Here is a 72,089-nt window from a genome sequence, read left to right on the forward strand (position 1 = left end):
TTACAGACGTTTTTCGCGGCTTCAGGAGGATCGGTGGAGACAGAACGCAGCGGCGTGGAGAGAAACAAAATGGCGGAACTCGCTGCAAACGACGATGTGAGAAAGGTAAATGCTACAGAAAAATACCTAGATCCCCAACTCGAAAAACTACGACAAGACATTGTAGACCAAATGGCCAAACTCATTAACCCTATCACTGCACAACTCATGGACATAAAACGTGATTTACAAACAACTAATCAAAAAGCTGAAAAAGCTCTGGACGTGAGTGTGCAGGCTCAGCAAAACGTCACAGACATGCAAAGAATAATTACGGAGCAGCAAGACAGACTAACAAGGCTAGAAATCAATGCCAGGCAAAATCACGTTAAGATACGAGGAATAGACGAACAGTATACACACAATACAGATCTCATAAGCTTCATTGCTAACTGGCTAGCTAAGCAACTAAGGCTTGAGGAAGGAGTCTTCCCCTACATCACAACAGCCTACCGAGTGGGACCTTTTCAACAAAACAAAAACAAAGAACGCCCGAGAGATATAATCATAGAGGTACCCGACCAGAGGACAAGAAAGAAGATAATGGAAGAAGCTAGAGCAAGGGGATCATTTAAATGCGAAGGCAAACATATATATATTTTCGCTGATCTCCCAAAAGAAGTGCTTGCTAAAAGAAGGGAACTTAAACCAATCTCTGAGACCCTGCAAAAAGCGAACATGAGATACAAATGGCAGGATCAAAGCAAACTTATGGTCATCCATCATGGCAAAAGATATATAGCAACTGATATCGATACGGGACTAGAGCTATTGAATGCAGTCGGGTTAGAAACACCAATGGAGATGAGCAAACAAAATCAGAAAAGAAAATCTTCAGACTTACTATCTCCTCAGAAAGGGAGTAAGATCCCCATCAGAGACACTTAAACCTTCTTATTTTTACCACACCACAAACTGGTAAAACTGGATAAATATACTTCGGTTTGACTGTTCATCAAGTTGTAGTACTCGAAAATAGAGATGTAACTATAGAGGTTTTGGGGAAGGGGGGAAGGGCTTTCAACATAGCTCACGTGGGTTTTTTTTAGCTCTCATAAGTGGAAGGGGAGTGTGATAGACTTCCACAACTGGTGAGTGAAGGTAACTCAGCAGTTTGAGAGAGCTAAACTTGAACACTTTATTACAGTAACATAGAATACTAATAATATCCAAGTGGAATTTACAGCTTACTAAGACACAAAGGTGGTTGAGGGGAGGGAGGGAGGGTGGTAAGAGGAAGGTACAGGGACAGTTAGTTATATAAGCTCAGTAAATAGTTACACAAAATTTTGGGAAAAAACTTGATAGTAAGGGAGGGAGGAAAAAAAAGGAAAGAAAAAGGATATTAAAAAAATAATAATAATAATAATAAAAAATACAATAAAATAATTAAAAATCTCAAAAAAATTGTTATATATATATTATTACTATAATCTATAAGTATAAAAAAGGGAAGGGGAGGGTAAGAAAAAGGAAGAGGGTTAGGGAGAGCATAGGGAGTGGGAGGGGAATAGGAAAATAATAGGAGTAGTTTACAGTTTGCAACAAAGACTAAATATCATAGAAAGAAAAAATATATATATATATATATATACAGGAAAAGGAAAGAGGGGAAAGAACAAAAATACAGAGTACAAACATAGGAAGAAGTCAATTCAACATAAGGAGTTAGAGGGGTATAACTGGTAAACACTTGACTGGATTGAATTCTAAGAAATCAGGGAAGGTTTATCGTGTAGAAAATAAGAGAAATCTTGCAACTTTAATTTCTATATATCGACCTAAAGAGAGTAATTTAAATATAGACATTAAGAAATAACATAGTAAATAAGATTATTGTGATATTAAAACAACTATATTGATAGTTATATTGTTAAACCTAGTTGAGAACTATAAGCAGAAATTACAAGATTGGAATACTGATTATTTGATAAGTTTGATGTTATAACCATACAATTCACTCAAAAAAAAAAAGAAAGAAAGAAAGAAAGAAACAGTGAACCAGATACTATCATTTTTTTTTTCTTTCTCTTGCTGTCTCTTAATCAAAAGTGCTGGTATAGAGATGAACAATCGCATATAGTTGTAAGGACTCAATTTAGACTAGGATTGTATATTAATCAACAGTTAAGATATATAGTGAATTCGGAATATATACAGGTGGAGAAAAAGGAAAAAAAAAAAGAAAGGCACAAGTAATTGTTATAATCAAAACAGACAATGAGCTCTAAAATCAAAGTTTTAACTTTCAATGTTAGAGGATTAGGTAATCCAATCAAAAGAAAGAGAGTGATATCGAACTTAGCCCAAACCAGACCTCAAATTATATTTCTGCAGGAAACCCATCTACGACATAATAATACAGATTCGCTAAAAGCTAGGTGGCTGCAAACCCAGTATCACGCAACTGGAAACTCCAAATCAAGAGGAGTAGCCATCCTAATTGCAAAGGACCTACAATTCCAACAAACAAAAACATTTAAGGATAAAAAAGGCAGATTTATCTTCGTTAAAGGGAAAGTAGGGGAGCACACGCTCACACTAGCCTCAGTATATGCTCCAAACGCAAACCAATTAGAATTTATAGAGGAAGTAATACAAAAATTGATTTCATTTCAGGAAGGATATTTGATAATTGGAGGAGACCTAAATTACATAATAAATCATCAACTGGACAAATCAAATTTTAACAAAGTACACACAACAAAAAAAACCAAAATAACAAAACTAGCAGCTATACTACAGAAATACCACTTAATTGACACATGGAGACATTATCACGAGGGAGAAAAGGATTACACATACTTCTCACAAAGACACAATACATACACAAGAATTGATTATCTTCTTAGCTCTAATGACATAATTGATAAAATAGAGAAAACAGAAATAGGAAGTAACACAATCTCAGACCATGCTTGGGTATCCATGACACTTAATCTCGGTGCTAAAATACAAAGCAGTACTCAATGGCGCTTACCGAAACATTTATTATACAATCAATATGCAATTAAAGAAGTTGGCAAAATAATTGAAACAGCTATTACAGACAACTTCTCAAAAGAAATTGGGATACACATATTTTGGGATACGATAAAAACAGTGACCAGAGGACATTTAATAGCCCTTACTGCTAAAATCAACAAAGAAAAATTGAAACAAAAATGCGAGTTAATAAGCAATATAAAAGCACTAGAAAATAAACATAAATTAACAGGCAGCAAAAAAATATACAGGGATCTCTTAACACAAAGGAAACTATTAGAAACCTTGGAAAGTCATACGATATACAAAAATCTGATTGCTATCAAACAGTCACATTGGACCAATACACCTAAAACTTTACGCATTCTGGCAAATAAAGTAAAACAAAAGAGAATACAAAACACAGTCAACAGAATTCATAACAGTAAAAATATAATGCAGTACAAACCGGAATCAATCCTTAAAGTCTTTAAAGACTTTTACACTCAACTATACTCATCAAAAAATCCGGACCAAACTAAAATATCCCACTTTTTAAATTCACTAAAACACTTCAAGAAATTAGAGGAAAAACACCGAACATTCCTAGAAAAACCCATCACTATCCAAGAAACAATGGATGCAATAAAAGCAGCTAAAAATAATAAAGCCACAGGGCCGGACGGATACCCGGCAGAATTTTATAAAAAGTTTACGAGCTTGTTAGCAACACATCTAACTGATTTAGCCAACTCGATTCTGGAAAAGGGGGTAATACCACCCACATGGGAGAGAGCCGACATCATAGTGATCCATAAACAGGGAAAAGATCCCCTAAAAGCAGCATCCTACCGCCCGATTTCATTACTCAACCACGATTATAAAATTTTTGCTTCTATTATGGTAAATCGACTAAATACATTCATTTCTAACTACATTCATACAGACCAATCAGGATTTATACCAAAAAGAGACATTACAGATAACATTTATAAATCATTAAACTTAATAGACCATTGCACCCAAAACAATACGGAAGCCATCTTTTTATCACTAGACGTCGAAAAAGCTTTCGATTCGGTAGAAATATCATACCTACTAAAAACACTGAGGCATATGGAATTTGGAGAAAAATTCTTAAACACAATTGAAGCTATATACCACCAACCTATAGCAAACATCAAAGTAAACGCTACATACTCAGAAAACATTTACGTTAAAAGAGGTACAAGACAAGGTTGCCCCCTATCCCCTCTTCTATTTGCAATCGCCCTAGAACCCTTTGCGACTGCCCTTAGAGAACACAAACAGATAAAGGGAATAAATGTTAACTCCACAGAATTTAAAATTAGCTTGTTCGCGGACGATATGATGATTTATTTGACCAAACCATTAAGTTCACTGTCCCATCTTTCATCTTTACTTACAAAATTTGGTGCAATATCAGGACTATTAATTAACCAAACAAAATCTTACTATCTTGCCATCAACACCCATAACAAAACGGTCCAACAAATTAGTACAATATATAGCTTTCAATGGTCCCCATCAAATCTTACATACCTAGGAGTTGAAATCACCCCCAACCTGAAAGACCTTATAAAATTGAATCACCTCAAATTGATAAATCAAATTAAATTAGATATTATCAAATGGAATAAATTAAAGCTCACGTGGTATGACAGATTTCATTTAATAAAAGCTTTTATATTACCAAAATTTATTTTTATGTTTAGAGCGATCCCTCTTACTATAAATAGATCACAAATAGCTCAATGGCAAATATTAATTAATAAATTTCTATGGCAAAACAAGCACCCGAGAATTGCATTCACTACTATGAGGAGGAAATCAGCAAACGGTGGTTTTAATTATCCAGATTTATACCTATATCAATCAGCGACACGACTGGCTAATCTCTTGCAAATGACTTCAAATTCCCCTCAGCCAGATTGGGTTATGATCATACAACCATCTTCAAAATTCAGTGACATAACAGACATAATTTGGAACAAACCAAGTAATAGGCCACAAAGCATCAAAAAAAGCTTCCTGATACCATCTATCTTAAAGACATGGGACCAAATCAGGATCAAAATTGTTCCCAAAATATCTAGATTCTCTGCGTTTCTAAATCAAGAATGGTTTTTACCAGAGTGGGATCGATCACTTATCCTATCATTACATCAAGCAAAAATAACTAGACTAGTTGACATATCCACAAAATTAGGTCTCCTAGAGAAAGTAGATATAGAGAATAAATTAGAACAAAAACTACATTGGTTTAATTACTTACAACTCTCACACATGGCAGAAAAAATAAGGCTAAGGAACATCATGAAAGAACCTCTGACAGAATTCGAACAATTTCTAGACTCACCAGTACAACAAAAAAAAGGCATGATAGCTAAACTATATAACCTTCTGCTAAACATCACTGAGAACAAGCAGCTAAGTTGTCAATCTAGTTGGGGTAAGGACTGTGCAATTGAACAGTCCCCAGAGATTTGGAAAAAAATATGGACATCTGGAATATTCACCTCGAAAGTCAACATAACTAAATTACAAACGTTTAAAGTGATTCACAGATGGTACCTAACACCCCAAAAATTAGCACACATATCAGCTAGATCATCCCCAAAATGTTGGAAAAATTGTGGCGGGGAGGGAACCTTCGCCCACTGTTGGTGGGAATGTAAAGGAATTAGACAATTTTGGGAAGAGATATTAATGAAAATTAAAGATATCACAAACCACAACCTCCCCTTTGACCCAAAAATGATTTTTTTAGACTTGTGGGAAAACTCACACGTCCCCAAAATCAGAAAGGAGCTCATTGCCTCTTTTTTTGTAGCAGCTAAGAGTGCCATAGCGACAGTATGGAAATCAAAAAAACTACCAACAATCGAAAACTGGTTCTCTAAAGTTTGGAATCATTTCATTCTAGAAAAAGTAAGCAATGATATGCAAAATGCAGTACAACTCACAGAAAATACTAATTTTATTGAAAAGTGGCTCCCATTTCTGGAATACATAGAAAAGAATAATATGCAGCCCAACTCGAAAATACTACAAGTTGTAACAAACAATGGATACCTCTCCTTCTATTAAGCTGATAGTATAACTGTGTAATTACATGGAATTACTTTTTCTTTACGTTAACTATTAAGGATGTAAGTCTAACTGCGTATTGTATATTGGTTTTTGTTTCATTCATATTTGAAATGTTGTTTGTTACTTGAAGGTTATTAGTTACATCTAATGTTACAATAACAATAAAAATTTAATAAAAAAAAAAAAAGAAAGAAAGCTTAGGTCGCTCTCTTCATTTCATCTGGTTTTCCCTGTCTAGATACAGCGGTCCCTTCCTGAAGCCGGTGTCAGAGAAGCAAGCTCCTGGATATAAAGATGTGGTGAAAAGGTCAGCTGGGAAGGTGGTAGAGATGGGATAGAACAATTTTCAGTGGCTCTTTCCACTTAAAGATGTGACAACAGCTGGCCAGTATCTGTCCATTGGTTAGGTTCTAGAGGTGGAGGAGCTCCAGCCAGCCCTGTCATCATCCCACCTGCTCCAGGAGGCAACCCTGGCCCCAGTGGGTGGCCCACAGGGAGCCTGCTTATTCTCTCCCTCTATTGTGGGGGTGGGTCCTCTTCCTCTTTTCCTTTCCTGCCTCCCCACAGTACAGTACCTGGTGCGAAGGCTGTGGCAGCCACCCCTGCCCCCATGGTGTGGAGGGCAAGGAAGGCACATGACAGCTTTCTCCCCGTGCAAGGAGGCTGCTTCCCAATCCAATTCCATCCTCCAGCTTCAGACCTCCACTTTGCCCCCATACTGTTCCTGGAGACCCACTGAAAGTTACGTGATGTAATTAGCTTAATGAGTGCGAAATGCCGAAAATTAGCATTTGTAGTGTAAGAAAAATACAATGTCCTGATTCAACCCTGGGGGCTGTTCCAAATTTGCAAACAAATTCGATTTCAACAATCTCATGTTATACTTTTCCTTTGAAGTTTCTCTGCCTGAGAACTGCTACTCTAGGTCAGTGATGGAATGACCTGGCAGATTAAAGTGTTCTCCCACTGGTTTTTGAATGTTGTGATTTTTGATATCAGATATATGTCAGTTTTGTAAAAGGACTGACATGTTTGTCCAATATAGAGACTTGAAGGGCATTGCTAACACTTAATGGAATATGTATTGTTGGAAGATGAACAAGTGAATGAGCCTGAAATGGTATAGCTGATAGGTCCTGTGAGTGTGTTGTTGGAATGAATATGGGGACAGAGCTGGCATCTTGGTTTATTAGCCAAAACATTTCATATTGCCTAAATTATTAACTGAGGAGTTCCATCTTTTAAAGCTGTTTTTATGGTCTTGTTCTTGCTTGTGGATTGCTTTATAGATCTCAGAGTCTCTGGAGAAGCATCAAATAAATTTTCTAAACTAAATATATAGAATTGACTTTTCAGATTGTTCATGTAGATCTTCTCTTCCTATATGAGATTAGTGTTTCAAGCCAAATATTTTGTATGCTGTTCTCTGTTGGCATTTGGAGCGTGCAGTGCCCCAATATACTTCCACATTATGCCTTGCCTATTCAGAAATACTTTCCACAAAGGTCAGTGGGGCTGACACTAATCAATGTGCTTAGGATTGCTACTTTAATCAGAATGTGGGAGAGGTCATAGTGGTGTAGTGCTTAACCTTGCAGCTTAAACAGCCCGTAATAAAATGCCTGTTCCTTAGTCCCTTGGATTTTATTATTCTCACTTATTTCCTTTAGATTTTTCACTAGCTCTTGGGCTGAAATTGCATGTTGATGGGGGAAAGAACCTTGCAGGGGGTGGAATGTACCATCCAGTTGCTTTGGGGAGCTCTGTACAAGTAGGTTGCTCTGTGGGTTACTGTGAACTGAAATTTGCTTCTTGTTTTCTGAAGACCTGTGGATCTTTCCACTATAAAAAGAAACCTCTCCAAAGGCCTGATTCAGAACATGGTCCAGTTCCAGCGTGATCTCATGCTGATGTTCCAGAATGCAGTTATGTACAATAGTTCCAACCACCACATACATTGCATTGCTGTGGAGATGCAACGGGAAGTCCTGGAGCAGCTCCAGATGCTGGGGGAGGCACTGCTCTGCTCAGAAGAGATATGAGCCTTTGTGAGAAGGTGAGAGTCGAAAAAGGCGTAGTCACATCATGTTGTTCTCTTGCCATGTTCTCATGGCTAGAAGAACAATTTATTCACAGGATAGGCTTAGGTACAGCACTCTTGCTTGAGTCTGCCAAATGTGAGCCAAAGAGAGCAATCTTCCGCAGGTTTACTCAGAATTTTGTTTGGGGCTATTAAATGGGACTTACTACCAGGAAAGTATTCTGAGGATTGCACTAATACTCATCTCAAGCTGAAATCCCTTTAGCTACCCCGGAGTTGAGCAAACCTGTTTTCCGGTCTGGAAGGTACAAATGTATGGACCTTTATCCTAACAACACCTCCCTTGAAGGATGGCACACATAACAATACAGATAAGAAGCTATTTTGAGACACCTTTGACTGCACTGAAATGTAGGAGGTTTACTGTCTTCTTTTTCCTTATAGGTGATGAAGAGAACCAGACAAACAAAGCTAATCCAGGGCTCAGGAGCAAGAGTTCAACCCTGCTAGCCTGATCTTTCTTTGGGAAAAAGTTGTTTATGTCTAGAGACTTAGTGGTTTCTTTCTGTCTCACATTTATACCCACTCCCAGCTGTCCCCAAGGTAAAAGGATAGGCTGCAGCAGAAGGCAGAGCTTGTCTGCTAGCCTCATGTACAAAAGCTAGGCCTCTTCTGTGTGAGCAGGTAGCAACGTTCCAGTTAGATCCTGCAATTCTTCAGCAGTTCTGGCTCTCCCCTCCCCCAGCAGCCATTTCCAACCTGTTGGAATGATGGCCATGTGGTTTGGGAGGATGCAGAGGGGAGGGAGTGAAATTCTCCCTCTTGCCTCTTGAGTGAGCAGAACTTCACTGAGGGAAGAGGCAAAAGGGATCAATTTCACTCCCTTCCCTCTGCAGCCTCCTATTACTCCACACAAATCTCCAGGAAGAAAATTTTCTGGGTCAAAACCGGGTGCTAGGGGGAAAGGAGAGCCTGGAAGAGTGGGGGTTTTGGATTTCACAAGGTCACGCTGAATCCAACTTTATATTTCTACAAATAGTTGTTACCTGTGACGGTTTCTAGAGTGTTTCTGTTCATTCTGTTTTATCCCTGATTGTCTCCTTTTAAAGAAAACATTAAAGTTGAATATATAAGCTTTTATAACCATGAGTCAAAGCATTGGTCTATCTAGCTCAGAGTTGTCTGCTGCGACTGAAAGCTCAGCCTGGGCTCCACAGGGTCACAGGCACTGAAAGCCTTTCTCACTTCTGCTATCTGGATTTCAGCTGGGACTTCTGCATGCAAGGCAGATGCTCTGTCACTGAGCAGATGAAAAATACTGTACAATACAGTATGCAATAAACACAATGCTATATGCATTTTGGCACAAGCCTTCATCAGTGGCTTACAGTATGAACATGATTAGCACAGTCATATCTCACTCTACACCAAGAAAATTTATGAGGAAGGGTGTTTGTTTCAATGCCTTTCATTTATTTTTTGCAGGTTTTAATTTAATTATCCCACTGGTTCTTGCCATGTACTACATTATTATTATTATTGAACTAGTTATAATTGTTTACTGCATCACACTGTTTTTCATCTCTTGTTTTCTCAATCTTTTTGGTTTACATTTTCCCTGGAACAATGCTTATTTGCAGCTCCGTACACTATTAAGCCATCATTGCCAGCCTGGGTATAATATGGATAGATGATGAAAGCTGGCACACTTCAGCTCAACATCTGTTTGTCTCCTTGTAACAAATGCTTGAAAACTTACTGCGTGGTTGCTGTTCCCTGTTTATAAGACATGGAATCAAGACAACAGCTATGCCACAGCTTTTAAGAGTGGCTGTAGAATATTGCTTGTCTAGCTTAACAGTAGTGAAGCAGAGGGTTTTTTTATGTTGTAGCACAGTGGTTAAGTGGTTTGGCTGCGAATCAGCACTCTACTGGTTTGAATTCCACTACTGCCATGAGCTCAGTAGGTGGCCTTGGGTAAGCCACTCCTCTCAGCCCCAGCTCCCCAGCTGTGTTGTGGGGATATTAATAACACTAACTTGTTCACCACTCTGGGTGAGGCACTAATCTGTCTAGAAAAGCGGTATATAAGTGCAGTTATTATTATTATTAGTTATTATTATATATTTATTTACATCATTTATAGTTTGCCTTTTTCACTGAGACTCAAGGTGGAATACATAGTGTGAGATTAGTACAGTCAATATCAAGGACATTGTCGAAGGCTTTCACGGCCAGAGAACGGTGGTTGTTGTGGATTTTTAGACAACATAGAACTACTGAGTAGGGTCATACTTAAAGCAACAGGTAGTACACAGTAGCACATACTTAAAGCAACAGATAGGACATAAGGCAACATAATGGTGAAATCTATGGTCCCCAGTGAAGCATCTCTTTGAGACCACCTCAATAGACTATAATACAGCCCTCCTATCTGAGTAAAAAGCCCTTTTGAATAATTCAGTTATGCATCATTTACAAAAAGCCAGGAGAGTGGGGGCTCTCCTGACCTCAGGCAGGCCATTCCATAGGGCAAGCCACCACAGAGAATGCATATGTACAGGCAGCTGTTGCTTTCGCCCATGTGCAGGGTGGCACCTGCAGAAGACCCTTAGATGAGTGAAGCTGCTGTGGAGGAACATGGGGAGAGAGGCAATCCTGTAAACTAGACCAAGGCCGTGAAGAGCTTTGTATGTGATAGCCAAGGTGAAAAAGTAAGGTGGTTTTAACCACAAAAAAATGCTATGCTGGAGATCACGTGCCATGTGTGAAAGGAGGGGAACGGAGACAAAAAAGTTGGCTTGGTCCAACCCAGAGTGGGTTCCTTGCTTCAGATTTTGTTCAGCAGTTGTTCCACACAAACCTGTGGATCGAGTGTCCCTCAGCTGATCAATGAAGAGACACACAAAGAGTCCAGCAAGGGAGATACTAAGACGTTTAATTAACTGTGGAAGAGGACATACACAGAAAGTAAAAGCCCCTCTGCAACTGGCACTCTTTGGGGCTCCGAATGAATGACGAGATTTTGTACCCTCAGGTTAATTAGCAAGAATTACAATATTGGCATTCACATCGGTCAACCTTAATGAACGTACACTTGACCTGGCGAAAGTCCATTGGCTGATTATATTTTGATCATAATTAGTTATGCCCTTTCTCAAATTAACAATGTTTATCATTTCAAAGGAACACATTCTTCTTCCCTTAGCACCTTGGTATCAATAAAGTTCCTTCTCAGCGGAAATGTAACTCTCTCCAAGGACACTTCAAGTGCCTTGTTTATCAATTCCCAGCCCTTTGCAATTGTTAAACCACCAACCATTGTAAATCTAGCCTTATGCCAATGTAGGAGTGATCTCCTTTCTTCTAGGCTGTTTTGATTCCATCCCTGCACCCCAATCTTGATGCCCCGGTGTCACGAGAAAGTGCCTAAAGGCCTCGAGTCTTCTGTTGATATCAAAGTTAGCTGCTTGGCTCTGTTCAGCCCTGGCACCCAAGTGGCGTGGATCTGTAATCTTTACGGCCAAGCCATTACAACCCCCCTTGCATTCCATTGACTTGCTAGGTGCTTTCACTTCCCTCTGCATCTCTCCTACATCAGAGCATATGGTTTTTCTACTTCTAAAATCCTTTAGTCTTTAGGTTAGCTATGTATTACTTCTATATTCACTATGTATTATTTCTACATTCTAATTTCCTCACCTTATCTCTACAAGTCATCTGCCATACTATAACATAAGTGGACTACATGAAGTGAAACTATTTCCTTTGCATGGATTATTTCTATATGAAGTATAACTATATGGGCCAGTCAATCATTTCTATTCGTCCAGCATCCTCAGAACATCATTTTTCACATTCCATTCCCATCCTTATGGGGGGGGGGGCTCGCGCGCGTGCATGCGCGTGTGTTTGAAATATGATTGAACGGTGGTAGAGGGAGAAAGCATAGCTTATGAGAGAGCAGTTTGCGGAGCTCCAAAAATAAGGTTCAGCGTGACTCCAACCGTTCCCGAGGGGAATATGTTCATAGTCAACTTAATTGAATTCATTTAGCAGACTCTTGGAGGCTCGTAAGCAGTGCAGAGAAAAATCGTGGAGAGAATTTTGGTTATCTTTCCTTTTGACCCCTTGGCTGCGACTGCATTTCAACACTTCACCCCATCCCCGGGTCAGCACGAGAGCCAGTATCTTTCCCCAACAACCTCTCCCAATCGTCAGACAGGCGTCCTTAATCACGCGGAAGCTAAGGAGATGAAAAGCAACGGCTTAGCTGCTCCCCCCTCCCCTTCTCCCTTAGGCCACGCCCTATCCTTTGATTGGTAACTGAGCTTTCGGTGATTTGATTGGCTTAGCGAGTCGACCGCGAGGTTTGAAACAAGGAGAAGAAAAGAGTCTCACTCGTGCTTTTCACACAAAGTGGAACATCGGGCGGAGGAGTGATCGCGCAGGGTGAGACGGGGGAGATATGCAGGGGTGGAGGGCATGCTTTGATTTTAGTCTCCCAGTTCTGGAGGCAAAGGGACTATGTCCATTCGTTACCAGAGCCCTGTAGTTGTTTTTATAGACGAGGCTTACGAAAGTGGCCCCCGAACTACTTGTTTGTGTTTGAGCACTATTAAAAACACCTTTCCTGCATGAATGGAGCTACTGTAACTTTCAAAGTCCAGAAAGAGGAAGCGGTAGAACTCGAAGCCTGGCTAACTTCGGTGGGAGTTCTAGCTTTAAAAATTGGTCGTTGTGGTAACCTTGTTTGATTGCCTAAATGATTATATAGGATAATAATAATAATAGTGCTTATATACGGTCCCACTCAGAGCCTGTTGTGAGAGGTTTTGTTGCTCTTTGCGTAGAATGCAGTCCGGCTGTTTGGCTAATGTACATTACTTGAGTGTTGTTGTCCACGATGCAAATTGTGTTTATAGCACTTCCTAGCCATCTTGTGCTAATCGAGGTTTATACTCTCAACGAAGGGAGCTGACTCTCGAAAGTTCATATCCTGGAAATCTAGTTAGTCTTTAAGGTGCTATTGGGCCCGAATCTTGTTACTCTCCTAACAAAGTTCAGCTTTATTTAGGCTGAGATTACAACAAAAACAAGATGCAGTGAAAACAAAACTCTTCTTACTTTAAGTAAAATTCAAACAAAATTTTCCAGACTTGTGGTGTAGCTCAGTGGCCTTCAAATTTTCCATACTCGTGCCCACCTTTAATCCTTATTTAGCAGCATGAGGCCCCATTATGTTGCAAGCATGTGGCATCAAAGTCACATGAAAGGAAGAGGAGCCCTGTTTGTGTGAATAAGGAATCTTCACAATTCAGTGACTGTGTCACTGCCCTGTTTTTTCATGTGCAATACCAGCATGTCCTTCCTAAGAGTAATGCAACATATAATAGGCTATTGCATCCTCAACAAAAAGATTTATAGAAAGCATCATAAAGCATATGCCTGTTGTTGACTACAGACATGTATGTTTGCCAGATCTACTATGAGAAAAAGTATACATTGGATTTAATATGATACTTAAGTTGTGTGGAAGCATATGCTATATAAATTTCAGACAATGCAAACAATGCAAAACTGAATTATTCAAAAAGGCCTTTTTTCTCAGCTAAGAGGGTGGTATTGTAGGAAAGAGATCCTAGATGTTTCACTAATGAGAAACCATAGATTTCACCATTATGTTGCCTTACATATCTGTAGCTTTAAATATGTACTCCTATATCCTACCTGTCCTTTATGTAAGTCTTAGAATTGATTATGTTCTGTTTCAGCAATTCCTCGACCCCATACTGGATTCTTGCTAATTCTATATCTTTGTAAACTTACATTCTTTTACCCCGTGTCATTGTTTATGAAGATGTTCTTGACACTGTATGGAAATGCCTGCCCTTGTCCTTGCCACTAATTGTACTAATCTCACACAATGTAATCCACCAAGTCTCAGTAAGAAAGGCGGAATACAAATAAATAAACAAGTCCCAGACAAGCAATTCCTGTAAACATCTGCACTGCATTCAGGTGTGGCAAAAAAAGTTTGTTATAGCAAAATCTAACGTCACCTTGAAGACTAACTTTTTTTCACTATGAACTTTCATGGGTCACACACAGCCAACTTTGTCAGATAGGGCAATGAATCTTAGGGCCAAGCTACAAGTGACGAATGACACAGGTTGGACACTTGTCAGCTTCCCTCAAGTTTTGATGGGAAATGTAGGCATCCTAGACTTGCAGCTTGGCTCTCCAATTGCTGTCTAATGGACTTTTCAACTGTCACCTGTCCAACATTCCGCCAAGCGGCCTACATTTCCCATCAGAACTTGAGGGAAGCTGACCTGTGTCATTCGTCACTTGTAGTTTGACCCCTAGAAGTTCTGAGGCTTATAATTCTCTTCCTGCTGACATGCGGCTCAGGAATTGCACATTTGGTTTGTCAAAAATTGAAAAGATTTTCATGCAAGATTTTCATCCTTGCATAAAAGAAACAAGAGCATTTGAGCCCAAGAACTTCCAAATCTTGTCCTCAGAGCTATGGCTTTCTTATTATATTTGAACATAGCCATAACATCTCCACTTAACTTTTGAAGAAATTGAATGATTAAATCCTTAATAACTTTCTAGATCATTAAATAGGATTCTGTCCTATAGGGAGAAACAATTTTTTTTTTAGCCTAATATGAGATTCTTAAAAGAAGGATGACCACATGCTCCAAAACGATAAAGGAAAGCAGGATCAAAGACAGTCTTACCCATTGCCCTTCTCAGAGGTGTGCAAGTTACTATTTAAATCAGGTTTTCACTATTCAGCTTGTTGTACTCTGATGTCTTTCTGTTAAATCTCCCCCCCCCTATTGTATATATCTCACAGGCATGGGACTAGTTTTAATATCTATATCATTCCAAAACGTTTTCATACTTTTATCTCTAGAACTCTGTTCTGAGAGGTTACCAAGATCTATGTAGCTTTTTTGTTCACGCAGCAGCTGAGAACATGATGTGTTATTCTAATATTACCTAAATATGAGCCTATTACTAAAGCAGTAAGATAATCAAGATATTAAATAATTATCATCTTTGGCTTTTTCTGTTTCAATCTTACTTTTAGTCCAGTCTTCTGTTATTATCTATTATTTCTACTTCATCTATGACTCTTCTCTCTGTAATTACATTAACCATATCACAAAACTTTAAATTAGTTTATCTCCTAACTTAATTCTTTGATCCTGTCAGATTTTCCCCACTACTTGTTATGTTTGCCCTTATTTTTCAATTCTTCAGATTTATGTTCATCTGCTTGTTAGGCTTATATTTATTTTTAAAGCAAAATCTAGCTCTAGTTGTGAAAGAGATTAGGGAGATATTTTTAGCTAAATGAAAGGCATTTGGTAAAAACTTTATAAAGCTTTTTTGAAGTAAGAATAAAAGATTTATTAGTAGTGGAGACCTATAATGGAAGAGGAGGAGGCGGCTGCAGCAAAGGCCAAACTGAGGAGGAATCTTTCTCACACTTCATCCCCTACCCACATTCTTTTTCCAGTGGGCTTTATGTATTATGATCCTACCCAATTTTTTGTTGCATCCCATCATGAAGTAAGGGACAGATATGTTGCATCATGTTTCATGAAGTAAGGGACAGATATGAAAAAGTCCCCATTACTGTAGTTTTCGGATCCAGATGGCTGGCAACCCCCCTCACTTTTAAATGGGATGATTTTCCTATGGCCCAGGAGAGATGCACACTCACACATCCTCACACATCACTCCCACTTTATAATTATAGTGGTGTTGTTAGACCTGGAAAGGAGCCTGAAGATTGGGTGGACAAAGCATGACTGGAGCCCATGCTTTCGTTTTGACTCTTTTTCTTTTGCAGTAACGGCAGGTTGTTGCTATGGCCGAAGGATGTATTTCCCCAGGAGGGCTGCTTTCTGATGAAGAAGCTGTAGTCTTTCCTGTACTGGAATCCACTGCAGCAGAATGTGGGGCTGGCTTGTGCAGAGCTCTTCTGCCAGATTTCTCTTCCATCTCTTCAAGCCATGAACAGGTAAGAAGAATGTTGTCGGGCATAAAGCCTTAGTCTCCGAGGCAGTTGGTATGACTTGTGCTGATGGAGGAAGCCATTTAGCTTTTAGTAATGGGCCTTGGTCTCCACAATAAAATCCAAAGTCATGAGATGAATGTTAATATGAGCGGTGAGCTCTTTAATATTCAGCCTGGTCTTGTTAATGCCCAGTTGAGTTCAGTGGGTTAGGAATATTAATACAGTGGAAGAAGCCAAAGAAGTTACACAGTTCTTCTATACTGAGACTGACACACTGAATTATATAGATAATGATGGAAACAGAACAGATCCCCCAGTGAGACACCTGTTTAAGAGATATTCTGCAGAACAGAGGAACATATCTTTTAATTAAAATAATAATAATAATGACATTGTGCTTATATACTGCACATCTGGACAGATTGATGCCACAAAGACTGGTGAACAAAGTCAGTATTATATCCCGTCAATAGAGCTGGGGCTGAGAGGAATGGATTACCCAAGGCCATCTGCAGAGTTCATTGCAGTAGTGGGAGTTGAACCAGCGGAGTGCTATCTCAGAGCCCAGCCACTTAACCACTACAGCAGATTTAGTCAATGTGTCCACCTATTATTTTTCCATGAGAAATACTTTTTAAACTTTTCTGTGTTGATGGATTTGCTGGCTCTTTTAAAAGATTATATCAAATTATACAATCCAGACATGCAATTTGGCCAATTAATATTTAGATAGTACATGAGAATACTTCAAAAGCAATATAGAAAGGTGATGCTAACCATGCAGTTTCACCTGATAAAAATCAAAGGAGTGTTAATTGCTATGTGGAGAAAATATCAATCTTTAATTTGACCCACATTTAAGGACCCTAAGTGAAGTTCCTTGTTCCTGAAAAGGTTATGGGAAGATGTTAGGATGACATGTGGCTGCCTAACATCTCTCAGTTCTCATTTTTAATCACTCTGTTAAGAATTTATGGACTCGTGGCCTGATATTAGCAGCTTTCAATCTATTCAGAGAGGAAAATAGTTGCCAAACTGACAAATTTGCTTTTCCTCCAGTGGTCATTTTCACCATTGAAATAAAATGGGAAGGGGAGAGAACTTCTGACCCTAATTTCTCTTTTGTCTTTAGACCCTGGACTGAAAGGAAACTAGTGTCTTGCCACTTGTTTCCCTGTTGATCTTCCAGCCATGGATAGATAGCTGGGACAGCACTGCACTCAGCTGCTAGGATTTCCTGGTAGTATGAGGGTAACCTTTAGTCTGTGCCAGGTTTTATGGTGAGGTAGAAACAGGTTAATTCCAACATATATTGCCCTGTAAGGGTGCAGGGTCTATTCTGTCCTCTCCCTCCTTTTTTGTTCCTGGGAAGTCTGCCTATAGGTATTCCAGTTGCAAGTAGAGAGTAGTATTTGTTTAGAATTTGCTCAAAATGTTATTCTATTTATTCTACCAAGCTAATGGGGTTTTAAATATATTTAAAATAATAGAAAAAACAGGATAGTATAACCTAATATCCCTTTGTGTAAGCTTAAGGGATATCTATAATTTCACTGCAACTTTTTCTATAGGCAGCTTCTGGTGACAATGAGAAAGTGAAGGTATATGCGAGAGTGAGGCCCCTGAATCCGGATGAAGTGGAAAAACTTGAGGATCAAGTGAGTGACTGGGACAAAGTAGGGTCAATAACATCACATGAATTCTTGTGTGACAAGGAGGTGAAGGGTGTTATTGAACAAATGCAATATGCCTGCAGTAGTAGACTTTCCTATTGTAGCAGGTAACAACAAACCTTAAGCATTAACTCTACTATTTAGGGCTGCATCTGTATTGAGAATTCTGAGACCCTTTTACTCAAAGCACCGAAGAACTCCTTCACCATGAAAAACACTGAACGAGGGATTGGTCAGGCAGTGCATAAGTTCACCTTCACCAAGGTATGTACTTTGGATCTAGTGGCATATTCAGGATCCATGGTCCCATAAATCTACTGGGCCTGCAGCATGGACAACAGTTCTGTCAAGAACTCTCAAAAAACCTCTTGATTTTTGCAGAACATTAGCAAGGAACACTGCAGAAATAATGGGAAATTGGAGAATAATCCTAAACTTAATTTAGCAAAGGGGAACTAACCTGTGTGGATTTGGGATTGCAGGTCTTTGGGCCAGAGGTTGGCCAGAAAGGTTTTTTTGATGCAACAATGAAGGAAGTAGTGACGGATGTGCTGCATGGGCAGAACTGGCTTATTTATACCTATGGAGTCACTAATTCAGGGAAGACATACACCATCCAGGGTAAGAAGCCTCTTGTCCACTCCAGCATGAGCAACACTATACTTAACAAGAGATGCTTGTCTAGATAGGTCAGTTCCCTTCTCCTTTCTTGGCTTGTAGGAAGCGGTGCTGATGCAGGGGTCCTTCCTCGTTCTTTGGCAATCATATTCAACAGCATTGGGGCAGACCTTTACCGGGCCACAGACCTGAAGCCCTTCCTCTCCTGTGAAGTAATGTGGCTGGACAGCAAACAGATTCGTCAGGAGGAAACCAAGAAGCAGGCCCTGTTGTGTGGCAAGATGAAGGAGGTGCATCCCCCATCCCCTTTATGGAGTCTGTGGTAATGAAGAAGGTATCCCATTCAGGGACTCATTGCTCTTCCTTCTGACTTCGCAGGAGTTGCTTACTTCTGTGAATAAGAACCATGACACAGGATCCTTGCTTCAGGCTGGTACAAGCACTAGCATTGACAGTGGTGTTGGCGGACTCTCATCTACCTGCTACTCTACCAATCAAACAAACTCTAACCTGCTGGAAGGTATCTACTGTCCTGAACTGCTATTTGGGGGGCAGATGTTCTTTCAGTTTGGTGTAGTGTTTCAGTTTAGTGTAGTGGTTAAGACTGCGGGACTGTAATCTGGAGAACTGGGTTTGTTTCCTCGCTCCTTTACTTGAAGCCAGCTGAGTGACCTTGGGTCAGTCACAGCTTCTAGCTCTCTCAGCCCCACCCACCTCACAGGATGTTTTGTTGTGGAGATAATAATAACATACTTTGTAAACTGCTCTGAGTGGGTGTTAAGTCATCTTGAAGGGTGGTATATAAATCGAATGTTGTTGTTATTATTATATTCTTCTGCCACTGCTGCTGTGTAATCAGAGTACAGAAGTACGCCAAGAGATGCAGAACCACAAATCTTAAGCCCTCAAGTAAGGAGTGAAGTAAGATAAATTCTCCAGCAATTATACATTCCAAGGAAAGCTCCTTAATTGTTTCAGAGCAGGTTATGGAGCACATCAATATGCTTTATGGCCGGTATATGCAGCATTTGGATTTCTTCTGTTTAGTGGCTTGTATGTTGTATGCAATAAATCCATTCAGTCACTGAAATGCTTCTATAATAATCTGGGAGCAATTTAAAAAATATGGACACCAAGGCAAGTCTATCGGAATTGTGAGATCTCCTAAGCTAGAAGCTATCTTTTCTTTAACATTCATGGGCATGTGGGCGATTTCACAAGGGAAAAGCTGGAGAGAAAGACTTGTGGGCTTCCATGCTTAGGTAGAGGAGCAATGTCATGTCTTTTGGGTAGATTTTCAGAAAGGCTATCTGTTGAGGCAAACTGTGAGTTTATTTAAGGCATTTTAACCATAACCACCAACTTTCATATACAGAGACAGTTCCTCACTGGGCTGACTCGGACAACATTTCACTGCTGGCTAAAGAAGATGTGCAATTTTCCATCTGGGTCTCCTTTTTTGAGATCTACAACGAGCAGATTTATGACTTGCTGGAGACAAATGTGATTGGTCCACCCCGCAAGAGACCCACACTGCGACTGTGTGAGGATCAGACTGGCAACCCCTACATCAAAGGTAGAGATCAGCCCAATCACCTAGAGCTTTCCCTGAGGTCAGCAAGCTCTTTTCTCACAGAAGTTTTTGATCAAGTGGCTTGATTTTGTAATAGAAATGAGCCCTAGTTCAGAGTGGGTTACTATAGGGGTAATATGGGCTGTATTATGGCACTAAAAACTTCATCTGCTGAGTTATGATGTTCTTGCTGGGATGAACAGCAATTCTTAGATATTGCCCAGTATCTGTTCATCTAGTATATTTTTATCCCATTCTTCCTCCAAGGGTGAAGGATAGTGTGCAGTGGTTCTCTTTCCCCCTTTTTACCTTCATAACAGTTCTGTGAGATAGGATAACCTGTGAATGTCTAGCCCAAGGTCACCTAGTGAGTCTAGTTAGCAGAGCTGCGATGTGAACCTAGGCCTCCCAGATCCTAGTCGGACTCTCTAACCACTCCGCCACACAGAATGTCCCATACATTTGGAACCTGAACTGCACTCTTTTGGCTGCTTGATCTCTGCTTACTGTTACAGATCTTAATTGGATTAACGTTCAAGATGCCGATGAGGCCTGGAAGCTGCTGAAACTGGGTCGCAGAAACCAAAGCTTTGCCAGCACCCACATGAACCAGAACTCTAGCCGCAGGTCTGCAATGGGGATTGGTAATGAGGGGAGAGCAGGTCCTTGGAGACTGGGAAAAAAATGTTATTTGCGTGTGAAAGAGAATAAGGCAGCAGTCCCAAGGAGTTTCAATTTGTGTTCCTTCTTTGTCTCCCTGAAGTCATAGCATCTTCTCCATTCGAATTCTGCACCTACAGAGAAACAGTGGTGAAATGGACCCAAAGATTAGCGAGTGAGTCATACTGGAGAAGAGGGGAGCTGTGGGTCTGTCTCTTGTTAATTGACTAAAGAGAGGGTGATGCAGTCTTTCCACCATGTCCCATGGAGAGGGCAACTGGGGAGAAACTATCAAGGGTATTATAAGGAAGGGTTTTTTTTTTTTTCTAAAACTGGGTCAGTGTAAAGTTTTGAAAGCTTACACTGGGTCAGTGTAAAGTTTTGAAAGCCCTATCCTCGTGGGAACTGGGATGAGAATACTGGCAGTTGTCCCTCCATGCTGTGCTCATCTGAAGAAGAGCAACCTAATGGTATTTCTGAAGTCTTAGAGTCTAGGACAGCAGAAATGCTACCAGGTCTTGCCTAGCTGTGTCTAGTGGAGGATTTCTAACCTGAAGGAAAACCAAACTGAAAAAGGGAAGATGGTACTGGTAGGCCTGGTCATTCCTGACCCCAGTGCTGTTGCTGTTCTTCCTTCCCAGGCTGTCACTGTGTGACCTTGCTGGCTCTGAACGCTGCAAAGAGCAGAGGGCTGGGGATCGCATGAAGGAGGCAAATAATATCAATACGTCTTTGCACACCCTGGGACGCTGCCTTGCTATGCTGCGCCAGAACCAGCAGGCCAGGTAAGCTGGGCCTATTCTGTATGTAGCCCTGATCAGTGCAAGAAAAGAGCATTTTTCTGTACTGACTCCTTTATTATTAAACTCATATGACCAAAAATCTTGAGCATAAAACCAGTACATCACAACAGGATAAAGCAGATGTTGCAGAACATAACAAAACAAATGAAAGCAAGATACAGAACAATAAAATACCCGTCTCATAAAAATCTAAAACATGTTGGATAAAATAAATGAATAGGCCTATACAATTTCTCATGAGATCAACAGGATAGAACTCATTTTAGCAGCGTTTTAAAGAGACCACTATTGCCAAATATTTTGCAACAGATCGAGTTATTTCTGGTGGCTTTAAATTTTGAGGGAGCTTTTGTTTCTACTTTGGTTGCAGTCGCGCTCCCTTTAAGATGAGCGCTTGGATGAGTCGTTAACCATAAAAGCACCCCTGTGGCTAGGGGCTGTTAGGAATTTCAGATATGAGAGGGAGGGTCATAGGGGGAAGGATCCCTAATGCAAAAGTGGAGCAGACACACCTTGCTGGGTTAGTATGCTGATGCAGTCAAGGTCAGTTACCCTTATCCTGATCAGCTTTGCTACGTCTTGGTAATCCATATTCCTAAACATTATGAGGGAAAGGAGCTCAAGCCTCTTATCTACACACCTCTCCCAGACACTTCTGAAACTGTCTTCCTTTGGATGGTGCAAAAGCCCCCCTTGGACATTAAGTACAGAAAAGAGGACTGTCAGTCTCAGATTAAAGGCAGCAATCCAGGCTCTGAACTTGAATGAACTTTGTGCAAACTCTTACTCTTGAGTGCAGTTCTCAAGACAAACAAAACCTGGGGAATTATTTTAATATCAAAAGCCTTAATGGCTGCAAGTACATAGAAAAATCTCAAGAGAGCATTTGTATTGGTCCTAGCAATTTATTTATTTTTATTTTATTTATTTTTCTTCAATTTCTATTCCGCCCTCCCCACACCAGCAGGCAATTTCAATTGCTGAACAGACATGGGCTTTCTAGGTTGGATTATGGCTAAACGTAACTCCTAGATATTTCAAATGAGCCACCTGCTCTATTTTCCCTCCCTTGACATTCCAAGTCCTCTGTCTAGAACTAGGCCTTTTTGAAAAAATCATTTTATATTTATCATAATTTATAGATAGCCCCTCCTGAATACAATAATAAATGCATTTAATGCCTTCCAAAATTAAATTCTGATCTAGATAATAGCACAGTGTCATCTGCATAAAGCAGAACAGGGGTTTCGTGGCCAGCCAGCTGTACTGATTTCAGTATCACTAGAGACATTGCTGGCTGTATGCTGGTGGTCTGAGGCTTGTAGGGTTTGAGGGGAGGGGTAGTATTGGTGCTTTCTATTGCTGTTTCTGGAGCTCACTGCATCTGATCTTCTGTTCTCAGATCGAAGCAAAGTGTTGTGCCATTCAGAGACAGCAAGCTAACACGTGTGTTTCAAGGGTTCTTCACAGGGCGAGGGCAGTCCTGTATGATAGTCAATATGAATCCATGTGCTTCCTCATATGATGAGACTCTCCATGTGGCTAAGTTCTCTGCAATTGCCAGCCAGGTAAGACCAGAAGCACTGTGGCAGAATATGACTAGCTGCAAGGCTGCACACTTTTGAATGGAGCTCCGACTCTTGAAAGCTCATACCCTGGGAATCTAGTTGGTCTTTAAGGTGCTACTGGACCCGGACCTTGCTCCCCCCCTTTCCTTTTAACTCATTACTTATTTCTTCTCCGTCCTTTTGTATACTAATTTCCTATAGTCTAAAATATAAGACTGTAAAAAAGAAAAGATGGTGATAACTCAAGGGATATTCTCTGCACATGCTGAAAGCCACACTATCATAAGTTTGATTTTTTTTTAATGCTCTGCTTCTGTTAAAAGAAAGCATTGTGAAAAAACTCAGAAGCCCATTCAACAAAATTCTTTTCCAGGTATAAAGGTGATTTTTTTTTCCATTTCCAAATATTTATTTAGCTGTGCTTGATAAACAGTTACAAATTTTTAAAAAGATAATTATTATACATTATAAATTAAGGATGGTTTTCATACATTTTCTTACAAATGAGCGTTTCTTCTATAGATTTCAAATAAAGGTTATTAACTATGAATTAATAAAAAGTATTTTTTTTCTTGCTTTTTCTTGAGTGATATCTAAAGACCTGTCATTACTATTGAAAATTCTTTATGTAAACATAAAATGATTGTATTTCATTTTTGATGATAATCGGGTTATTGATAAAGATATATTAAATTAGAGTTTTTTATAATTATGATTAAATGGGTATTTTTATAATGTCAAAACTTTTGTAGATCAAATACAAGTAGTAATAGAAAAATATATTAATTTTGTAACCATTAGTAGAACCCTTATAAGCCATACTAAAATGACTGCTCTTTCCCTTCCCCCTCCCTCTTTTAACTCTATCCCCTCTTCTACCCTTGATGCTAACATCTAGATTGATTGAATAATAGGTGTTTTTAGCTTACTGATGAATAAACTGTAAACTAGATTAACTTAAGTTTGCATGCAAAACAGTTCTCTATAGCCCTAGAGTAACACCCTATAGACTATTGGTATTTCTTATACCAAACTTGGAGAACTGTAAAAAATAACTGAGGGCTCCAACTGCGAGCTCTGCTCCCTCCCCCCCCCCCCCATATCTCTATTCTTGTACAAGATTTATACATTATACCATCATAACATTTTTACAGATTATTTGACGAAGAGAACTGTGATTCTCAAAAGCTTATGCTACAATAAAGTTGGTTAGTCTTAAAGGTGCTACTGGACTCTCTTTGATTTTACAGATTATTTTGGTTTGCTCTCAACATAGGTTTTTACATCTCCGTTTGTTTGTTCTTTGCTTGCTAGTTGTGTCTCACTAGAGTCTCACTTCCCTTACAAGGAGACAGGAGGTCAGGCATTTTTCTTTTCTGTGAGGTTCTGTCGCAGATCATAGGAGTCTCAGTGCCCAGGCCCTGCAAAAGTAGCCTTCCAGGTTCCTGATGTGTAGCTTGGTAGACGGTGTCCTGTAGTTTTACTTGAAGTTTTGTATAATTAATCCACTTGTATTTTATTTGAGCTTTCCCAATGCTTCCGTTGTAGATCTAAGTTCTTTTTTTTAAAAAAAACAAAACTGTAGATGACAAGTCTGTGAGTATTTGGATTTGTGGTCCTTTATATGGGATTGAGCCTTTATTTCTTGCTATTTCCAGAATTTTACTCCTTGTCTTCCAGTCTGGAATTGTAGCTAGAATGTCTGTGGATTTTTGAATCTTTTTGTGCTCCCAGACAGTAAGCCTTGGTGATCATTGGGGCTGCTCCCCTTTCAAGCTGCAAATGCTGTACCAGCCATGATTCTAGAAAGGAGGGCACATCCACATTTAAAGTTGTTTGCTCCTCAAAGTTTCTAAATTTAAGATTTGATTGTTTTGACGAAATCTCCATATGTAAAATTCTTTCTTGAAGTTGTTTGTTCTTCTGTTGCAACTAGGGGTGTGCAAAGGCACAGTGGTTCGGCTTTCCCGATTCGGGTATACCCGAATCGAGAAGTCGATTATTTTTTGTTCCATATGGGCAAACAATTTGATAAGAGTCGGATCGGCTGAGATAGGTAAATTGTTCTTACCCCCCGTTGTTTTTGTCCACCATTTTAGTTATCTTGCTTTCTTTCTCTGCTGCTTGCTGCGAGGTCGGGAGAAGTACCTGTAGCCTTTTAGAAACGTTTGACTTTGTTTTTTTCATCTCTGTGTTTTGTTTAGGCATATTCTTTTCCCTTTTTGATTTAAGTTCTGTTATAACGATTTATAATGAATTAGGATGGGGAGGGATGGAGCTCTCCTTTCAAGAGTCCTCCCTCAGAGCTGGCGCCACACCTCCCTGTATACAGGTGATTTGCTGATGTTCAGAAACATTCAGTTTAATGTCCCAGAACTTTTGCAGACAAAGTGTGGCAATTCTTTTGCTTTGGAAAGGAATGGTACATTCTGTGCTCTTGCCTGCTAATGATGGTACTTCTCTTACAGCTTATACAAGCTCCTTCAAAGGTGGGACTGTTGGCCATTCAGTCTCTTATCAAGGAACAGAGCATTCAAATAAACAAGGCCTCTGCAGCAGCCTTTGATCAAGAAACAGAATTTGATGAAGAGAGTGAGAATGAAACAGATGTGACCATGTATGACAAAGAGGTGGGTGGTGGCTTGTGCCTTGCTCACTGTTGTCAGAGCCACCCTACACCCTGAGGAGTTCATGGGTGGAAGGAACTGGATGTGGAGTATCTAGAACTCTTCTTGCTGATCCAGACCAGCGTGAACCACTAAGACTTGCTCTGAGCTTCTCTTCTTGTTGTGTGCCTCATCCAGGAAAGAACTTGAAGATTCTTGTTGTATCAAACTAAGCACCTTTGATCTTTATGAATTGCTTTGGAGCCCTCGAAACTTATTAAACACTAATTGGTCAATTGGTGGCAATCTCTAGCACTTTGTAGTGTTGGCTCTTCTGATTGTCTGTGTGCTCTAACATTTAGTTTCTTCTGCCCAGGACCTGTTGCTTGTGGTTGAGGCTGTGCAAGCTCTGCTGCTGAAGGAACGCCAGGAGAAGCTGAAGCTAGAAATACATCTCCGCAATGAGATCTGCAATGAGATGATGGAGCACCTGCAACACAAGGAACAGTGGAACAGGTACAAGGGTTTCCAGCACCTCTCCCTCCCAGGCTGTCTCTGTCAACTTCTACTTCCTACCCTTTTATTTGCTGATTCGGGTGGCTGTTGTTTTTTCACTCCTCCACTCTTGTGTCCTGCAGTGAGCAGCTGGATGCCCAAAAGGAGATTCTGGAGGACTTGTATGAGAAGAAGCTGAACATTCTAAAGGAGTCACTGACTGATTACTATCAAGAGGAGATGGAGGTATGTGGAACAGAAAATGAAACGGCTGTGGGAATGAGGCAGTGAAGAGTGCTTCCCTAGAGCCAGTATATACCTTTCAAACTACTCTGAAGGACATAATACCACCTACACTGATTTTGAATCAGGGAAGTAGCTATTGAAGAAATGTATGTATGCGTTAGTGCCTGTTACACAGTTCAGTCAACGTTCTGGAGATCATTGCATTCTTGTAGATTGTATTTCCCTTGGCCATCTCAAAGCTGACAGGCTGCCATACCAATACAGCATCATCTTCTCTAATGTCAATTTTGTTTTCCTCTTTAGAACCGGGATGAAAAGATACAAGAGCTGGAAGCTGCCTTGCAAGAAGCAAAACCACAACAGCAAGAACTCCACGAAGAAAAGCAAGAATCAGGGGAGACGCTGCGCAGATCCAAACGAGTGGCATCTACCCTGCAACAGGATCCGCAGGAAACAAAAACCAAGCTAGAGCAGTGTCAGGCTGAGCTGAATGCAGCCAAAGAAGGTGAGGAATGAATCTTGTGATCTCTACGCTCCATGCAGTATGAGCCACAAAGAACATAAACTGGTCTGGTAACTAGGCAACCTGGGTTCTATCAGTGACCTGCCAGTTAAGTTTGTGTGATTACTTACCCCTTCTAGATCTTGGTTTCCTTCCCTTACCATCTTGTAGGATTCTGACAGGCATGGTGGAGGGAGGATCAAATTTCCATAAAGGGGCTTTGTTTACAAAAATTACAAAATTGTTGAAATAATTGGAGTATGCAGCAGTTGGACATAGTCTGGCAGAATTGGAGGCACTGGAAGGCAAAATGTAGTAGGTAGTGATAAGGAGTCTCCTACATTCTTACCAGTTGCCTTGCTCTGTTTGTGATTTCTGGCCAAAGATATAAACAGGGCTCATTTCGAGGGGGAACGCGCAGGAATGCAGTTCTGGCAGTTTCTCAAAGAGGTCACATGTCAGGTGGCCCCACCTACCTGACTCTCGGCCATTTTGGGCCCATTTCAGCCTGGATTGGGGCTGAAATGGCCCGGATTGGGCCTCTGACGGGTGGTGGATCACTCTCCCACTCAGCAGTGGCCCGATCCTGACCATTTTGGGCCCATTTTCAGCCCCCTTTTGCCATTTTGGGCCCAATTTCGGCCCTGAATGGCCAGGATTGGGTCCAAAACAGCCAGGATAGGTAATGCCAGGGGGTGTGGCATATGCAAATTGGTTGTGCTAATGAGACACTTCCGGTGATGTCAAGGGGCATGGCATATGCAAATCAGTTATGCTAATGAGTTCCTCCAGCTCTTTTTCTACGAAATGACCTCTGGATATAAATGATGTTATGGCTGTAGGAATTCACTTTTTAGTCAGTTCTTGACTACTTTCTTTAAGAAAAAAAATGCCAGGGCTGAAGCTTGCCTTATTAATTCTGGTAGGTACTAAAAATAGGCTGTGGTTGGTTGGAGAGTGAAAGGCACTTTGCATGTATTTTGTGTCCTGTTCCTTTATTATGATTTAATATTCCATGATTCAGTATTGAAACCAAACTACAAAGCCAAGTCCTGACATACGTTTTAGCTCCTGGGTTAAGCTATGATTGTATTCTGCTTTGTCTTCAGAGCTACGCAAATACCGAAAGATGATTGAGCCACCACCTTCGTCAAAGGCTATCACTGTAGATGTGGACCAGAAGCTGGAAGAAGGTCAAAAGGTAACTGCATCTCTTTACAATGTATTACTCTCTGGAATGTGCAGGGTGCTGTCTTAACACCTCATCTGCCACTGGTAGGATCCACTTCTTCTGTGCTGCTCTCAATTAGGGTTTCCTGCTTTAGTTCAGAGTGACTTCGGGCTAACCATTCTCCCCTTCTTCAGAATATTAGGATGCTGCGTTCTGAGCTGCAGAGACTTGGGGAATCACTTCAGACAGCAGAAAGAGCATGTTGTCACAGCACAAGTGCTGGCAAACTCCGTGAGACCCTGTGTATGTGTGATGACATCCTGATAAAACAGGTAAAGGAAGCAATTTTTTAAAAGTCTGGCACAGAGCAGTTTAAAGAGGCTATCCTGCATAGTTAATAAAATAGTACTAGAATTTTGGTTTCTGGTTTAAGTGACAGAAATTTGGCACTTAATGGTGGATGAGTCTTGGAGTAGTTAGAGCATAGTGGATAAGAGTGTGGGCTGTGAACTTAGAAGGTATTGGTTGAAATCTTACTTGATGCATGGTAGCCTTATTTTCTTGGATAAGTTGAATATTTGTCTTTCAGGGCTGTTTGGAAGGATTACTAAAGTAAATGAATGCTCAAAAACAAGTATATAAGCAATACTCAGGAGGAAGAGGCTGCTCTTCAGTGTGTGCCTGTAAAGGAACAGAATAATTTCCACCATTTTGTAACTAGTGAAGTGAGCACTGTTTTCTGTTAAGTGAAATTAAAAATTATTGCAGGTATAAGCTATTTTTAATTTTGAGTAATTATTTTAATTCCGAGTGGCTGTGTTAGGCTAAATAAATACAGCACTCAGCACTGTCAGACAATAGGATGGATCCACCAAAAAGTTTCCAAAGGCAAAAGGATTTTTGCCCACCAAGCACAACATTCTTGACTCCCCCCACCCCCTTCTGCTGCAGTCCAAACATCTCCTGAAATCCTGTTCTTGGGAGTCCTCCGGGGGGCATTTTGGGCTGCAAGAGGAAGAGGAAATCAAGACAGTTGTATTGTGTGGACCAAAGTCCATCTGCCCATGGAAACATTCCAGTGGATCCAAACTATGGCATCTGTGTCTGGACTGTACCACTTCGTATACCAAATGGGGAAGGCAAACATTGTTCTTTCTAGTGCAAGAATCTCATGAGAGAAATATTTGTTTCTCCTTGTCCTCCTCCTGCGCACCTTCCTCATTTGAAGTCATACAGTCCAGCTCATTATGTAGGGTGGCTGATCATGAATACAGACTTTTGCATCTGATTAAAAGGGCTCCGCCTGTGGACCCCTATGCCACTGTGTTTTTAGTCTTTAAGCTGATATCACCACAAGACTATTTGTCTGTGATCTGATAGGTACTCTGTCACTTTTAACTATATCTACAAAATGTAATGGATTTTTTTCTTCCAGGATAAGACTCTGGCTGAACTTCAAAACAATATGATGCTAGTGAAGCTGGATCTGCGGAAGAAGGCAGCCTGTATTGCTGAGCAATATCATACAGTACAAAAACTCCAAGCAACACCAACCCTGTCCATCAAGAAACGGTTCTGTGCCAACAATGAAAACATGCAGCCCAAAAGCCAACCTCCCATCAAGAGGCCTTTCTTGCAAAACTTCTTGCCTCACTCTACAACCAAGCCTGCTGTTGCAGAGAGCCCCTACACTCGTATCCTGCGTTCTCATAGGTCTCCCCCTTTCAAACCCCTCCCCTTTAGCAAAAAATACTGAACTGAATGCTTTTTTTGGTCCTGTGGTACAACTGGGTACTAGCAACTGGATCTACAGTTCCTGTATATAAATTTGTGTTTATTCATATGTTAAGGGCTGAGTGGAAAAATAAATACTTGGCTTCCCAAAGATGGCTACTATGCATGTCCTCTCAGGCCAGCTGCTACTCCAGAGTATATGGAATCTGGACTTTTATCATCCTTTTTTAACCACTTGCTTATGTGTTTCTGCATGCTAAATGTATATTCATTACTATGTTCGATGCATGTAATAAATGTGTTAAGTTATTATTTACTGTACTCAGTCGACCTTTCTCACATGAAATTCATTGCTTATTACAGTATACATTGATAATATTCTTTATGAAGAGATCTACTAAGCACAACATAATTCAGTATAATCAAGATGAACAAAGTACTAGGAATAGGGTTACTGAAATCTGAATGAGCGTAGCATATTAAGCAGAAAGTGGGTATAATGAAAAACGATGAAACGGGGCCGTTGATTCTGCCTGGCTGCAGGGTGGTGTTTGCAGGAGGTTCTGCTCAGAGCTGTTGTAGAATAACATAGGGTGAGAGACCGTTCTCCAGATATGAGGGGGTCTAAGGCAATACAGAGGTTTGTATGTGATAGTACCTTAAACTGAACCCAGTAGCAGATGGACTGTAATTTCCTATCTATGTAAGTTAAACTAACTCTAACCATACATGAGGTATAAGTACCTTGTGTTAGTACTTTTAAAGTAATCAAATACCACATTTACTAACTTTCCTGGTATCAACTGGCACACAATAACTTGCATTATGCCCAACTTTATAGGAATGTCAGGTATATATTTTACTGTTGCTAATTCATGGTTACTGGCCCTGTACTTTTGCAAAGAGCCATGCTAAACCTACAAATATGACAAATAAATGCAGGGTTCAAATAGGTTGTTCCTGGATTTGCTATGCTCTTTTCCCTAGAGTATGTCCAGTTGTGATTACTTGGAAAAAGTGGCTTGGCTTCCTGCTGGGAGCCCTATGACCCCCCACCCCACCCCACAACCAAACTCAGGATTTGAAAATAGTGGCAAGGAATACAAAAAACAGGAATACAGAAAGCACTATCTTGCTGCAACATTCTGAGATGTTCAAAAGAAAACCACAAACATGAATCTGGGGGGTTCACAGATAGCCTTCTTTTGCAGGAAGGCTTTTAACTGCTGTAGCTGATGATACTTGAAAGATAACCCATGTAACAAATCTATTACTTTAAATATTCTTTTAAGCCAGCGGTGATTTTACAAACTTGAATGGTAGTTTTTTTTTAAAAAAAATCTTGTACTCTTAAATCAAATTTTCTATGTGACTAGTTAAGTATGATCTGACTTTCTAGCTAGTTCTTAATTTGTCCAGAAATTTTTAGTTACTTTCATGCTCACACTGGAAGCTGTTTGTCCCAGCAAGTTTTTCTTGCTTGCTTATAGATGTGCAGGGCAGAGACTGCAGCTGTTCTACTGCCAATAACAGCCCCCCTCCTCATTGGCCTGTTTGTTCTTGGCTTCAGTTTTCTCATACACATGCTTTTCTTCTGAGAAACATTGTAGGTCAGGAATCTCTGCTGCCTCCAGCTCCTGCCCCTTTCCCATTCCATCTTATCTGCATTGCCAAGTATACTTCTAATCCTGTTCCGTCTTTTGCTGTCTTCCTGTCACACCTTCTTAATCACATCTTTGCAGCCATGGCGGTCTGCTACATTTTCAAATCACCTGTAAAATCCCAGTAACCATCAGAGTAAAGATTATTGTAAAGTATGGCACTGAAAAGAACATTGTTGCTAAAAAGCATCACTTTGGTGTATAAAACTGGATTATCATGCATGGTAGGAAAAAATGCATAATTGTAGGATGAGGGAGACTTGTCTTGGCAGCAGTACATGTGAAAAGGATCTAGGAGTCTTAGTAGACCATACACTGAACATCATCTGCCAATTAATGTAGCACTAAGGTTTCAAAACTCATCAGTCCACTTTTTGAAAAAAAATTGAGGCAGAGCTCTGGATACAAAATAATTAAATGGTATAATGCAAGCAATCCAAAATCTTTCTCAGTTCTGATAGGTTTGACCAGCTTTGTGGTTTTATAATTGGGATCACTGAAGCCACCCTAGAATGTTATATATAAATCGTTAAGGGTTGGCAATATCTGTTTATGGTAAACAATCCTGCCTTGCAGCCCTTGAAAGCCAGATATCCTTCTCAATCTTGGTTTGATCACGAATGCTTGATAGCAAAAAAACCCCCTAAGTTTAATAGTTACAAGGTATGGAATTTGCTAGTAATTCCCTCAGACTTATATGGCTTAAAACAGCAATATAAAAAACAGCCTGGCTCCAACCTAACCAGGCTGCTAAGATGCATCTGTCTTGGAAAATAGTTTCTAGAAGCATTGATTCAGAGGGCCCGACACTTTCCTGTAAGATCTCTGCCAAAATCCGGGAGGCCCACTTTTTTGCACTATATGCAAAAAGCCTACCCAAGCACCCCACCCTCCAGGGACATAAACAATCTCCCACCTCGGCTACCAGTGTCAGCATCAGAAGTTAAGAGGCTTGTAGCTCAGATGCGACCAGGGAAGGCCCCTGGAAAAGATTTGATCCCCCAGGGCTGATTAAATCGGGTATTGAATGGTGGGCCCTGGTCCTTGCAGCCCTTTTCACTTACATTGAACAAATTGCCAGGATCCCCGGTGACTGGGTCTGGCTGTTACCCCATATATATATATATATATATATTTTAAAAAGGAGTGAGGACTAGCCAGTCATGGAGCTAATGCTGAACTCCTCTCCCCCTTGCACATTGGGCACAGAGGACATGATGTCCTGCACCACATTTCTTTGTTCCAACAGACGAGCCATCCAGGTGATGGCTGGAGATCCTGATTTCCAGGCAACAGAAACTAGCTCCCCTGGAGAAAATGACTGCTTTGGAGAATGAACTCCATGGCATTATACCCACCTGTGGTCCTTCCCACCCCTCAAACCCCACCTTCTCTGGGCTCCACCTCCAACATCTCCAGGAATTTCCCAACCTGGACCAGGCAACACTAGAGCCGATCATTCCAATTGGCCTATCAGCCTGCTCAGTGTGGTAAGCTATATACTGGAAATTATGGGGTTGGATTGACAGGGAGCACCTTAGTGGAAGAGCAAGCAGGATTCAGAAGTGGTCATTCTACAATGGATCAATGCATCCTGTGCCATTTGGTGGAGAAATAATACAGCTAGACAGCTTTCAAGAACCACAGTTCTCTTCGGCTGATGCATCTGACAGAACTGTGGTTCTCAAAAGCTTATGCTACAGTAAAGTTGGTTAGTCTTAAAGGTGCTACTGGACTCTTTACTATTTTGCTACTACAGACTAACAAAGCTAACTCCTCTGAATCTTTGTAGGTTATAGGATGGCATTTGACAGCATCTCACACAATACTCGGATTAAAATTTGAAGTCTCCACAATATACCATAGGCTCCTTGCCCTACATACTACATACACACACTACATAATAACATAATAATAACATTCGATTTATATACCGCCCTTCAGGACAACTTAATGCCCACTCAGAGCAGTTTACAAAGTGTTATTATTACCCCACAACAATCACCCTGTGAGGTGGGTGGGGCTGAGAGAGCTCCAGAGAACTGTAACTCGCCCAAGGTCACCCAGCTGGCTTCGTGGAGGAGTGGGGAATCAAACCCGGCTCTCCAGATTAGAGTCCTGTGCTCTTAACCACTACACCAAACTGGCTCACATGAAAATAACTAGCTGGCAGTGAGATGTAATCCACAAGAGCATCTGTCCCATAAGGTTCCAGTCAGGAGAGGAGTAAAACAAAGATGTATCCTTGTCCCATTATTATTTAACTTTTACATTAACTCCATGGTACAGATTATATCCAATCCTGATTTCCACCCACCAAATAAGGTGAACAGACCAATTGCTATACTCATATATGCAGATGACACTGTTATCTTGTCGTACACTAAAGTAGGGTCAAGAAGAGCCCTCCAGGCGTATTGTAAGGAACAGCACTTAACAATTTCTCCAAAATGAAAATACTTGTATTCACCAAAAGGTTTGTAAAGCACAAATGGCAGATAGATGATCACAAAACAGACCAAGTTAAAGCGTTCAATTATCTAGGCATTGCATTTCAGTCATCTGGTTCATAGACAGCTCAATTCTCTCAGATAACATAATCCGCTCAAAGATCGGCCTTAGCATCATTAAGATTTTTCCATACGAAAAGGGGGATCTCATATTCCAGACACACTGAAAGTCTTTCAGGGTAAAGTGCCTCAGCTTATGTATGGATCACAGGCCAGTTTCTATAACGACTATCTAAAATTGGAAACTATTCAGTCAAAATTTTTAAGATCCTTATTTGGAGTGCCTCGATATGTACCCAACACTATGTTTAGACTAGAGGCAGGCCTGGTAACATTAGAATCACGTTTGGTTGCATGTTATATGTTTCTGCCTGAAGCTAAACGCCCACCCCCCACCCCCCCGATTAACTTCTTTAAATTTTGGGAATAGTTTTCAATCGAGGGGATGGGAACAATAGAGAACAAACTACAACTCCTACATTTCTCCAGGTCAGCTTTTACATCTGGGCTACCAAGGAGCTAAAACAATAATTAAACAAGAGACTACAGGACATTTCTCTCCAATTGGCCAGATCTGAAACCCAACTCTTTCCAGCAGTGGGGAATTACCACCAAAACTTTGTTCCATTTTCATATACTAGAATTCTCCAAACAGAGCTTTTACCCTTGCCTGATTTAATGTCCTTCCATCTGCCCTTCTTGATGGGAGATACACTCGTATCTCATATGAGAAATGTCTCTGTCCATGTCATTCTGGTATGGTAGAAACAATTGAATATGCCCTCTTCTACTGCTGGTTTTACCAAAACATTCAGAATACATACAACATCACTCCACCATTATCCTGGTATATCCAATCAATTTTGTATTTCATTCCTTGACAATTGCTGTAATGAAATCTCTTTTAAAGTAGCTAGATTTTGTGCCTTGGCATGTTTAATTAGGCAGAAGAACACAGCTTTGTTTTAGCAAACTTTAATTAAGAATTGCATTTTATGTTTAGTATCTCTTTATATATTTATTACATGTATTCAACGTATATGTCAGTTGATTATTCTGATTCTGATTTTGGATCATAATAATATACACACACTAAACATGAGCCAGTAGTAAAGCACAGAAGCTTAAAAAAGCAACTGTGGTTTTGGGTTGATCAAACAGAAGTATAGTGTCCAGCTCATGCGAAGTGACGGTACCATTTTTTATACTCAGGTTACACCTTATTTGGAATACTGTGCCCAGTTTTGGGCACCACAGTTTAAGGAGCATGTTGACAAGCTGGAACATGTCCAAAAGAGGGCTACAAACATGGTGAGATTACTAGAGTCCTATGAAGAAAGGCTGAAGGAATTGGGTTAGGTTTAGGCTGGAGAAGAGACAACTGAGAGTTGATGTGATAGCCATCTTCAGATACTTGAAGGGCTGTCACATATACGATGGAGTTGTCTTCTTTTTCTTCAAAGTGTCAAACCAGAACCAACAGGTTAAAGTTAAACCATAAGGGTTTTCACCTAAACATTAGGAAGAAGTTCCTGACAGAGCAGTTCCTTGGTAGAACAGACTTCTGTGGGAGGTGGTTGACTTATCTTTATTGGGAGGGTTTAAAGCAGAGGCTAGATGGCAATCCATGAACAATGCTAAGAATGCCCTCCAACAGTTGTTCTCTGCAAATCTCAGTGCCAACCCTTGTGTAAAAAGCAGACAGACCCAATTCTGATCAGGCTCCTGCCTTCCCCACCACTCTCTTCCCCCATTTTTAACAGCCAAAATGACCCAGGGGCTGCAGGAGGTGTTATTTACCAGTATTCTGTGCATGTGACTGCTCTTGTTAAGCTCCTGGCCTGGGGTGATTCTCTGGGTCATCCTCCAGGTCTAACCTTGAGAGTGGGAAAGCTGTGGCTTCATTCTCCATCAGCCCAACCATTCCTACTGAGGCCTTATTTCTCAGCCACACAGATCTTTTACAGTTATCTAAACATAGTTGGGCCCATCACTCCCCAGTGCCACATCACTTTCAGCCTTCCTACAGCCAGGGCAAAGAGTGTTATAATGAAACTGCTTTATAGAAGATGTTACTCTATCAGTTTCAGTATGCTGCAGGTTTAAAATGCAACACTGTCCTTAAATGCTGCCCTGTAATTCTTTTCTTCCAACTGAATTTATATCTTTTACAGATTCACTAATTGCCCTTAGTTAATTCCCTGCCTGAACATGTCCTCAGAAGCAACCTGTCCTTTAATTCTACTTCTTGGGGAAGAAAGGAAGAACAGTAAGCTGTAAAAAAAAAGTGTGTGTGTGAAGATCAGAAAGAAAAGGATACTTTCCCAATGGACCACATGCTACCTTCCTTTCTTGTGTCTAGCTCTGCCCCATGACTAGCCATGGTTGGTGAATATTAGGACTCCGTTAAAAACAAAGAAGCCTGCAGTGGCCTATCCATCTGCTGATGTAAGAATTGTGTTCCTTTTTATTTACAGGTCTGATTAATCTAAACATTATAGGTTGCCTTGTGGGGAGCTTTCCTAGTAGAAACACAGTTAACTATCTCACCCAGCCATCAATGGGTCCCTACTCACAGGATGGAGCAAAGATAAAAGGGGCAGTATAAAAACACATCAAATGAATAAGGAGGTACTGTAGTCTCCCCCCTCAGCTTACATGATGAAGTCCTAATTTGTTTAGCAGAAAAAGGGCAAAGAGGCACTATTTAAAAAAAAATGGTCAAAGAAACTGATAAGGTTGCTTGATCTGACCAGCCAGTTAACTGTAAAAAAACCCCAAGACCTTGTTCTAAATCCCAGAATTCTTTTCTTGTTGGTTGCAGCAGTTGTACCGTTGTTGTTCCACTATACTACTTGGTTGCAACACAGATTGGTCACAACCATTATTTTAGTCTGCAAAATCATATTCCACATTTGAAGCATGCGTGCCGATAGGGTACTGTTCTATAACATACCAGCTCCTGGTTCAAAGACCTGAACGTGGTTGCTCTGAAGGAATGTTCCTACCTTATTCCTGAGACAAAAAGCCAGCTGAGATGTTTTGCCTTTCAATAAGCAATTGACTTTTCCACAGCCAGGAAAATCAATGACAAAATTGCACTAGAAGCTTGAAGAAATTTTGATAGGTCATCCTTTACCTGAATTATCACTTCAGGCCATGTCATTAAGTTGCACAACAGCCTCAGTCAGACATTATGCTGCAGAGGCTTAATTCCACCCAGTTGCTTTTTGTTATCCATGCTCTTTTGCATTCGCTATCCACAGAAACAGCACTGAGCTATGACCCTTCTGCTCCCCTTCGCCCCATTTGCATGGGTTCTTTTTACCACCAGCTAACCTAAGCAGCTGCTCCATTCCAAAACTGAGAAGCATCCAGCAAACGGTCTAGAGGTGAAATGACTTATTTCCTCAATCCATTTAGTGTAAGGCATTATTTACCCTTTCCAATCAGAACCGGTCTGTTTATGTTGAACAAGGTACTACTCATGTTGTTATGATACCCAGGAAAGGGATATAGTGAAGAAGAAATAGGCAGAGCAGCAATTCCAACTAAATTTCAATATAGAGAAAGTAATCTCTTACACAGAAGTATCCTTCTAATAAGAAGGTGGTTGATGAAAAGCAGTTCACTCCATACCTAGGGTCAATCTGTGCCACTCATCTTTGACTGGAACAGTGTAACAGCCATCCCCAACAACTTCTGCATTCAGACCTCTAAAGAAAACAGCACTCAACTGAGACCCTTCCCTGGAGAGATGGTGTTAGAATAAAATCCATTTTCTAGCCAGCTCACAGAGGCAGGCACCATTTATGGTGTAATGTTAGACAAGTTTAGTGGTGACACACGGCGTGTTGGAGTGTTGTTGGCAGACAGTGAAGAAGGTAGGAAAAAGGGTGTGGCAATCTCTGTGGAGGATGTCTCGCCTTGATTGCGTAGCTGTAAGATTTGCCGCAAGAGAGCTTTCCCTTCTTCTCTTGTCTAGAGTAGAAAGAAAACATATTTATTAAAGGGCAAAATTATTATAACACAAGTTACATGAATTTTTCCTGAGTATAACCAGCTGTGTTGCCTTTTTTGTTCATTTGTTTTAATGGTGTTTACTATTTTATATTTTACTGATAAATACATTGCAAGTCACCTTGGTCATTAGTAGGAGGATTGTAAAATGTTTAAACAAGCAAACAAACATTTTCCAGTACTCCAATACGGAAACCATGATTTAGACTTCAATAAATTATTGGCTTTTACCATTTCGTATATTTCTTAACCACTTCTCCACAAAATTTGCCTGAAGTAGCTTACAACATACAGCTGGTTTCAATCAAATCAGAACTACCAGTAAGACAGAATAAAAACAGCATAGGAGCATAAAACATTGTAAAAAATCATGGAAGGAGTTGATGGAGGGGATCTTTCCCTTCCTCAAGTATGGTACAGAGCAAGGGACCATGGCTCAGTGATAGAGCTTTTCCTTTGCATGCAGAACATCCCAAGTTCAATCTCTGGCATCTCCAGTTAAAAGGATCACATGTAATAATAATAACAACAACATTCGATTTATATACCGCCCTTCAGGACAACTTAACACCCACTCAGAGCGGTTTACAAAGTATGTTATTATTATCATCCCCACAACAATCACCCTGTGAGGTGGGCAGGGTTGAGAGAGCTCTAAAAGAACTGTGACTGACTCAGTCACCCAGCTGGCTTCAAGTGGAAGAGGGGGGAATCACACCCAATTCTCCAGATTAGAGTCCCACTGGTCTTAACCACTATGCCAAACTGGATCTAATGTGAAAGACCTCCACTTGAGACCCTGGAGAGCTGCTGCATACTGATTTTGATGGACCAGTGGACTGATGCAATAGAAGGCAGCTTCATGTGTGTTGAACTAGGAACTGGAAAACCAAGTTTAAATTCTCATTCTAGCATGGAAACTTGCTGGGGGACCCTAGACCAATAACTCTCTCAATTTAACCTACCTCACAGGGTCGCTGTGAGGATAAAATTGATAGGGAGATAATGACATTGTAAGCTACTTTAGGTACCCATTAGGAGAAAACCAGGGTAAAAATAGTCCTGAAACTCCTCTCTGAGGATTGGGGAGCCTCTCTTACACAATGAATCAAGGATGAGGTGCTGTAGTAACAACAGAAAGAGGGCGGGTTGAGTAAAATTGCTTCTCCCTCTTCAATTTGCATCTTGTCACACATTTTGTTTGCAATGCTCTGTAATCCTCAAAGAGAGATTTTGCGATAAATGATAGGCTGCTTGAGAAAGGGAAAGGCAAGGGAAAAGCTGTTCTACCAACACATTCTGTGAGCTTTTCCAGTGGGTCCAACAGGCAGTTAAAGAACATAATATAGCTATCTCAACAAAGCAGTCTAGACAAAACACAAATTACAGAATCAATTAACAAAATGCCAAGGCAAACATTCAAGCTTTCACCTAGAACCTGAAACTTAAAAGACTGCTGTGGAGAGAAACTCCATAGCTGAGGTACAACCACAGAGAAAGGTCTGTGTCCTGGCCACAACATGTTTTATAGCATGAGTGGGAATATACAGAGACACAGATGCTGATCTTAGCCTGTAAGAAGGTTGATATGGGAGACAATTTAATGTACTTAAGAATCTGACAAAGCAGACAAAAACATCTGACATAACGAAGTGGTTAGTTTTTACATTGTCAAAAAACTCTGCATTGCTCATAAACTTGCTAATAATTTAGGTGAGTTTTGATGGTTAATACATTTGATCATGAAGTTTGTTTTCTGTCCAAGTTTAAATAAAATACTCAGCTTGTAAAAATGTCATTGTGACAGATATATAAAAATATGACTATGAGGTATAACAATGATATAGTATACATTTTAAGTGCTGAACTTTTCTAAATGTTATTGTTATTGTTTCTAGACATGATAATGGATAATTCCTGCTTGACTTGAACCCAGAGTCTCAAAATGGCATGATAATGGCACGATAATGGAAACCCTTCACGCTGACTTCTTCATGTATGGCCACTCTGACAATCTATGTAATGAATGACTTTTTAAGACTGGTACTAACAGCATTCTTGACAGCTGCTTCATCTTCTGCTCATACTTCCTTTACTACTTTTGTCCCACTGCTGTGCCTCTTGCCATCTCATACAATACTGATTTTCCCATGTCACCAAGGTTAGTAGGTAGGGTGAAAACTTTTTTTTTTTAAAGAGGTAGTCTTGTGTGTTCATTCTAAGAATGCTTGCATAAAGGACATGTTATCTGGCTGAAGATGCTTCACTGGATGTGGTCTAACAAACATGTGATTGATGCCATTTAGGATTCTTTGAAGTGATCCAAAATCATCTACTGAAAACAGGATCAGAACTCACATCATTAAATGCGCAGCATTTCTGGGCACAGGCTGAAGCTTCATCCCACAGTTTGCACTTGAAGTAGTATTGAGCCAGATAACGGAAGGCAGTGCTCACTTCTAGGTGCTCCACTATCTCCTAGAGCAGGACAAAGCATTTAGGTTTTGGCTGTACCAGAGGTAGCATTCAAACAAGAATAAGGGAGGTCTCCATAGATGATCCAAGGCCACTACCATAAATTTACCATAATCCAGACTAGGACAATGTGCTACAAGTATATAACAAGGATTAGAAATATGTGCAGACCCAGTAGCTCAGTTTCAATATCAATTTAATTGTTGGGGGTGTATAAAATCTTTGGATTAAATTAAAAAAACTGTTTTCTAAATTCTTTTCTAACACAAGCAAAAGGTTAAACATTGAGATTGCAAAGGGGGAACAACCAATGTTAGTCCATTGCAGCAAAACAAAATTCTGGTGGCACTTTAAAGACTAACAATATTTAGTTCCTATTTAAATAAATGCTGTTAGTCTTTAAGGTGCCATTGTACTTGTGTTAGGTTCCCAATATTTAGCAAAACGATAATGTTTTCATGATCCCTAACAAAATAATAATTAGGTAGGCTCGTGCAGAATTTCACCATGGACCATATATCCTTGACTCTTTCCATTCCTAAAGTCATGTAAGATCTGACTCACCCCACAGGAATAGATGTCTTGGATGTATTTGATGTAGCACTGAGCAGCTTGTTCCGATTCATTCATCTGTTCATGCAGTCTGATCGGGGAGGGAAAGGTTATCCTTGGTTACAATACACAAACACACACTCCTACCTACCAGAGCAGAAAATACCTATTACTCACCTTCAGTTTGGACTTTACAGATCTGAACTCTAAAGTTTGTTATAAGGCAGAACTGAGCCCATGGAGTTTGTCAGATATGAAAGCCCATTCACAGGACAAAACAGTACTTTATATTGTTAAAACAAAGCGTAAATGCTTGAGGGTTTTAAATAAACATACATGCTTGAGCTCACCACTCTGAAGCATTTCCAAAAGGCTACTTTCATAAAGTCAGGGGATCAACATGTGTGCTGTTATTACGGGAGACCTATCTTGAAGTCCAACACAATTGAAACAACCGTTCATTACTCACTTTGCTAGTTTCACCAATGCCATTTTTTCCACATCTCCTACAGCATATGCTCTCCAATAACACTGTCAAGAAAGAACAGTCAAAACAAAACAGTGTAGTCCAGAATAGGGGCAAAATTCATACTTATTCTCCATTCTCCCCTCCAGCAGAGGTGAAAGAATAAAACATATCAGAGAGACCATGATACCAGAATTATTCTGCCATTGGAACTCCAATATAACAGAATTTTAAGTGACACAATTGCATCACACACTCCTTTTTGGAACTCTTAAGACTGTGGCAAATAAGAAAGCCGTTTGAACAACAATCCCCATCACACAATGAGAGACCCTAGAAGTTTACAGACATGGAAAACAGTGTCCATTCCATTTCATTCCATTTCAAGAACTACTTGGTGAAGGATGCCTAAAAACTAATACTGTGATTTATATGGTCCAGCCATATAAAATTACATTCACCAGATCATTCTCAAAATATGACACCCAGGAAGACCCAAATAAAAACGTATCTAAAATACCAATAATAGTCTATTTTAGCCGAGACCCTTGCAATTCTTTACTTGGGTCATGGCATAAGACCCCAGTTGCCCTTCCACAGTGAATCTGCGCTCTCACCTTTTTGGCTTCTATGAGCTGATTTAATTTCTCATAACATTCTCCAAGAGCAACCAGCATACGAGAATCATTTGGTCTGTGAAGAACAGAGTTAAATGACAAGGTACCCAACTCACTCAGAACTCAAAAGACATCTTAGATTGAGACCTACATCTCATCTCAAAAATCATTAGTACACCAAGCTCCCTCTGCTCTCTCCCAATACCACAGAGTAAAAGAACTAGAATTTGATGCCAAAAAAAAAAATCCAAGTTTCACTACTCAAATACTGATTGCAAACTTTCTCTATTTAAAATTTGGATACTCCCCCTGCCCACATTGAATTTATTTATTAACATATGTTTATTGTATTCTTCCCAGAGGCTCAGGGCTGCTAACAAAAATTAAAAATGTCATATACTAAAAAATCTCAGTGCATTGGAGTCAGGACACTGCTTGCAAAAAGTGTAAAGATGCAGATTATACTATGTGCCTAAAGTCTTGCTACAAAATGAAAATAATTGTTTATAAACAGTTAGCATTTTCTGCCTCTGTTGAATCCACATCCTGTACTAGAAAGCAAGATTTTATGACTGGCAGACAGCCACGACAAGGCACACCACTAACACTGTTTACAGATGTGCCAAATAAAAACCTCCGTTAGTATGTAGGAATCTGACTCCACACACTAAGAGTTGTAAGTGTGGGAAGAAAGAGATACAGTTGGTAAAAAGTAAAGTTTGCTGGGTAGTTTTACCTGAGCTGATGGGCTCTTCGATAGTAATAGAGGCAGTAAAATGGCATCTTGAGGATCTCATATGTTTGCCCCAGACCATACCATGCTCTGTAGTCTCTTTTGTTTACCTCTATGGCATGTCTGTAAGAAGGGGAAAGTCATGGCATGTATGGAGACAATTAAAAGCACATAATGGCCTGAATCTGTTAAGGCAGTACAAGCAGATTAGCCTGCAGAGGAAGCTGGGAAAGGGGAAACCCTGGGAAAGGATCTTGTTAAAGCATTCCCCATCCTTGACACAAGCCAAAGCCTCTGCCACTCATCTGTACACACCTATATGCCTGAATAGCTGCTGATGTGTTCTTCATTTCCATGTATTCATGGCCCATGAGGGTCCATGCTCCAAGATACCGAGGATTCAGTTTCAGTGCTCTCTGGAAGTAGAGGGCTGCTTTCTCATGCTGGGATCGCAAACTATAGTAGTTCCCTAGAGCAAATGCAAAATAGTCAACGAACAAAAAGCTGTCTAAGAGCTGGAATTAACAGCTCTATTAATACGTGTTAAAAACAGGATGAAGTAACTTTCTTCAATTCCTTTTCAAACAAATAAGAAAACAAACTCTCACCAATCACACAGCAGGTCTCAACACGATACTTGTCAATCTCACACAGGTTGTGAGCCAAATAGCTCAGTTCAGGCTTCATACTCTAGTGGGAGACAAAGGAAGGTGATAAGTATGAAGACAAGGGGACAGAACCATACTCTCGAAAACTGGGCAGTGAAGGAAGAAAAGTACTGCAAGTCTTAGAATTCATTTTGGCATTTTGTTAAGAAGTATTCTGTTAAATGTCAACATTTTGACCTGCAGAACCTTCAAAACTGCAGGGACAGAAACCAAAACAAGGCCAATTGAAATTATGTTGTTGCCTGCACCTACTGGGTGATAAAGCCGATGGAGACACAGGGATCTACTGTCAAACATCTCTTACAATGCAATACTCCTTTTAAGAAAAAGTAGTTCAGTCACATTACTCTATTTATTACTTAAACCTGAACAATAAAATATTAGTGACATGGGAAATCTGAAAGTCATAAGCAATAATTAATACCAAACATTTCAGGCAGTTGCCTCTAACTCTCAAAGCCCCATAATACTAGTTCCAGGCAGTTTAGTAATCTCCACATAACAAATATTGTTTGTTTACTCCACTGCTCTCTAGCAATATCATTATTTTGTTGTAGTCTAATTTTTTTTATTATCCTCATCAAATATATTTGCTTCTGCCCAACGTATCATTGTGTCCATCTATTTAAGGCTGCAGTTCTAACATGCTTAATAAGCAGCTGTCCAAATGAACTCCAAAGGAATCAATTTCTGAGGATATATACTTACACCCATAAATTTTTGGAGATAAAGACAAATTCAATATGCAAATTACTGGATTGTGGTTACTGTAGGACTGAGGCATGGTGCATTTCAGGAAAATGTAGTCAAGGAAACTATACTCACTCTGACATAAAGTAGATTAGAGAAGGTGTCCATATTTTCTATCCTGTAAGGATCTTGCTTTCTTAGTTCATTGAAGATGGACAGAGCTTTATCAATATCTGAAGAAAGAAAGTCACACACTACAGTAAGCACAGGAGAGGACAGGGGAGAGCAGAATGTTACTCAAGCCTGAAGGAGGGTTCACTGACCTCGGATATTGTGATAGGCTACTGCAATTTGGGAGATAATGTAGGTGCTCTTGGAAAAGCCTGCATCAATGAGACTCTGGTACTTTTGCAAAGCCTCTTCTATCAACTGCAGCTCGGTATAGATGTGTGCCAGGAAGAACTCTTTCATCCAGGAATCTGGCAAGGACAGGAACTTCAGCTGGCAACAACCACCAAATGGAAGAGAGACACACTTAGAGAACATTATTCTAGCAGCCCCCAAGAATATCACTGCAGCAGCCCCCAAGAATAGAAGGAAAAGCAAGAACAGGGGGTCAATTCCATCCACCCAGTCACTTGAATAGTTCCTGAGAAAGGAGAAAGACGAACATTTCCAAGTTATACTCAACCACCAAAGATCTGTCAGCCAAACTGAACACTTCTGAGCCAGGAGTACAATCAAGAACAATACCAACCATAGAATAGTTAATGGCTCTTGGGTTAAAAGGAAGGATGCTGAAATTATTACCACCCCCACCCCCAAATACCCCATAAATTACCATTTCCTTGTCTGTGATCAAGTTACAAAGCTCCAGCCAGGCTCCCCAGTGCAAAGGCAAAACATGGGTTGCTTCAACAAACACATCAATGGCCTCTTTCACTAGATCCAGCTTTCGCAACACCACTCCATACCTAGTAGGGTGTAAAAAGTAAGAGAAACACAACCAGGCAAGAGCACATGCATCCTGTGCTCTGATAGGTTTTGATTTATTACATTTCTAACATTTTGCACATACCAAGAAAAAGTTCTGCTCCTTTCACAATTTCACTTTCCTGTATGGACACTAACATACAGTAGTCCCCACATTGTATAACTATGACAAAGCATATCTTGGATACTTACAGATAAAGGCCAAATCCATCCAACTCTCGTGCTTTGTGTTTCTTGCTAAGTTCTACCCGTAACTCTCTTAGAACTTCATTCTTCACCTGTCCCTTCTCTAATGGACCTGTAAGAAAGAAATCTGCCTTTCATATCTCACTGACTCCTACAAAATCCTACAAAATCTAAATGTGTAGAGCACTGGCAAGTACTGAACAGATCCCGAGGTTAGAATGAACAGTTACAATTACCCAAGACCAAGATTTTGCAGACCAAGCCATAGATTTCAATTCACTGATCTCTAAATTGATCCCATATGGATGAAACCTGTTGGCCTTCCATGTTTCACATCGGCCCCATTCAACAGCTTTATCCAAGATATTTTATATTTCAAAATATGTGTGACATTATTTGCTATTAACTTCTAAGCCAGACCTTCAAAATCATGTAAGCCTTTCTGACAAGCTCATACTAGTTTTTAGGTCAAATTTGGGGTATCCGAGTCAGGACGTCAAACAGGCCTTTAATGTTTAATACAGGAATGTGGCAAATGGATATAAATCCAAGTCCAAGGCACAAAAGCTACAGGCAGTCTTTTGGTCAGGAGATTTTGTTTTAATGACAGACAAACTGAATACACTGCTCCCATTGCTGCATTGGCAAGCTAAGGAAAGCTCTTTATATTCTGACATGCTTTCCTACTGTGCTAGTAGGGCTCAGAAGATTTTATCCATTAATCTGGGTTTGTGGAGTTTCTCTTTATTTCTTGATTCCTGTTTAAGTAGAATCATGTCTAAAATTAATTTTGGAGTTGGATCATGCACAGACTGCTGCAGCTTTTAGTTCATTTTGCATTTATTTCCTGTTCTGTTACCAGTGTGCACATATGCATGGATAAAACAATGCAATAAAGCATCCTTATATAAGTAGTTTTTCCAAACTCTGGTACCTCTTTTGTGAATTATTTTCATTAGAACATTGAATGTGAGCATTAAGCATAATCTCCCCCAGGCATGTTAACATAACAGAATACAGTAATATGGAACAGAATAGTGTGATACCATGGCGAGCATGTTGGACCAGGGTGGGGAAAACCCAGACTGAAACCCTTGCTCAGATATGAAGCTCATTGGGTGACCTTTTGCCAGACACCCTCTCTCAGCCTAATGCACCTCACACAGCTGTTCACATAGCCCCTCAGCTGCTCACTCTGCCCACTGTATTGGGACATCCGGCTAAGGCTACTAGGAGTAAGATCCATTTTGAAAACTTACTCCTTCTGACTTTCTACCTCAGGATAAATATCAGTAGCTGCTACCACCAGAAGAATCTTATTCGGTTTGATCAATTGTGGATCAGTGCCAATATTGATCCAGGCTGCTTCTGGTCAGTCCCTTTATTCCCCTAACTAAACTATGAACTCAAGTGTGTGTGCTTGCGTGAGTGAAGAGTGCTGGCTTTCCTCCACCTCTTCATCTTGTCTTTGCTCTCTGTTTCAGAACTTCTCTTAAAATAAGTAATGCCAGTTAGTGACCAAGCTGTTGGCTTCTGGAGGAATTATCCTCAAGAGTTCTCCTGTCAAACCATTCCTTAGGCTTTAAGGGTTTTACTGTCTAACCACTACAAAGATATTTGGGTATAAAACAGTAGTACATGAAAATGCAGTTGCTACCTAGATATCTAATATCTAAGCATTCCTCTCCCTAATGCTAGGTTCAAGGTGCAACACCTTGCAGAAAAACATACTGAGGCTTGTCCTAGAAGCTGTTGGAGACTTGGCTTGCCCAGCCAGAACATGGCCTCGCATATGTCTTGAACGGGCCAAGAACAAAGAACCGCACCACAGACTTTGCTATTTACGGTTTTCTCTCCAGTTTGGGAGTTCTTGGGTCAATCAGAACTCAGGACAGAGACTGAAAATTCCATTCCAAGAAGACTTTTGAAAAAATCAGTTCAAAACTAGAGACAAAAAGTTTTGATGCCCTATTCACCAAAATTAGTATTATGGGCAAGCTGGAGTGCCAAGTGCAGAAATACTTTCAATGCCAGCAACAGGATGACCAAATGGGTAGAACTGATATGTCAATTCTACTTCTCTCCTTATCCATCTGAGTCTATAGGAATGTACCTTGGGATTTTATTGCACACTTCAAACAGTCTGTGCTATCCTAAAATTATATTCATTGATCCATAACAGGGAGATCCACATATGCTGCCCTAAGCTCCTTGGAGGAAATGTGGGAAAACCATGTAATAGATAACATGTTGGCTTATATGGTTACTCACTCCACTTGTGGAGAGCCACAACTGCACTTACCATCAACCAGAGAGCCATTTATTTCCATCCCTGGCATGAGGCCTGCATCTCAAGGCGGCTTGCAGCTTACACATTCTCTGGCAGCAGCTATTTCAAGGTGGGAATCACCTACAAATCACAAGCCCTGCCAGACAAATGCCCCTTGCCCACTTTCCTGAAACATGCTGAAGGGCCACTTCGGGGAACGCTGCTCAGAAGAACTACAGACAACATGTCAAAAAGCCACATGTGGCTCCCAAGCCATTAAGCATCATTGGCTTAGGATATATATTACTTTCATCAATTTTATGTTAGCCTTGAGCCTATTAGGCTAATTTTATGTTAGCCTCGAGCCTATTAGGATGAGATGGCAGGGTATGAAACTAAGAAATACATATTTTTCTGTTTGCATGTCTATGCCCAGTTTGACAGTTGCCAAAGTGCCACAGAAGCCAAAGCTCACTATCAATCTCCATTTTTCTTAGAATCACTACGTTCTGATTTTAAACATGTGAATATCTCTGCCTGCCCACCAAACAACTTGCAAAGATAACAGCACACTGTTTGATCCAAGTGGGGCAGGTCTATTTTACTATGGTCTTTTTCTTACTACCAAGAATTAAGTACAAAGATTTGCACCAAGGTCGCTGGATAAATGATGGCGTGAAAAATTAAAAAATGAGGCACAGGTGTATTGTTTCTAGATCTCCCTCCCCTTCTAACCTACCGTGCCACATAACAACTTCGTACAACATCACACCTAGCATTTTGGCTATTCCTAGAATACCAGGGTAGGTTCTCACTGCTACAGTATTATAGTCTATAGGTCATTATATAAGTATTAAAACCACATTGATGAAAATTTTGTTTTGGTTCCTTACCCAGACTATCCACTGTTTCATCATCCTTCTTTTTTTCACCTGACTGCACACAGAAAAAAAGTAACTTTAAGAGAAAGCAATTTCCAGTGATAGAGTTCTCCCCCCAAAAAATCAGAATTGGAAAATGTAATGGGAAATAATACGGCGTCCAAAATAAAGCATGATCTGATTTAGCATGTTGATTTTGACTTATATAGAGAAAATTAAATTTTAAGGTGCTTCATCTTAATTTTATGTCCCAACAGCAACAGATTCTTCAAACGAAAGATTTGATTAGGAAAAAAACAAACATGGTTTAAATGTTATTTTCAAACACATTCAAGCTTTATCTGAAAATTATTTTTATTAGAATAATACTTGTAAAACTGTAAAGGTAATGCATGTTTAAGGAAAAAACCCTGTCTATACACTAGGTGTGAATTATATGCCATGGATATGGTTCTCCACTCATCTATTTCAGCACTCATTCATAGAGGTCACTGGAGTACCTCATAGTTAAATAATAGATTGATAATCACAATGTATAAATAAGAATTTTAGCTTTGTTTTTGATTATACCCTGGTAGACCATTAACAAAATATACATATACTCCTTTACACAATTTTGGGGCTATTCACCTGAAAGTCATTAATTACAACTCTGAAACTGCCAAACTTGCCTAATATTGTATTGGCAATGACATCCATTCATTGTTATTAATGTTATGAAAGAATGAATTTTTAGAAATAGAAAATTCTCCATGGAAAAATAGAGCACTAGAATTTTTTCAGTTTCTGCTCTATATATGACAATTTTATATCATGCTGTACAGTTTGTCTATGACACTCACCCAGTTACTAGAAACAAAAAGGGGGAAATTAACATCTGTCAAAATGATGCTACAGATAAAAAGAAAAGAGCTAGAAATCAGAGTCCTTGATAAAAACAAGAAAAGACAAGAAAACAGATTGTTTTATCCTACTGGCTCACCAAGTATCTGGAGTACATATACAGGAAATAGGCCTTTTGACTCTTGCAGCCTCGTAAAAAGTAGGCAGCCCTGTCATATTCTTTCAAATCAAAGTAAGACTTAGCAAGGGTGTAAGCATCCAAATCAGAAGCATCTTCCTAAGGAAAGAGGGGAAAAAATCTTATATCCTGAAGGAAATGATCAGATAAGACATAGTTTTCTTTAACTTCAGTAGATAAGAGCAAGAGTCCAGTAGCACCTATAAGATTAACAAATTTTGTGGTAGTGGATGAGCTTTTGTGAGTCACAGCTCACTTCTTCAGATTCATGAAAGCTCTTCCCCTACCACAAATTTTGTCAATCTTATAGTTGCTACTGGATTCTTGCTCTTTTCTACTGCTCCAGACAAACATGGTTACCCATCTTGATCTATCTTCAAGCCTTCAATACAACAACATCCTCACATCAAAACTTACACTGCAACCCTATGGTGAGTTACTTCAGTCTAAGTCCATTGGATTGCACTGTCAAAGTTCTAGTGTGAGAGCAAGGGTGCTTTTATTGAGTCAGATAAATCCTTCTTATCTAGAAAACAAAATGTGAGCTTCTACAAAAATAATTAAGGAAAAAATAATTCAGTTATTGGCACTGTTGATTTAAACCTCAAAGGGTGAACAGATATAAGAAAAGGAGCATGAGTAATGGCATTTGGACTAAAGAAGCAAATTGCTTGCATAAAAATATGCAATACTAATGACCCTCATTTCCAGCACTACTAGGGATTTTGTAAATTAATGGATCTTTAATCTTTGGATTGCTTCTCTAAGTCTCCAGTAGCCTCCTCCACCTTGTAGAATGGTCTGCCTGCGGAGGTCAGGAAAGTTCCCCCTCTCCTGGCTTTCCACAAAGCTATGCAAGACTGAATTATACAGGAGGGCTTCCTACTCAGATTATAGGGCTGTCCTAGGAAATAGCTCAAAGAGACACCTTGGAAAGGCACAGGGAAGCTATTGAGTATTGTCTGCTGCTGTAGATATAATCCTACTGGATAGTTCAACATTGCTAAAGATGTCATGTTAATTCATTATGCTTTAATTCAGAAAGGATTCATCTATGTGATTGGCTTTATGCTAGTCTTCATTAGAGATGGGCACGAACCGAAATATGAACCAAAAAATATGAACCAGGTCGGTTTGTGGTTTACGAACCGTGGTTCGTCAGATCCCATTTCTGACAAACCACCACGAACTTTAGGCTGGTTCGTTTGGTTCATTTTTTGATTCATGACTGCAGACAGCCTGGTGCCAATCAATCAGTTTCCTAGGCAACTGAGGATGGACTTCCTGCAGATCTTCTGCTGGCCCGGAAGTGACCTTCTGCTGGCCTGGAAGTGATGATTTCTGACCCAGATGTGCTGTTTTCACAAACCAAACGAACCGGTTCATGAACCAGGGGCAGGTTCCTGAAAGTTCATAGTTCGTGAAATTTGACGAACCACGTACCACGTGGTTTGGTTTTTTCCCAGTTCGTGCCCATCTCTAGTCTTTATACCCTACTGTATTTGTTTTCATTTAATATTCTAACTGCTGATTTTGCTCTGTGAATGTCCTAGCTATTTATTAGATTGTATTCACTTGCAGTATGTAATCCACCTTCGGTCTCAATAAGAATGGCAGACTATAAATAAACAACAGCAATAATAACGAAATTATTTCTGTGTATATTTATAAAGTCTCTATACAATCTCAAGACAGTTTAAAAAGTAAAATATAACAAAATACAATAGTTAACAATTAAAAACCCAGACTGAGCATAAAACAGCACAAAACATTATGCAGCTTAAAATGAGCCACCTAAAACAGCTTCCAGGTTACACATTGACTACGGAAGTAAAAACCTGGATAAACAAAAATATTTTGGCCTTGCACCTGACAGAGAGTATGATAGGTGCCTGGTGAGCCTCAAAGGGCAGGGCATTTCATAGGCAAGGTGCCAGTACTGAAAGCAGGGATTGAAAAGATGATATTAGCTAGTGAGCTGGACAATATGCAAGGCGACTGTCTTTCAAATGCCTTAGCCCAGTTTTCAAAAGGAATTCCACGTGGATTCATTACAGTAGTCTAACCTACATGTAATCACAGCATGGATCACCATGGCCAAATTAAGATCAACTGTACTCAGCTTTAATAACATGCATATAAATTCAACATGCACTAAATGGTCACCTTTCTCTTCCCTTCCCCAGACAAGTCACCAATCAATTATCCAAGTTTTACAGACTGACTTGATGGCAAAGAGACCATTTGTTCGTTTTATATTATTGTTTTGACTACCATCACTGCTTAAATTGCAATTTCTCAGCACACAACAACATGGCAGGGTAAAGGGATTTTGGAGTGTTAGGGAAAAAACGGTTATGGATACCTCTGTAAGCACAGGAGCAGGAGGTAGTTCATTCAATGGCAAAGGGTCCAGGGCAAAAGCCAGCTCTGATGCCCTACAAGAGATTCCACTATATTAAAAAAAGCATTATATTTCACTGCCCTGGTTCAGGATAACATACTGTGGACACGCATGCATGCACACATGCCCCATGATGTATATGTAGATGAGATGAGATTATTGTGTTTTTTAAGGTGTTTTTAATGATGTGTATATTTGTATTCTGTTATCCGCCCTGAGCCTGCGAAAGCAGGGAGGGCGGAATATAAATACAATAAATTAAATTAATTAAATTAAAATTAAAAATTAAAATATCCTCACTCATACTACAAGAAGGATCTATGGTAGCCTGTGAAACTTCCATGGGCACAAACCCTTAAAGACAACAGACTTGTTGATACAACCCTTACCATTACTCGAGTTCCGCTAATAATAGCCCACAATACCCTTTGGCTTACAGAACAGCACAATACTCAAATGACATATTATAATACCGTGGATAGTTAACAACATGCAGCACCCCCTCCCTCACAACCATAAGTCCTTCTCTTCCCCAGCTGGCTCCCACAGCATTCTCCTTCTACACTGCGTGGCCATATGCTGCACCTCTCCTCACCCCCGATGTTCTGTATATATACCACTCCAATCAGCTTTCTTGAACCAAGAAAAAAGGCGAGCATCACTTCACACAACCCGGCCTCACCACTTTCCACTGTGCTGCAAACCACGCTCTCGACTTCGTTCTGCTACATCCAGCAGCTGCTTCTTAATGCCGCGCAGATCAGAGAAATCCGCACTTGCCAAACCGGCCCCAACTGTAGCCGCCGCCATCTTTTCACAGATGCCAGTTCCAGCCAACCAGAGTCGGCAGGCCAGCACGCCACGCCACTCGGAGCGCGCAATACTCAAAGCACATTCCCTATTGGCCAATAACTCTTCGTTCCTCCTGTCTCTCCGTCTAATGAAAACGGGAGGAAAATAATTCGTGAATGGTGATTGGCTGAGGGATGACGGGGCGTGAGGGAGGAGCACCAATGAGATAAATTTGGAGACTGGGACGGTAGTGTGTCTTCCCCCTTTTAAGCGGATTTCTGTTGGTGGATGTTGTTGCTTTATTCTGTACTACAGCAAATGTTGGGCGTCGAGTCAGGCAGAGACAATGAAAATAGCCTGTTTCAATATATTTGTCGAGGGCAAGGGGAGTGAGGGAGACTATCTTGTGGGGAAAGAGAGGGGCGGTTAGGGAGCTCTAAAATTTTTGCATCCTACCAACGGGTGGGGTTTTTAAATTAGCAAATTGAGTTCAGTGTTTTGCTGCACTGTACATGCAAGTATGGTAGTTTAATTTTTGGAGCTATGAATGCCTGATCCTGGCTAATTTGCTGTATTGTACCCATTTTTATCCTGCCCCTCCTAGTTACTACTTCTCAGTCTAACCAGCCTCACAGAGCTGCCTGTTACCTCGGGCAGGGAGGTATGAGAAGAACTTATTTTCAAACAAGTCTATATAAAACGACAACCAGAAGATACTTTTATAGCCTTAAATATAGCCAGTTTGGTGTAGAGGTTAAAAACAAGACAGGGCCCTGCTAATAGAATTTTAAAAATAGATGCAACTGAAAAGGGAGTGGGGGCAGGAATAGCAAAACCAGGAAATGCACAAATGTCAGTGACTGTACATTATATGAAGGTTGATGATGTTTCTGGGGAATTATCTATTTTCAAGATAACTCAGTGGGGTTTAGCTGGGATCTCTAGGTGCTTCTTTATGACTGTATTTGGCATGTTCCGTGGATCTTTCTTGCAAGCTAGACCCACCTTGAAAAATTTATGCCCCACTTTATTAACCACTAGGGGTTTTCCCACAGCTTAAGACTAAAAATATAATAAAATCATAGGCTACAGTCAAACATCAAAAATTACAAAAATGAAGTCAATTTATTCAATAAAAGGCCAATTTCATAAAGTCAATAGGACAGCTGTGTTAGTGTATTGTAACAAAACAAAACAGAAGTCCAATGGCACCGTAAATACCAGTATGAGCATCCCAATATGAGCATTTCAATCACAGCCAAAATGCTATTAACTTGCTCTACAAAGAGCATCTTGCAGTAACCCAATATTTAAATTACCAGAGCTTGATTAAGTAACTGAGTTTGTATCTTTCCTGTCAAGGAAGGGAAGAATAGGTGAGCCAGTAGCATCTGTTAAAAAATGGTAAAGGATCATTCCCAAGTGACAAGCTAGTGTCTTCAATAACAACAACAACATTCAATTTATATACCGCCCTTCAGGATGACTTAACACCCACTCAGAGCGGTTTACAAAGTATGTTATTATCCCCACAACAACAATCACCCCGAGAGAGCTCTTAGAAGCTGTGACTGACCCAAGGTCACCCAGCTGGCTTCAAGTGGAGTATTACAACCCAACTAACACCAAGTCCTTGAGTTATGTTCCCTAAAAATAATAGTTCTGTCTTGTCTGGATTAAGTTTCCATTTATTCACACCTGTCCTGATCTCAGCTATTCCATTAGAATATATGAAGTGTTTGCCCTGCCTCATGCTAGATCTCTTGTGCACATAATCTTCCCTTGGTACCAGTCTGGCTGTCTCAATCTTCTTTTAAACCCCATTTTTGAGATACAATAGGAATATAGCCTGGTGCAAATGTTTAAGAACATGTTGTTTGGGGGTTAACTTGAAGTAGATGCCATCGCATAATAGGATTTTGTTGTATCAAATGTATGATGGAGTTTGCCCTGGGGGAGGTGGTTAGCACTTACTGGGTTTGTGATATAAATGGTCATATATGACCATTGCAGAATGGTAGCGTGTGTCCAGAAAGTTTATGTGGATGTGTAACCCGGATTCCACTAGGGGGCTATATTCCTAGAGCTATTGGATGGCCTGAAATAGTAGGTAGCTTGCCTCAGGAGGACTCCAGCGGACATTTACCTGCATCTTGTTGGCACCCCATGTTGGACTTCTTACCTGGACCTGCAGAAAAAAGAAAAAGGAATTTAGTTGTTTACTACATGGACTGTACCTCTAATAATCATTATTGAAGTACCTTTAAGTGAGGACACCAGAGATATTGTATTATTTCTTAGGTATTTACAGTATTTATTGGGTATTTATAGACTGATGGATATTTATGAAACTGTTAATATTTATATGTGAAATATTTATATGTGTGACACTATTATGCACTTACGAAGTTTGCACTTTAATATATTGAAACTTTTTTTGAAAAAAGTCTTTACACTGATTGCTGAAGTAATGGTGTGAATCTGTATGGGAGACCTTTAGGTTGTTCCCCCACCTGGAAATTGGCAAACCTAGTTTCATGTTAATTATAGTTGTATATATATATTGTTATTTAAGTCTTATGTATGAAAAAAGAATATATCTGAAGTTTGCTTATTGTTGGTTTCATTAATAAAGTATCACAAGGTGGGATCACACTCTCTAAAGACTTGAACTCCCTAAATTCTGTAATTGAAGAAGGATTTCTCTTTGAATTAAGTAGAAGTTACCCATAGATGAGTTGTAGCTTCTTTTTCTGTTGTTCTCTTCCTCTAAAACTGGTTTCATATTGTTCATAACATTGTCAGAGCATACATTTGGAATAAAAGGGGTTCACGCTTGCCCAGAAACATTCTGTTGTGTCAGCAGATGGCCTAAAGAATATTTCTTTGTACAGCTGCAAATGACTGTGTAGGAACTGGATGGGTGGGGCGACTTTTGCATGCCATCCTTAAAAATCGACTTGCATATATTTATACTTTCAAGCACACATACTCTCAGTCTCTTCAGAAAGGTAGTCTGCACCTCAGAGAGCAGTCCCTGGCTTTTGCAACCTCTGGCAACTTTTAGTGTCTCCATAGAGACAGAAGAAATAATAGTGTGAATTTCCTTCCTCGCTTTGCTTCAAAAATATGCGTTGATTTTAATACTGTCATACCACTCTCATAAAAATTCTAAATTAATGCCATCACAGGGTGACAGGTGTGTGCATTTAGGTTAAAGATCCCTTCTATTAAAATGAGAACATTGATTAGCATGATGTCACCAGGCTGGTTTATAATTATCATTATGGGGGAATATTCTGTGATAATGTAAAGCAGCTATTGCTGAATAATAAACATGAATCTGAATCTATGTGGACTTAGGATATAAATGTTCTCTGATGCTGCTGAGAGCTGTACACAGGTGCTGTATTCAAACCCACTTACTAGAGATTTAAAAAAAAACTGTTGATTTGTGTGATTTACAGCCGGATCCAATGAAGTTATGCATGCATAAGCCCATTGATTTCAAATGGCTTAGACATGTCTGACTCTATAAGATAGGGTTGTAATTCTGATTGCTCTGCTCTTCTTTTGAAAAAAAATTAATGGTTTAATCTATCTTCAAGATAAAAAAGAATCAGGCTTTTAAAGCTTACTCTTATTCATAACTAGCCGAGCCTACGCCCATTGATTTCAATAAGCTTAGGTGCACAATTGGGCATTTGTTCTTTCAAACTGGCCAAATGATAGCCTTATGAATGGTATGGACCATTTTAATACATGCTTTCTCTTTCATATCTTTATGTTGTATCACTGTCTACATAGGATAAAGCTATCTGTTCTGGAAATGTCACTTGCCAAAGAGCACATAATCTATCATACTAGCATATGTGACTAGGGTTGCCATCCTCCAGGTAGTGGCTGGAGATCTCCCAGAATTACAACTGGTCTGCAGGCTACAGAGATCAGTTCACCTGGAGAAAATGGCTACTTTGGGAGGTGGACTCTATGGACTTAGCCATGCCAAGGTCCTTTCCCTCCACAAACACCACTTTCTCCTGGTTTCTCCAGGTTTCACCTCCCAGATCTCTAGGAATTTCCCAACTTGGAGCTGGCAACCCTATATGGGACAGGAAACAAATATTAAATAATTAATGGCTTATCCCATTTCAGCCTCACAACAGCCTTGTAAGGCTTGTTGGGCTGAGAGAGAATCTAACACCATCCAGTGATGCCAACATCCACTCCAAACAGTCTAATGCATCTATTTATATCTGAACTTGAAAGAGAACATAATTTTTCTGAGAGTAAGTGTTGTTTATGTGAAAGCATATGTGCATATATGAAAGGATACACATACTTCTGAAATTGTTAGAATATATACCTGTGCAGAGGAATGTTAGAGAGCACAGCTGTGTATTTCTGATAGTGTTCTGATCTCTGGTTGATTTGACTTTAATAATATGCCCAGAAAAAAATTGTTTGCATGGCTTCTGTGGGCAGCTGGAATGCTACCGTTTTCTCTCTGTTGCCCTGTCCCCAAAAGGCTATGAAAAGACATCTGAATTAGGAAAAGAAAAGGTCTCCTTTACTCTTTGCACTAAGAAGGGATTCAGTCTGGAATTATTCTGAACTCTGTGGGTACAACACCAGTGTAAGTGTTCCAGTTTTATCATTCTCTTGTTCTGGCTGGTTATTTGGCAGCTAATTCGAAGGTTTTGGCACTACTGGCTTATATAAGTAAGCAGAATAGGTAAGAAATTCAATGGATAGACAAGGAGCTAGGTCTAAATCTGCGAGTCCCTTTCTCTTAGCAATTCCCCTTGGACAGAGCTGAGTGCTCAAACTATTTTTGGTTCCAGTTACTGAGCAGAAGACGGCGCTTTGGGCTTTTCCTTGAAAGCCCAAGTGAAAAGGGCGAAAGGGTACTGACTGCTAAGAGTTCAGTAATCCAATTTCTTCAGACTGGCTTCATAATGAGAGCTCATAATTCATTCTGTCACTCTGCTGTGTAATAGATGCATCTTTTAAGTGACACCCAGGGCTGGCTTTTAAAGCAGGAGGCTAATTAGATACGCTGTGCATGAAGCTGATAATATCTGAGAGAGCTGCAGATTAACTTAGCTGACATTAAGTGAGGAGCCCTTGGAAAAGCAGAAGTTAGTTCATCACATCATTACACAGCGGTCTGATTTTAGACTAATAATCTCTGCTCTCCTCTGGAACAACCTGCTAGCAAGAAAATGACTAAGAATCAATAAAAAGATGAAGGCTAATGTGCCCATTACACGAATAAATTGCTAAGATACAACAATTATTGGGCTATAAGGGTTTATTTGTAAGGTTAAAGTCCTCAAGCCCACATCTTATGCTAAAAGATTCAGCCAGGAATAATCTACAGTAGTGGCAAAGAGCACTTTACAGAAGTGGACAATACTCTAAACTTATTTCTCATGGACACATTCTTATTTCCTAAGAGGATTAGGGGGAAAAATTGTCCTTTTACAGCAGCTGGTAATGTACATTTGTGTCTGCAATTTGTGTTTTTTGTTAGTTGCCTTCATTTTAATGGATTTTTACAGAAACATCTTGTGTTTCTAAATTCCTCTTCTGACCAGAGGTAACTACATTACACTTCTAACCATCGATTACTTGGGTAGACATTAGCATAGGATCCATACTTGCTCTTCTGTTAGGGCTTGCCCAGGTATTATCTTTCAGACTTAGTTAGTGATTTGGTGCTAGGATTGCCAGTGCCTGGAGAAAAAAAATGTCTTATCCCTTCAATAGAAGCTCAATGGGATGTTCTTTACCAGGTGATGTTATTTACCTCCATCCCATGAAAATCTTTAGCTTCCCATTTCCACAAATTAAGCTTCTGTTGAAAGGACAGAACACGTTCTCTAGGCCTGCTGATAGGTTGCCAACTTCCTGATGGGGCCTGGAGATATCCCAGAATAACAACTGATCTCCAGACGGCTGGGGTCAGTTCCCCAGTAGAAAATGGCTACTTTGGAAGGTGGACTGTATGGCATTATACCCTCACTGAGGCCCCTCTTCCGGTTCCACCCTCAAATCTTAAGGAAGTTCCTGTTCCAGAGTTGACAACATAACCTGTTGACAACCCTATTTGGTGCTGGTCTAAAATGCTAAACCATAACAAAAGATGGGATGTAAAGTTGTTTTTTATGAGCATGTTACGTGCTGTAAAGTCACTTCTGACTTGGCAACCCTATGAATGAATGACCTTGAAAACATCTGTCATTAATAACCTTGCTCAGGACTTGCACACTGAAGGCTGTGGTTCCATTTATTGAGTCACTCCATCTCATGTTGGGTCTTCCTCTTTTCCTACTGTCTTCAACTTTTCCTAGCATTGTTGTCCTTTTTAGTGAGTCTTATCTTCTCCGGATGTGACCAAAGAACAGTAGCCTTAGTGTAGTCATTTTAGCTTCCAGGGAGATTTCAGGCTTGATTTGATCAAGAACACACTTATTTGTCTTTTTGGTGGTCCGTGGTATCCGTAAAACTCTCCTCCAACTCCACATTTCCAATGCATCAATTTTCTTCCTGTCCCCTTACTGCATTGTCCAACTTTCACATCCCTACATAGTACAGGAAATACCATAATATGAATTATCTTGCCCTCCAGCTAAACTTCTTTATGCTTTAGAATCTTTTCTAGTTCCTTCATGGTTGCCTTACTACATCTCAGTCTTCTTCTGATTCCTTGATTGCAGTTTCCCTTTTTGATGATGATTGAGCCAAAGAATAGAAAATCTTCAACAATTTCTATTCCTTCCTTGTTAACCTTAAAGTTGTGTAATCCCTCAGTAGTCATTATTACTGTTGTCGTCTTGATGTTCAGTTGCAATCCTGCTTTGGTACTTTCTCCTTTAATCATCATCAGCTGTCATTTCAAGTCTTCACTGTTTTCTGGCAGTAATATGGTGTCATCTACATATATCAAATTGTTAGTGTTCCTTCCACCAAGTTTTACGCCACCTTCTTCTAAATCGAATGCAGTTTTCCTTATATGTTCTGCATATAGATTGAAGAGATAGGGAGATAATATATATCCTTGTCTGACACCTTTGCCAATTGGAAACCATTCTGTTTCTCTATATTCATCGTTGTGTCTTCTGTGCAGTTCCACATGGGAGCTGTGGGTGCGCAGGATAGCCATGCACATTCTGACAGCTAAAGCAGCCTTTCTGGTGGCTATAAGCTCAGCTAGGCAGGTGAGTGAATTGCAAGCCCTGAGATATGACCCTCCTTTCATTAAAATATTCACAGATGAGGTTGTACTCCATCCAAGCCTCCCCTTGCTGCTGTTGTCTCCACTTTTCACTTAAATCCCTACTCCGATGACTGACACAGACTTTTGCATACCCTTGGTGTTAAATATGCTTTTTGCTTTTACTTGGACAGGACAGCTCCTTTCCAAAAGAACCCTAATCTCTTTGTCTTGTTTAAAGGGCCCCCAAAGGGTCTGAAGGTCCCTATCCAATTTCAAAATGGGTAGTTTGGCTCATTAAAGATTGTTGTAATCAGTCTAAACAACCATGCCTATTGCATGTAAGAGCGAGTGCACTCTACAAGGGCTCATCTCATCTCATCATCCTTCAGCTTGAGCATCTGTCTGGTGAAATTGTGTAAGGGGGCGACCTGGTCTATGCCGTCCACATTCATCAAGCATTATGCCATTGACGTGGACTCCAGAAGGGACGCATTTATGGGCAAGGCTATCCTGAAGAGTCCCTTTCATTAAAGAGCTTCACTCCCACCTCCTGGGTAATTTAGTTGGCTAATCTCCTATGTGGGACTGCACAGAAGACACGACAAAGAACACAGGGTTGCACTTACCTTAACTGTTGTTCATTGAGTGGTCTTCTGTGCAGGCACACATCCCTGCTCTGCTTCCCCACTGTGTGCTCTTTTGCTTACCTTCCTTCTACACCAGTGACTTAGAGAAGGAGCTGCTCACTCCATCTTTCATAGCTGCGCTTGTGGCAGGGAAGCATGCGAAAAGGCTAGGCGAGTGTCTCGTGCCTCTAGCTGCTTTGGAACGTCTGTGGCTGGCCTGCATATGCACATGCCTGCACGGAAGACCACTCAATGAACAACAGTTACAGGTAAGTGCAACTCTGTTTTCTGTCCTAACAGTAGCCTTTTGACCACAGTACAGGTTGGCTCACCCATTTCTTTTAAAACTGTCCATAGCTTTTCATGATCCACACAATCAAAAGTTTTGCTATAATCTATAAAGCACAAACTGTGCAATCGAGTGCAGTCATAAAGAGAGTTACACCCTTCTAAGCCCATTGTTTTAGAAGGTTATAACTCTGTTTAGTATTGCAGTGTAATTGGTGAAGCTGTGGGTTACACTTGTTTATTTCTTAGGCTGTGTGCTTTTCCATAGGGCTTATTTGCCCTGGGATCAGTATGTGGGGAAGCGGGTGGTTTTACACATCCTCAAAGTACTGTGGTGAAGCTCCCAGGTTTTCCCTGACTTTTTCCTGATCTTTTCTAAACCTGTTTTGCTGTGATGTTTGGGGAAAGGTCACAGTAAAAGCCAGGAGGGCTGTCATGAGGGTAGGAAAGTCTGGATTTTCTCAGTTGCACTCACATAGTAGGGATGTTTCCTTCCCCAGTCCTTGAGGCAATCATCCCACACCTCGACACAAGGACTTTACTATCAGGACGGGGGCAAGGAACTCTGCTATTTAGAAGTCCTGTTGCTGCTGTGCTGCATTGACAGTTGTAACAACAACAGGGCTTCCATAGGAAAGCATTGCTATGAGCAAAGCCCAATATTTGAGTCTCACGTGGTATGTATGGAATGAAAATATTCACGACAGTCACTTTTGTTCATTACATTGAAATCATCTTTCACTTCCATCTGTGGGCCAAATACCACATTCAGTTTTGCATGAGTAAGTTCTGGGCACCCTGAACCCAAATTGGGTTCCCTGCAGCCACAGCAACAGGGAATGGCTTTTCCAACTTAAAGGCAGCCCAAATGGGCTCAGAATGCTCCAGAGGGGGGCGGGGAGAGTGGTAAGGGTGGGAGGAATGGCTCTTTCCTCCTCCCAATGTGTTTTCTTTGGAGAAACAGCATGGGGGGTGTTATTTCCCTGCTTTTTCTGCTCCATATGCTCAGAATACATCACATAGAACAGGAGAAATGGTGAAATAGTTCCCCTAGCATTGTTTTGACATGTGGAAATGGTTTGGGGGGAAGTCAGGAGCCCGTCCTCTCCCCCCACACTGGTGTTCTGAGCCTGTTTGGGCTCGCCTCTATGTTTAAAAAGCCATTCCCTGCAGCAGCTGTGTGGCTGCAAAAAAACCAAGTTGGGCCCAGGAAACCCAGACTCAACTTGTTAAAACCCAAACATGTTGTTTGGCCCCAAGCCTCAAAAAAAAAAAAATTAAGGTTTTGGCAATGTGCAAATTTTAAAAGTACCAGTGTGTTTAGTGGGAGTTAGTCCAAGTATGCATGCCCAAGACTGCAACCATGATTAATCAGTTGATGAAACAGTTAAAAGGTAAAATTAGTAAATTTAATAAAGAAGCAACTACTCCTTCAAGAAATGGGTGGCAAGCCTAGATGTGACCTGCAAGTGTCAGGCATGCAGAATCAGCATGTCAGGCACTCAGAAGATCAAAAGAAAAGTCCAGTGGCACTTTAAAGACTAACCACATTTATTTCAATTTGAGCTTTCATGAGTCACAGCTCACTTCTTCGGATAGATATGTTGCTTTTGTTGTAACATGGCTACCCCTTTGCAATCACTTAGAATATTCTCTGGCTAAATATTCTCTGAGCCCGCTGATGCGGGGAGGGTGGAATATAAATGTAATAAATTAAATTAATAAATTAAACGCACCCAATTTTTACCTAACACTTTCATGGTCTCCTTTATTATTCTTCCTTGAGTATCCATATTGGATTTCTTTAATTGACTCTGTCTTAGGCACAAGAGTGAAATTGTATAAATAATATGTTTCATGCATTTGGCATGTTTACATAGCTGTTTGAATATTATGTCAATAGCCTTTGGCATATCCCCTTAATCCTCATTGCCATCAGTAACCAAGTTTTAATTACATGTAATATAATTTCCCCACATTCTTTCCTTCCTTCCTCTGTTGTTTTCCATACTTTAGACTGTAAATACTTGGGAAGCAGAGACTTTTCTATGGTACCACTGTAGCACTGTAAGGGCATCATGTACACAGAGGGTGCAATGGTGATAATAGCTGGGTGGAGATTGAATCAAAGTGGAGTGATTTCAGTGGAAGCTGTGGTGTGTTAATTTACCACTCCTCATTTCCCCAAGAGAAATTGCTCTGTCCCCAAATAGGTAGGAGACCTAGTAGGGAAAAAGACAGGGTTGCATAGTTTAGCTCCAAGATGTCACCAAAATCCTTGCTTTAGATCCTTGTAAGAAATATAGGTGATGGGGATTCTCCATTCCACTAAGACCATATGTCTTTGAAGCAAAAGCTGCTGCAAATATTGTAATGTTGATATCTGTTTGCTTTGGGTAGCTATACTTGGAAACCTTAAAAAAAATCTACAAATCTTGCATTTTGTGATATGAGATCTGGGAAGGCACATTGCTTACAGTCCTATTCTATCTATGTTTCTCAGGTCAGTCCCACTTATTTTCATTGGGTTACTTCCTCGTTAATGTGGACCAGGTTGCAGCCTGAATCTAGATATTGAGAGATGAACTATACAAAACGCTGGAGATCTTTGATCTGATTTACAGACATCTTTCATTTTCTTTAACAGCAGTTGGAGAGTGGAGGGATTGCAAAGGAAGCTGCATTGGTATGTGTGTTAATTCTCCCACACACACAGTTCCCCAAGAAAAATCTATCCTCCTGAGCATCTATTAGTCCTAAGGTAAAAAGACAGGGTATTCTAGTTGAGCTCCAAGATGTTACCAATATTTTAAAGTGCTGCAAGCAATTAGTAATCTTATAGATAGTTGTTGCTTCCATCACTGCACAGAGAACAATTCTGGCAAAACCCATCTCACCAAAAACACAAGAGCTATGTTTTTACGACCACATCAGGCAGCAAAATAAAATGTTATCTGCGTGCAAGTGGCCATTCTGCAAATTGGTAAGAGAGTCAGCATTGCGTGTGAACTGCTTAATCTACAAGGGTTAGGCAGAAGGTGACCTCTGAGGTTAGTAAGAGGCCATGTGATCTGCTTGTACCATCTTAGCATTAATCATTTCTACTGCACTTGTAAATTTCAATCCTAGGAAACACTGTACCAGCAAAATGTGCAGGAAGACATGCTGGTTCATAAGAAAAAAATTCAAAAGCAACAGTAGTGTATTAAGACTGACTAAAATGTCCCAAAGTAACCATATGAGTTTCCCAGAATGCTTCTTCAGGTTAGACTGTATTGGTTTATCAAACTACTTTTGTTACATTAGTTACTTTCATTACTGTTATTTTTGGATTTATTTTCTTACATAAAAATGTAACATCACAAACAAAGGAGGTACATCATGTATCCTATTTGCTAAATCATATGATAATTTCCTGTTCTTTTCCTTAACATCCTTAGCCTTTGATACCATTCCCACTCAGCTGCAAAACTCCCTGGAAGCAATTGCTATCTCTCAGCCTAAGCTAGGTCACAATGTTGTGGTGATGATAAGGGGAGGGAGTACTCTCTATCCTGCCCTTAGCTTCATGGAGGAGGAGTGGAATAAAATTGTGATAGATTTGATTGATCATTCCACTCTTTGTCAATGTCATCATTATGCTCTACTTGCTGTAGCATAGTGGTTAAATGGTTGGGTTGTAAATTAGTCCTCTGCTAGTTCGTATCCCACTACTACCCATGAGCTCAGCAGGTGGCCTTTGGTAGGCCAGTCCTCTCAGCCCCAGCTCCCCAGCCACATTGTAGGGATAATAATAATGGATAATAATAACACTGACTTTGCTCACTGCTCTAAGTGTGTCACTAATCTGTCCAGAAGAGTGGTATAAAAGCACAGTTGTTGTTGCTGCTGCTGCTGCTGTTGCTGTTATTAAAAAGGTAGTCCCCTGTGCAAGCACCGAGTCATTACTGACCCATGGGGGGATGTCGCATCATGACGTTTTCTTTGCAGACTTTTTGTTACGAGGTGGTTTGCCATTGCCTTCCCTAGTTGTCGTCATCGTCATCATCATCATCAACAACAACATCATCATCATCGTGGTTTTACTGATTGTAGGTTTTATTCTTGCCCCTCTAAGCTTTTCTTTTCCATATCTATTAATGGAAATTCTTCTTTCCTGATTTCAACTGGAATTCCTCAAAGATCTGTTTAGATTCAGGTTGTGCTATTCATTCTTTTAACATTCATTTATCACTGCTATGTCAATGACTTGCAACTGTACTTTTCTAATTCATCTTCATGTTTTCTCTTTAATAATTATGCTTGTTTTATTACGATTTTTGACTAGACATTTTTACTGCCTTAAAATTTATAAAAAAGTGAGTAATTGGTCTGTCCTCCGTCTTCAGCATTGTACTTCTTATGTATCTCTCCCCTTGGCTAATGCTTCTATTTGTCTCACAGTATTTGGAACCCTAGTACTTTCCTTGTCTCCTCTCTCTTTCTCTCACCTCCCCCCGCCCCCAATCAATTCCCAACTTTTAAATATTATTAATTGTTTTTAAAGAAATGATCTCTGTTTTCTGGCACCTGCCTAGAAAATCACAGCCTATTTTTCCCTACTTTGCCATCAGGGAGGAATTTGAGAGTGGCTTTTAATTAATTTAGAAAATGGCATGTGCTCCCCAAATTACAAAATACTAAATGTCGCTGAAATCAGCAATAGTTTGGATCTTGCAAGCTTTCTGCTCATGGAAGTGAAGCTGCCTTATACTGAGTCAGACCATCCCTCTACCAAAGTCAGCAGTGTCTACTCAGAATGGGGTCTTTCCCATCGCCTACTGCCTAATCCTTTTAACTGGAGATGCAAGGGGTAGAACCTGGGGCCCTCTGCTTCTTCCACTGAGCCATAGCCTCTCCTAATGGATGTTTCTCCACATTCCCCTTTCCTTAGTAGCCTTTGCAAATTGTGAGAATCCCCTGCTGTGGGCTAGGGGATTGTCATAAATAAAATTAACTGTGTTGTAGGATGCTGCAGTAGGTAGGAAGAATCATGGAACTGCCCACCTCCAGCATGTGTGAGTAGGATGCTCATAGGACTTAACACTATGAGATTAAATATCCTATTATTAAATATCTGACAGTTTAAAGATTTATAGAACAATCCTAAGGTCATTTGTTAAACCACTTAATATGGAATCTGTGCTTATGACTTATAGCACCACCAATATTGCGATGGTATAAGAACGCAAAACAGGCAGTTCTTGGTGCTGTTGTAACAGTGTCTGAGAGCCAAGCTACAAGTGACAAATTACACTTGCCTGGCAAGTGAACAGACTCGCATGTATTCCTCCCTGTTCACTGACTGATCAAGTGGAGCGCAAGTGAATGGCAAGTGAACAGAGAGGAATACATGTGAGTCTGTTCACTTGCTAGGCAAGTGTAATTCGTCACTTGTAGCTTGGCTCTCAGTGAAAAAACTGACATGTATAAACACACCCATTGAAACTGGGAAGGAACACAGCCCTCTCCCCTTCCAGCCTGTCTCCCACCATGCCTATGCAGCCCTGATACAGCATTCAATACCAGTCACTGCTCTCCTAGGCTCTATAAAAACTCCAGTGAGGATACCTATATTGCAGATTAAAGGGCATGTAGTTCTGCTCAAAACCCTTATAAATATGCCATCTGGGGACACAAACACTGATCTGAATTTTCCAGTCCTCTAACTGGGGATGCAAGGACATGCGCACCTCTCCGCAGGTGAGCAAGGAAGTGGAACCCCTGCCTCAAATTACAGCTGCTTCAAATCCCTCTCCTCAGACATCTGGCATTTTGTACCTACTATGTATTGGTACAACAGTTCTTCCTTCCTCAACAGTTGCAGGTAGTAGTATCTCCTCTACAGGGAACATAGGGAGGAAGAAAAGCAGAGAGAGGCTTTCAGAGGATCACTGCAACATCAGCTTAATGTCATGCTAATTCAACCTCACGTGCAGGTTAGGGAAGCAAAGGACCACAGCCACATCTTTGGGTGACTAATCTCTCTAGTCCTTGCTACTGCTGCCTAAACTTCTATGACCCCCTTTGCCTTGCGGTATCAGAATCCTATGAAGTAACCCGAACAGTAACAATGTACAGTGTTCCTACATGAGGCAGGTAAATATTGGCCCAATAACTACACTATATAACCAACAGATGAATTATGAAGTGTGGTAACTTCCCAGTATCCCCCTTAGTGGGATTCATATTCCTCACTCCTTTTCCCTAGTGAGCTGTTAGCAGGAGGACAGTGGTGTCTTCTACAAATGTTTGCTCCAACTTAAAAGGGAAATGTGTTTCTGCTGTGGGCAGAGCTTCCATTTATCTATCTACTTACTTCAATAATACCCCACATTTTCCCCCAATGGGGACCCAAAACAATTTACATGATTCTCTTCCCCTCTATTTTATCCTCACAATAACTCCGTGAAGCAGATTAGGGTTGAGAGAGTGTGACTGGCCCAAGGTCACCCAGCAAGCTTCCATGGCAGAGCAGGGATTTGAACCTGAGTCTCTGTCCAGATTCTAGTTTGATACTCAAGCCACTACACCAAGGTGGGCAGCTCTATCCACAGGTGGGGAGGGGCTTAGCACCACCTTCAAAATGGCCAAGCTCAGTTCTCCTCCTTCAGCTCTTTAAGAGGCTCTTTTTCCAATAAATCAAATTAAAATTTTCTGTTAACAGCCATGGGGGCTTAGTTTTGAGTCACTTCTCAGTTGTTGGAGGAAAAGGAGATTGCTCTTGGGTTGGTGAGTCTGTAACAATGCTGTGATAGGGAAGGTTGTGGGAAGGGGTTGAATCAACAAGGAGTGATGTGAGGAGAACAGCGTTGGCTGTGAATGCTAATCAATGCCTGTCTATAACCCAATTGCTGCTCCTTCCACTGGCAGCAAACAGACAGGACCCTCCCCTGCTCTTTCCAGTGGAGAAAAATGTTATGCACCCATGTGGATCCAGCCATGCTTCTTTCCCTATGTATCCCCCAGTACTATATTCCAAACATCAGACTTCCCCCCTGACTGCTATTTACCCTACCAGGAAAATATACCAGGAAAAAATATCTCATGAGAAACTCATTTCAGAGTTTCTGTCCAACTTCTGAAGGTTTTTAGAGTTTCTGGCTGTAGGAAATGCTTTTATTTGCAATCAGGAGCAAATTAAAATGTGTACAGAATTCAGATTTGAACAAAATGGTTTTTAAAGAGAGGACTGATGAAGGTTTTTAACATTTGTGGTTGGTAATGATTTGACAGTATTCAGACAATTTTTCATTGGAGAACTTTGAACACAATTGTGGGATTTGGTTTTATTTAAATGAAAAAAAATGGGTAACAGAAATTAAAGCATTCACATGAAACCCTGTTCTGTACTTTCAGTCACCACACTCCCTAAATGATGGAATGGAAATAGAGAATATTCTAAGATAAAGGATAAGAATATTTTGAAATTAAGCATTTGGCACAATAAACAAGAAGCGGAGGATATAGAGAGCATTCCTAAACAGATTTACTCAGAATCCTGCTCTGGTCTATTCAATAGGGCTTACTCCTGTGAAAGTGTTCTTAGAATTGTACTGATATCCAGGCATGTAGTCTGGATGTTATTGAATATTCTTTATTATGTAGAATTCGGCTGCGGGACTGGACAAAAATGGTTTGAGTAGAATAATACACATATAAAAATTAGGTTCAGAACAGCAGGTTTTGAGTCCAGTGGCACCTTAGAGACCAATGAGAATTTCAGAATATAAACTTGTGAGAATCAAAAGCTTCTTTGTTTGAGGACAGCCACTTTGAGGTCAGCAATGAGGTCTTAGAAGATTACAGTGTTCTCCCACTGGTTTTTGAGTGTTGTGTTTTTTAATATCAGATTTATGTCCATTTATTCATTTGTTTGGGACTGACTAGTTTGTCCAATATAGAGAGTAGAAGGACATTGCTGACATTTAATAGCATATATGATATTGGAATAACAAGTGAGTTGACCTTAGATGGTATAACTGGTGTTGTTAGTTCCAGTGATTATGTTGTTGGAGTGAATGTGAGGACAGAGTTAGCATCTTGATTTATTGCAGGCCCTGTCCCAGAGTCCGTGTCTGTGTTAGGAAGTATATTATTGTGAGTGAGAAGCTGTTTAAAATTAAAATTAAATTAAAAATAAAATTAAAAATTAGGAGATTTACAACAGAGGCTGAAAAGAATAAAACTATTTCTGAACAATACAGAGATGAATTCTCAACAGTCAGGTCTTCCTTTAATTGGTTCTGGGACACATTAATTATTATATTACTACAAGATGAGAATTAGTCCCAGTAGGGAAACTGGAGTAACTAAATCCCTAATTCTAATGTAATTTGGCAGTGACCCTCTGAGGTGTCAGAATAAGGACAGTGATAGAATGTACATCTCATCACTCCATAAGTATGTGGATGAATAGGGTTTTGACCGTACGTGTCCCTAGTAGACATGGGCACAGACTGGGAAAAACCACGGACCACAGACTACAAACTTTTCAAGGACCCGCGCCAGTTCACAGACTGGTTTGTGGGTCCGTGCCCGCCAGTTGGCCGGAGCAAGGGGGGATTTAAATGTTAAAGCACTCCCAGTGCCACTTGCCAGCAATGCCGGGAGTGCTTTAACCCCCCTTGCTCCAGCTGACTGGGGGGCCTGTCAGTCACCTGGAGCAAGGGGGGATTTAAACATTAAAATGCTCCTGACACTGTTTGCCAGTGATGCTGGGAGCACTTTACCCCCCCCCCCCATGTTTGGATTCACAGACAACGGACCAACGGACCGGCCGAAAAGTCACGGGGCCGTGGAAAATGGGCATCCCACGACCTCCTGGTTCGCAAAGCCAAACCGGCCCAGTCCGTGTGAAATTTCGGTCCATTTTCTGGTCCGTGCCCACCTCTAGTCCCTAGTCCAAAGCCATCTGTTGAAATTCTCTTCTCTTTCATTGACCATGTTTTTAACTTCATGTTATCACAGAACACTTGTATATGCTGTCTATTCCTCTCCGTTCCCCTGTAATTAATTTAGCGCAAACCAAATTATATTGAACCACTCTTCTTCTAACTGAATGCAGACATCCTCTACTTATTATTACTGCTTTTAATCTTTCACTAACAAAATAGTACATCATTATTAGAGGAGGGAGGATTTCTTGGAAGTGCAATGCATCTTAGTGCGCTTGACTCACACAGATGTGTTTTAATTCCCCTTTTTAATATATGTCTGCACCAAGGAATGATAGACATGTATTTATTTGGATAAAGTTTAGTGGAATGCTTAGGGACACTATTAGAATGGGGCCTAATTTTTTCCTTCAGTAACCATAGTGTCTAGACCAAGGAACAATTTCTCTCCAATTGCTGCTTGTATTTTTAATCAGAACTTAATATGAGAAATTTTGCCCCTCCCTTATCTGAATACTCAGAGCCTGTAGTTGCAGTTCATTTGCATAGTGTTGTGCTGAATTCTGTTTATTGATCATGCTAGAGTGTGACTAGGATTGCCAGTGGTAAAAGTCTGGAGTAGGGCTGCCAATCCCCAACTCCCAATCAATCAATACAGGATGAAACCTTTTCCAAAAGCAATTGTCTTCAATTATTCAATCATACAATGTTGCATACAGACAATAATTCATGAAACACTGTTCTATACATTATAAACTTTGCAGAGTGTAATGACGAGTTCCCCAGTGGGGACCGGGAGGGTTGAGTCCAGATGAGAGCGTCCTTAACAAACATTCAAATGAAGACAATGCCTAAAGGTATTTCATTGGACAGTCTCTCACACGTTGTAAGCGAGCTTCCCAAGCATGCCCGAAGGGACGACGTTGGCCAGATGTTCAAATCGCCTTTTCGTCTTCCACTTCCTCAGGGGCAAGCGCTGCACACGTAAGCACAGGGCTTCTCAACCCACCTCCAAGAATGACGCCGGCAATTCCTCAATAGTGCACTCCTGTCAGGTGTGATAATGTCACTTCTGGGAATGACATCATTGCGGTGGGCATGCTCCTGCCTTTCACAGGGGCCAAAATTTGCCCAAATTGGCCTCTGTGAAGGGCGAGAGCATGCCAGTCACTGGGCGCGATGATGTCACTCCAGGAAGTAACATCATTATGCTGGCGCCAGGAGCACGCATGCACAAAGTATGCATGTGAGAACACTAACAAGGTAAGTGCTGGGTCCCCCCTCTCCCACCAGGAGGGCAAGGGGACCTGGCAAACCGAGTCTGGAGTGCGGGGACATGGAGGCATTGGTGGCATTATGTCACTTCCTGGAAGTGCTGTCAGCCTACTCTAGGAATTGCCAGAAATTCTACAGTTTTCTGGTTTTCCCCTGAAGTGATGTAACATCATCAGCTCACAGTTATTTTTAAAACTATTTTTCCTCTGGCTGCCCACCACAGTGGTGGTGGGAAATGGGGGCTGGGGATTCCTCACTCCTGTAAGCAACCTGGCAGTCCAGAGTGTGTGACAGAACCCTAAGATTCAATATGGTTCAAGAATGCTACCTAGAACATCTGGGCTTTTGGACATCTAGAGCTTACATGAGAATAACACTTTATCCTCCGTTCCACATTGGCGGTGCCTGGCCAATGTAATCCCTTTTTTTGATGAAGGACAACCAGCTTGGGCCAGATTCCCTTTTAGTTATGGAAGTGCAAAGCCATTAATATTGAAGGCCCATCCTGCAATAATTCTCTGATTGGTAGCAATAGTCTCTGACATCAGCGATGGAGTTTTGCTTGGGATTAGTTAGATCCACTAATCAATCTGACCAAGAAGGCTTCCATTGCCATAAATAGCTGAGATCTCTGGACTTTCCTCAAGTTCCAACTTTGGATCATCTGGAGAACCCAAGATCAGTGGGCCACGACTTAAAGACTCCTCCATTATTTTGGTGCTGCAAGGAACTCTGTATATGCTCTGAGGAATCTGCTACAACCTAGATAAAGTTAGATCAGCATTATTGCTTTTATTTGAGAGACTGTGTGCCATGTGATAGTGTGTTCTTCTCTCTGTTCTCTTTCCCCTCTTTCCTACCCCTTTTGAATCCACCTGCCATTTCCCTGTTTTTCTATAATAAACATCTCTCCTATAAAGACATTTGGGCTTCTTTAATACAATATTTTCTTCGGG

General features: G+C 40.4%; 2 protein-coding genes across 2 annotated transcripts; one reads left to right on the forward strand and one right to left on the reverse strand.

The window, feature by feature from the left end:
- The first annotated feature begins 12,528 nt into the window (after positions 1 to 12,528).
- KIF20A (kinesin family member 20A) lies at positions 12,529 to 30,136 on the forward strand. Its single transcript, XM_054977455.1, has 19 exons — positions 12,529 to 12,610; positions 16,032 to 16,202; positions 17,771 to 17,857; positions 18,017 to 18,136; positions 18,355 to 18,493; positions 18,593 to 18,780; positions 18,869 to 19,010; positions 19,866 to 20,066; positions 20,579 to 20,690; positions 20,827 to 20,898; positions 21,365 to 21,508; positions 22,929 to 23,094; positions 25,563 to 25,724; positions 26,077 to 26,216; positions 26,339 to 26,441; positions 26,745 to 26,946; positions 28,053 to 28,144; positions 28,309 to 28,446; positions 29,550 to 30,136. Exons 2-19 carry the CDS (start codon positions 16,050 to 16,052, stop codon positions 29,868 to 29,870), a joined length of 2,682 nt encoding a protein of 893 aa, XP_054833430.1. The 5' UTR covers positions 12,529 to 12,610; positions 16,032 to 16,049; the 3' UTR covers positions 29,871 to 30,136.
- A 7,424-nt stretch (positions 30,137 to 37,560) lies between these two features.
- On the reverse strand, positions 37,561 to 52,804 carry CDC23 (cell division cycle 23). The gene is made up of 16 exons (XM_054978594.1): positions 52,677 to 52,804; positions 51,956 to 52,028; positions 49,552 to 49,689; positions 48,582 to 48,624; positions 45,426 to 45,531; positions 45,082 to 45,214; positions 44,564 to 44,741; positions 44,376 to 44,473; positions 43,491 to 43,572; positions 43,198 to 43,351; positions 42,886 to 43,005; positions 42,150 to 42,225; positions 41,536 to 41,597; positions 41,079 to 41,157; positions 40,398 to 40,517; positions 37,561 to 38,000 (listed from the first exon to the last, which is right to left on the reverse strand). Exons 1-16 carry the CDS (start codon positions 52,802 to 52,804, stop codon positions 37,830 to 37,832), a joined length of 1,761 nt encoding a protein of 586 aa, XP_054834569.1. The 3' UTR covers positions 37,561 to 37,829.
- Positions 52,805 to 72,089: the final 19,285 nt, after the last annotated feature.

The sequence above is a fragment of the Eublepharis macularius genome, chromosome 4 (assembly GCF_028583425.1).
Source record: "Eublepharis macularius isolate TG4126 chromosome 4, MPM_Emac_v1.0, whole genome shotgun sequence".
In the NCBI taxonomy this organism is placed as follows: Eukaryota; Metazoa; Chordata; class Lepidosauria; order Squamata; family Eublepharidae; genus Eublepharis; species Eublepharis macularius.

Bases quoted from the DNA above. Each gene is read 5' to 3' on its own strand.
- KIF20A (XM_054977455.1), top strand. From the start codon at position 16,050: ATGGCCGAAGGATGTATTTCCCCAGGAGGGCTGCTTTCTGATGAAGAA. The intron at 26,947-28,052 runs GTGAGGAATGAA...CTTTGTCTTCAG, and splicing joins GCTGAATGCAGCCAAAGAAG to AGCTACGCAAATACCGAAAG. The intron at 28,447-29,549 runs GTAAAGGAAGCA...TTTTTCTTCCAG, and splicing joins ATGACATCCTGATAAAACAG to GATAAGACTCTGGCTGAACT.
- CDC23 (XM_054978594.1), bottom strand. From the start codon at position 52,804: ATGGCGGCGGCTACAGTTGGGGCCGGTTTGGCAAGTGCGGATTTCTCT. The intron at 48,625-49,551 runs GTGAGCCAGTAG...TTCTGTGTGCAG, and splicing joins ATATGTACTCCAGATACTTG to TCAGGTGAAAAAAAGAAGGA. The intron at 45,215-45,425 runs GTAAGTATCCAA...ACACCCTACTAG, and splicing joins GATGGATTTGGCCTTTATCT to GTATGGAGTGGTGTTGCGAA.